Here is a 72,089-nt window from a genome sequence, read left to right on the forward strand (position 1 = left end):
GTGCATACCCTAAGGGAAGTTAGCTTTTAAAGTACCTGTATCAGATCTCAATATGTCAGAGTTATTTGATTAGATTATGAGAGATCCTAATCAAGAGTCCACACCTTAAGGTTGGTAGCTTAGTACTTAAAATATTATTATACAAAAGGCAGGTTAATTACCAAAGAGATATTAGATTATTGATAAAATGTGAATATTCCAGTATAAGTGATTGGTTAGAAATCTTGTAAAACTTCCACTTTCCTTAAATAAACACAGTATAAAGAACTGGCTAGTCCAGGATTGTACCTCCAGGAATGAGGGGCTCTGGTTTCTAGCCCAGTTGAATGGATCCCTCCACTTCATAGACACCCTGTGGCCTGACTAACTCTGAGGCTGTCTGGGACAGTTATCAGGGTATATTTGCATCTGATGCATGGTCTGTCTGCCAGGCAGGTGTTAAATGGAGCACAAAGGTGGAACTACAGAACTAGCCATATGCCTGCCTTGTGCCTATTTGCTGAATGTTTGGGTGACTCATTAGAAGCTGAGCTTGCTTTTATTGTAACAACCTTAGCTTGAGTCCTGATAGAAGCAGACCCTCAGACAAAGACTCAAGCCTAAGTGATTTACTGGATCGGGGGCGGGTAGGAACATGGAACACAGGGAAAGGAAGGTAATCAATGAAGGGTTCATTAACAAGCCAGCCACAACTGGAGTTTAGTCCCACAGGGAAACGCTGGGAAATGATGCAGAACAGGTACCTTGAATTCATTTTACTGATATTCAGGGGTACTGGGGTGTGTATATACTACTTCCCAGGAGCTCCTGGTTAAGGAGTGCTCCTGTGGCCAGTCATGTTCTCCAATATAATGGCCTTGCTGAATTCTGGAGGCGAGCCCTCAGGAGCAACAACACAGTGGCTGACAGTATTGACTAGGCAGAGCACCAAAGTGCACCCTCAGGCTTGAGGGCCACAGGCATGGCATTGAACTTGTGTGTTACACAAAAAAGCCACCTGGCTCAATAGTTGTAAATGAAGGCCCCACCAGCTCCACTTACTTCTATCTACTTTAGGTTACCAACACATACTAAAACAATCTGCTGACTCTTGCTAATGTGGGGCTTAAGCCAGTTTTTACACCTTCCTAAAGGTTTTGGGTTTTGTTTTGTCTTGGTTTTGGGGGGATTCTTACTGTTCCTTATGCCTGAAATGTCTGAAGTCCGTGCCTCAAGAAAAAATATCTTAAAAACGCAATAGCACAAATTTTAAAGCAGCTTATTATTTCTTCCCTTTCCCAGTACCCTTTTTCTGGCAAACTTAGCTCTCTGAAAGTTTTTCCAATACAAAGAGCACACTCAAGGTGAACCTCAAGCTTTATCACACAAAGCACCATGAAGAGAACTTTCAAGAGGCTTTCAAAGGGAGAAAAAGCTTTGTTTCTCCACCCAAAGTTTCCACCCTCTGTGAGGGAGGGTACAGGGTAAAATTGATGCATGTCATACACCCCTCCTGAATAAGGTAGGGTCAAAATAGAAAAATAGATATAGAATCTGTATCATAAAGCACTATATCAGTTGTTTATTGCTGCAGTAACGTGGGTGACAAACAACTACCCAGCCTCTACCTTGGTCACTTTCTTATCACTAAGACAAAATATCCACACACACACAACTTAGAGGCGAGACATTTATGTTAGCCATGGTTGGCTGGCTGCAGGGCAGAAACAGCACCGCAGAGGGAACTAGCAGGGGAAAGCTGCTTATGTCACATGGTGGCCAGGGAGGAGAGAGAGAGAGAAGGATGGGAAATATACCCTTATAGGTCACACCCCCAGTATCCAACCTCCAACCAGGCCCCAGCTCCTAACAGTGCATTTAGCTACTGAACTCATTAGTGAATGAATTCACTGATAAGTATCACCCCTGTGACCAAATCACCCCCTTGAGGGACATTCTCAATCCAAATCATAACAATTTCTATAATTTCTGCATACAACAAGTTTGTTACTTATATGCCTAAGGTCACTTCGAGGTTATTAGCCAAGTGGTCACTGGCTGGGATGCTCCATCAGTGGGTCATCTTTCAGGAGGCACGTCCAGACATTTCTCACAGCAATGGCTAAGGAGCAAGTGAGTAAGCCCAGTCCCACAGGTGCCTTTTAAACCTCTATTTGTTTTATATTTAGTAACATCCCATTGGTCTTATGTAGCAGTTTGCTGGAGCAGCTCCTCCAGCTTGCAAAAGCCAGTTATTAAATATTTAGGAACTTTGTGAGTTGACTATTAAATTGCTAGTTGATTGAAACAAAAAATACGGACTCCCCCCTCCCCAAAAAAGGTGCTACACCACTGGCCCAGAGCAAGGCATGGGGCTGAGGTCAGAATGAAAGGAAAATCAACAACACTTCACCAAGTGGGGAAGGGCTCTGTGAAGTTATGTGTGGAAAGGGAGTGTATCCGGGGAGTGGTGAGGAATTGAGGCCCATTTTTAGAACTTATCATAGGTATTCAATAATGCCAGAAAAATTGAGTGGGGGACCAGTCAAGTCCCTTTTCATTTTTACTATTTTTTATTAGTTAGGTCACTTGAAGTCTCATGATGACTCTTCATTTTGGCAAACTTTCTTATTCTCAAAAATATTCATGTGGTCTTGGACATTAAAAGAGCACTTTAAGTCTTTCCAAGGACTAGGGCTAATAAAAAGCAGGGACCTGTTTCTTACCGCCTACAAGTGCCAAGAGCTCTAAGGTTGGGGTAACAACCATCACAGAGGTGGAAACATATTGGGAAAACTGAGAAGTGGAATCCATCCAAAGTCAAAGCAAAAGCTGGAAAGAGGCTTCACAAGTTCAAACCCTTGGCTACATCCTTCAGACAGCCAGGCTTTGGGGCAGGCACACGGGAGTACAGGGGATAAGGAAAATGCAGGCGAATCTCCTGATCACTGGGCCCAGCACCTGTCTCCCTCATTTGTAAATAAGCATCATCAAGTTACATATTCATACACTTTTCTAACAACCTATTATAGCCTATTATATATTGAACAGGAAATTGCTTTGAAACTGTCCTAGCCCTATGCTACCCTTGGGTTATTTGGGTGTGGGAATGTGGTATGTGGACAACACACACAGGAAATGTCATGTCCCAATGCAATAGGGAACTGGTTTCACCTTGGATCTGGTTCATTGTGCCAAAAAAGGATTTAAAACAATGTACACTATGTATTACCTTTTAGCATGAGTTACCCTCCGAGAAGGCTTACTAGAAAGGAAACTGTTCCATCCTGAACAGCCAGCATTTCCCCACCTATCTAACTACACAGGTCTGGGCTATGCATCACCACAACACAGGAGACTAGTAATTTGAAAAACACAATTTGAGACTATCCTGGCTTCAGTGGATGCTGGAGTAGGGGTTCCAGGGACCAAAGGATCACTGAATAGCAAATGATACAACAAAGATACTGTTACTGGGAACATTTTAGCAGCATTTAAACAGACTCTTTGTGTCAGGTCAAGATAAGCTGACAAAATAATTCCCAAGTCTCAAGAACTTTAAATAATAAAGGCCAATTTTAAATCACACTCATGTCCATTATGAGCCAACTAGCTTAATATTCCCTCAGAGACCCAAGTATGAGTGGTAATTTTACACCATGACTTCATGGGGATAGCGAAACTCAGATAACTGCCCAGAAATCTATAAAGCATTATTTCAAGTCTTGTCGATGAGACTGTTCTCAGAAGAGATCAGCATTTGAAAGAGCGGACTAAGAAGATGGCCTTTGCTAATGTAGATGGGTGTCATCCAACAGGCCTGAATACAACAAAAAAGCAGAGCAAGGGCTATTTTGTTGCTTTGTTTGAACTGGGACATTGATGTTCTCTTGCTCTTAGAAATGGTACTTCTGGCCCTCAGGTCTTCTGATTAAGATTGAGACTGAATCCCAGAATCCTGAAGGAAGCTCCTGCCTCCATCCCAGGCTCCTAGGGCAGAGAAGCTCAGCTGGTCCCAGCACCTGGAAGGAAGCTCCCCACCTCCATCCCAGGCTCCTAGGGCAGAGAAGATGAGCTGAGTGGGTGCCAGAAGCACCCCCTCCCATGGAAATGAGAAGACATGTAAACAAGTCTCAAAAACAGACTTCTGGATCACCTACAGCAATCCCAAAAGGAAATGAGATGGAACAATCTGATACTCAACTATCTGGACTCTCTGAACTGGCAACAAAAGAGGATCTGGGAAAAATGAAATCAGAAATAATTACTCAGATAACACCAAAGATTTTGCTCATGGTGCAAGACATGATTAATAAATCTTGAGAGGACACAGATAAAAAAATAGAGGATCTGAGGAACATGATGGAGTCCCAACATAGGAAACAAACAGAATCCATAAAACAGATGCAAACAGATTTCCAAGAAATTAAAAACTCCATCGAAAGTCTGCACAGCAGAATGAACCAATGTGAGGATAGAATTTCAGATATAGAAGAAAAGATTGCAATTAGTAACCAGGAAAAGAAAAATTGCTTTAATTTTGTAAGGGAACATAAGAAATCAATCCAGCAGCTGCTAGACGATGCAAAGAAGAATAACATAAGACTGACTGGAGTCAATGAAGAAAGAGGAGAGAGTGCAGATGACATTAAAAAACTCGTCACAGAAGTGATGGCAGAAAACTTCCCAAGGAGGGGAAAAGAACTTGACATACAGACAAGTGAGACATATAGGACTCCAGCTAGCCTTAATCAAAAAAAAACTATACATAGGCATATAATAGTTAGGATTCCAGAAATCCAACAGAAGAACAAAATTCTACAAGCAGTGAGAGAAAAGAAACAAATCACATGCAAAGGAAAGTCCATCAGAATCACAGCAGACTTCTCAACCCAAACCCTCAAGGCAAGAAGAGCTTGGAGTGATGCATTTCAAGCCCTAAAGAAAAACAGCCTCCAACCCAGATTGATGTACCCTGAAAAACTATCTTTCAAAATTGATGGAGAAATAAGATACTTTCATGACAAAGAGCACCTCAGGAACTTCATGAATATCAAACCGGCACTCCAAAAAATTTTAGACAATACCCTAGGAAAAGACAATGAGGATCACAACCCCAGGAAACCCAGCAGAATGAATCCATTGAGCATGACAAATTAAAGGCAAAGGGGGAGAATCCAACAAAAAGAAAAAATCATGACAAGGCTTTTAAAACTTTTAACTTCATCTCCCTAATGAGGGTATAATTCAATCTTATTATTGTACTGATTAGTATTTTTCTGATTCTGGAGTTACACACCATTCCTTGTGCTATACTGGCTATTTATCATCTTCTTATGTCTACATTTTAATTGGCTTGTCTATTAATGAGCTCTAAGAATTCTTTACATATTCTGGTCATAGGTTATATGCATTGTAAATACGGTCTGTTTAAGGACGACTTTTCATTTTAATGATGTCATTTAAAGTTCTAAATTTTGTTGGACTCTCATTTATCAATTTGTTTCTTTTATACATCATGTTTTTTGTATCCTAGGTAGTTCTTGCCTACCCTGAATTCATAAACATTTTCCCTTATAATTTCTTCTTAAAGTTTTATACTTTTAGGCTTTCTTATTTAGGTTCATAGATCCCTTCAAGTTATTTTCATGTATGGAAAAAAAGGTTTGAGGTTAATTTTTTATATACGGATTCCAGGTGTTCTGGTGCCATTTGCTGAAAACACTATCTCTTCCTCAGTTCTTGAATGGAGTTTATATTCTATAAAATGCTAATGTTAAATAATCTTTCAAAACTCAGCGGACCATATATGTGTGATTCTATTTCTAGATTCTCTGTTTTATTCAAATGATCTATATGTCTTTCCTTATACCAACACTGCCTTGATTACTGTAGCTTTAGAAGAAGTCTTAAAATTAGGTACTAAACGTCTTCCAACACTGTTTTTGTTTTTAACTTTTCTAGGTCCTTTGTACTGCTACATAACTTTTAAATTTCAATATCCAATTCTTCATTTATAGCAAGTATACACAGACCTGAAATTTTTATATATACCTTGTGTTTTCTAATCCTGCTGAATTCAAATATAAGTTCTAGGGGATCCTAGAGATTTCTTAGTATTTTCTCTGTAGATGATCATTTCATCTACATATAAAGATTTTGCTTCTGCCATGCCAATCCTATCCTAGTTGTGTCATTTTATTGCCAGACTGTTTTAGTGGGGCCTAGGTTTCAAAGTTTAATGGACAGAAGAAAACTAAGCATATCTGCCCTTGTTCCCCACCTTAAGGAGAAAGCATTGTATCTTCTCCATTTATATAAGGCATTCTCACTGGAAGTATGGAGTACATGTCTTTAATCTGTTGAGAAGGTTCTGTTCTACTTCTAGTTTCCTGATAGCTTTTACCATGAACAGCTGTAGAATTTAGTCCAATACTCTTTCTCCAGCTAGTGACAGGATCATATGGCTTTTTCCTTTCCTCTGTCAAAATGATGACTTTTGGGGGTGGATCTTCCAATGCTGAACCAACACTGCCATCCCTATAACAAAACCACTTTCTACATACTGCCAGATCTGACTTCCAATAGTTTGTTTTGTTAAACAAATTTCTATCTATGTTCATACTTTTTTCTTCTATTATCTTTATCCAGTTTTAGGATTAGCACAATGTTGAGTTCCTAAAATGAGGGGAGAAGTGTTCCTTCTTTTTTCTGTTTTAATTGTTTGATATAATTTATCAGTTAAAATGTTTATGAGCCTGCTGTTGTCATATAGGTAGGTTTTCAAGCTAGGAATATACTTTAATAGGTGCTATTCAAATTTTATATTTCCTCCAGAGTTAGTTTCATTAATTTATCTTCCAAGGTACTTCTTAGAAGTTGTCAAATTTATTTCAAAAAAGATTTTTGAAATATGCTTTCTATATCCTTTTAAATTCTGTAAAATCTGTGGTAATGTCTCCTAGATCTTGATATTGTAATTTTAAAAATGTATAACTGATACTGTGTAACAGGAAGAAAAGGTCTAAAAGAGCAGGGGAATTGTGAGGGGTAGGGGAAGGGAAAAAAGGGAAAGGAAAAAATATGAGAAGAGGGAAAAAAAATGGAAACAAGGTTTTGCAAATAGGGAAGAGTGGAGGGGGTGAAGGGAGGGCAAGGGAAGGGGAAAAAAATAAGAACCAAGAGACTCATGTAAAGGTACAAGATCCCAATGATGAATGTAACTGTATTTTATGCCAAAAATGTACCAATAAACTTAATGGGGAAAAAAAAAGATTGAGGCTGAATTATACCGCCTGCTTTCTGGGTTCTCACCTTCCAGATGGCAGATTATGAGACTCCTCAGCATCCATAATCATGTAAGCCAATTCATAAGTAAACCTGCCCATCACTAAAGGAAAAAGAGAACATGGAAAAAGAAGGCACCAGCCCTTAAAGACACACATGACCATCACACACATCACTAGCTACCTCCAACTGAGGCAGGAAAGTATGATCCCACTATCTTAGTTTCCTGAGACTAGTATAACAAATTACCATATATTTGGCATCTTAAAATGATATAGATCTATTCATGTATAGTTTGGGAGTCCAGAAATTCCAAATCAGTATCACTAAGCTAAAACTAAGGTGCAAGGGGGACCATGCTCTCTTTGGAGACTATTCCTTACCTCTTCTAGGTTCTAGTAGCTGCAAAAATTCATTAGCCTGTGCCTACCTCACTCCAACTTTCAAGGCTAAGCATTTTCAAATCTTTCTCTGCTGTCTTCTCATGATCTTCTCTGTTCATGTCAAATCTCTCTACCTCTCCTATGGAGTATACACATAATTATATTTATGTCCCTCCTGGATAATCCAGGATAATATCTCTAACATAATATCCTTAATTCAATAACACGTAGAGAAATATTTTTTCCAAGTAACACATCATTTACAGGATTTATGAATTAGACTTGATACCTTTGAGAGCCATCATTCAGCCTAGTGAAAAGTTTTTGTGATTTTGTACACCTTTCATACCTCTTCTATAATATTCTGCATTTTGTCTTCTTTTTTTTGTCTTCTTTTATAAACAAGTTTCCAACTTAGAATAGGCTTACTTATCATTATATCTCATATGGCAAAAACTGTTTTGTCATAAGTAGGCAAAACTATAGAAAGATTTTATTTACACAAATGGTATGATTTTTACACCAACTTAAGTTTTATATTTTTTTATTCTTTTCTTAATCACTGTTTAAGACATTTGCAATAAAATGAAAGCTGTCCCCTTTAGCTCCTGTATGATCTTAGAGTAAAGTAGTGATTCTAATGAATAGTTTGTCTTGAAATTTCTGTGATGCCAGGTTCTATTTTATGACTTTTGGGCAGAATAAAGCAGAATAATAACTGTGAATTATGTAGCTTTGTCAGTCAAAGGTGTCTGACAGTCAGCAAAAACAAAAATATTGAGCATATTGGAAAATAAAACAGTTTTTAAGTAAAGAAAGCTTGCATTTCCTCAGTTTTAAAAAGGTTCAGAAAAAAAAAACTAAAACTTTATGTGAGGAATAAACACAGTATACACAGAATTCCATGGGCTTAAAAATCTAAAGACCAATAAAATATCAACCAAGATATGTACATAGGAACTGGAAAGCTGATGGACCTCAAGAACTTACAACTGTAAATCTACCATTCTCATCCTGATTCATTTTTCCATGCACTTTCTATTCTGGCCATTCTGAATAGCTTCTAATACCCCTGCTTACCTCTCATACTTTAAATATGCCATTCCATTCCCTGGGATACTCTCTCAAACAAGTCACATTCTACCTCCAACACTCAACTCTCAGCATCTCAAATGTAAAATGTAAAATGTAATAGTCCCTATACAAGTAACATTCTAAAAGACCAGAGATGACCTGATAACTTATATTAGTGTTTTTGGTCAGTTTTCCATTACTATAACAAAATGCCTGAGATAATTAACTTTTTTAAAAAAAGAAAATTATTTTGGCTCACAGTTTTGGAGATTATCATCCATGGTCAGTTGAGACCACTGCTTTTTGGGCCTATGGCAAGGAAGTATACCATTGTGGAAGTACGTGGCAGAAGAAGCTACTCACCTTATGACAGCCAGGAAACAAAGAGACAGATAGAAAGGGGTCAGGGCTCCAATATCCCCTTTAAGGGCACACTTCTAATGCTCTAACTTCCTTGCACTATACCTGTTATGGTTTATGTCTAGATGTTCCCCCAATGCCTCATGTGCTTATAGGTGGGGCTTTAGGGAGGTGACTGAGTGGGTCATGTGTATGTGATACTGGATCATAGCTGTGTGGTATTAGATTAATCCACTAATGGGTTTATAGATGGATGTGATGTGAGCATATAGAGGTGAAGCCTGGTAAGAAGAAGTGTGTCACCATGGGCATGGCCTCCTGCCTTGATGGATCACTGCTTCCTGCCTGCCATACCATGGACTGTTTCTTCTCTGCCATGCCCTTCTGCTATGCCACCCTGCCTTGGAGCCAGCCAACTAGGTACTGAAACCTCTATAAACTGTGAGCTAAAATAAGTCTCTCCTTCTTTAACTTTGGGGTACTAGGTATTTTGTCCTAGCAATGAGAAAGCAACTAAAATAAGGCCCTCCCTCTTAAAGGTTCCACCATCTCCCAGTGGAGTCCCAGATGGTGAGGGGTGGAACAAACCCTTTAAAACATGGACCTTTAGCGAACATTTCAAAGCCCAACTATGGCAAATGCTTAGTCCATGTTTGCCACATAATAAACACTGGACAAATGTTCCTTGTTATTTTTAACACTGACATCATCAACACGACAGTTGCACTTGGATCAATAGTCTAGGATGACAGTGTGGGGCTCTTGACAGGCTAATGGGTAGATGTTGGGGAGTATGTAATTCATTTGGGGAATAAACACTATGTGTAAGGTTGGTCCTATACTTAATGGTTACTTTAAGTAAGTTTTTTCAAAGTGGAACATAATCTAGAATGGAAAATCATGGAGTAAAAGGATTTAACTGGACAATTTCAGACCTACCATGGGTCCAGGGGCTCTTTTATTTCCCTCAGAAAGAAAATTTATTTATTCAACAAATTTATTTATCAAATAGCTATCATATGCCAGGCCATAAATGGAGTCCAGACCTGGGGAAAAAACATTAAACCAAACAAACTAAAATTCTACCCTGATGGAATTTATCTTCTAATGGGAGTAGGCAAACAGTAAAAAAAAAAAAAAATGAATAAACGAGGATTTATCTATGATTCTTTGCCAAGTGCCATGAAGAAAAAAAAAGCAAGGTAAGTGGTTTGAGAAAACCACTATGGTGGTAGGTATCAATTTTAACTAGGGCTTTCAGGGCAGGCCTGGGTATGAAGGTGATAAATGATCAAAGAATTAGGGAAGGAAGAAAATAAGACTGGTGGAAACCTAGAGGAAGAGCTCCAGGGAGACTTGGTAACCAATGCAAGGCCCTAAGATGACAGCAGGCCTCTGTGTTCAAAGGAGAGGGAGAAGGCCAGCTTGAATGCAGCAGTGTGAACTAGAAAATAGTTGTAGGGGCCAGATCAGGAAGAGCCCTGTACATTATGTCAAACCTGGTATTTACCCTGGGTGGGATTGGCTCTTAGGGGCTCTGAGGAAAGATGTAATGATATCTGACTCTTAGATGTTCAAAAGGTAAGAGAGTAGTCTTGTGACCATATTGTCTTGTATAGAAAGAAACTTAGAAGCCACCAAAAGAACTAAAACTAATGAATGCATTAAAATAGCAGGATATAAAACCACCATACAAAACTCAGCAGTTTCTTTATACACTAACCAAAAACTATCTAAAAAGAGATAAAGAAACCAATCCATTTGTAACAGCTACAAAAAAATAAAATACTCAGGAATAAATTTGACCAAAGAAGTGAAATATTATTACATTATAAATTATCAATATTGATGAAAGAAACTGAAGAAGACACAAATTAAAAATATCTTGTGATCATGAATTAGAAGAATTATTATTAAAATGTTCAAACCACCTAAAGTGATCTACAGATTTAATGACTTCTCCATCAGAATTCCAATGACAATTTTAAAAGAAAAATCAACTATAAAATATTTATAGAGTCACAAAAAACCCTGAATAGCCAAAATAATCTTAAACAGAAAGCCAGAAGTATTACATGACTTCAAAATATACTACAAAGCTATAGCAATCAAGATGTCAGGAGAAGGGCATAAAAATGCACATATAGACCAATGAAAGAAAGTACAAAGCCCAGAAATATATCCGCGCTTTACAGTCAACTGATTTTCAGCAAAGGAGCCTAAAGCACACAATGGCAAAGGTCAGTGTTCCAGCTAATCTTGATTGTCAACTTGACTGGATTGAGAGGCTCCTGGACAGGTGATTGGATCATGAGAGCACTACACTCATTAGTGGATTAATCCATTGATATTCATAGCTGAAAGGAGGTGAGTCCCAGTTGGAGGAGATGAGGTCTAGTTGGAGGAGATGGCTTAAAGGGTAAATCTCTCTCCCTGGCACTCTTCCCCTGTGCTCTGCTTCCCAGGCAGCATGAAGTGAGTAGCTTGACCCACGCTGCCTTTCTGCCATGAGTTTCTGCTTTAGAGCCAGCCAGCCATGAATGGAAACCTCTGAAACTAGGGGCCAAATAAAATTCTCCTAACTTAAGCTGTGAGTAACACATACCTGTATTTTTTTCTTAAAAAAAAAAAAAAACTGACCAATACAGACAGTCACTGCAACAAATGATGTTAGAGAGCCTGGATAATCACGTACAAAAGGATGTAATTAGACCTCTATTTCACATCATATACAGAAATAAAATCAAAATGGATTAAAGACTTAAATGTAACACCTGAAGCTGTAAAGCTACTAGGAGAAAAGCTCCATGGTGTTGGTTTGAGAAATGTTTTTGTTTTTGTTTTTATTTTGGATATGACTCTAAAACTACAGGCAACAAAAGCAAAAAGAAATCAATGGAATTATGTCAGATTAAATAGCTTCATGCTAAAAGAAACAACAAAGTAAAGAAGTGATCTGGGGAAAAGTATTTGCAGCTGTATATCTCATAAGTGGCTAATGTTTAAAATATCTAAGGAGCTCAAACTAATCAACAACTAGAAAATCATCCAATCATTAAATGGACAAGGGAACTGTATAGGCACTTTTCAGAAGAAGACACACAAATGACCAAAAGGTATGGGGAACAATGCTCAATATGTTATAGATGATAAGTATGTGCAACTCTTTTATCAATTTAAGAAACATAAGCAATTTGGGAAGAGGAAGGTGTGGAATGAGCCTACTAAATCCCAGGTCTCCCATCAGCCCAGAAGTTTAGGAACTGGCAGACAACTTGCTATGAACTGAATTGTGTCCCCTAAAATTTACAGAGTAAAACCCTAACTCCAATAAGATGGTATTTGGATATGGGTCATTCTGAAGTTAATTAAGGTTAAATGAGGCCCTGAGGCCAGGCCACTCATCATGAGATTATGTCTTTATAAGATGAAAACACCTCATGACCATGTACGACTCAGCTAGAAGATGGCTGTTACCAAGCTGGAAGTGGGCCCTCGCCAAACCCAACCATGCTGTCACCTTGAACTCAGGCTTTCAGCCTCTGAAACTATGATATACACATGCTTATTTTTAACCCTGAGTCTTCGATATTTTGTTACAGCATCCCAAGAAGACTAAGGCACAATCCTTGAGGTACATGCTCTTTTATCTGTCCAGGAAAGAAAAATCCAGGAGAGACAGAATACTCCTAGGAAAGCCAGGAGCTCTCCTCGACTCCAGTTGAAAAAGTGAGCTCAGATGTAACATTCAAGTAAGAGGCTTGTCCTGCCACATCTGTGTCTCAACTACTGGCACTAGGGGTTTGAAGTAAACTAAAACATCCCTCAAATGCTTTTTGTCTTCCCGACACTGTAGGCCACAAAGAAGGGAACAAGTGACCAAAATATTTTTCTGGCAGCTCCCAAGATGTCACTATCAGTCATGGTCGGTACCAAAGGACTTTCTGAAGGGCAAGAGGTTATTTTCCTCTAGAAAACCCTCAATATGTATGTATGTAAACAATTGCCTATGTATGTAAACAAAACCTTCCATATGTATGTATGTAAACAATTCACTTGAAGAAATAGAGTATTAGATACTTTTTTTCTCTTCTGGATAACATTTAAAATACCAAATTAATTGACTTAACAAACCGCAAAGAAGAGAATCTTCTGGTGCACCTTAATCATAAAGAAAATAAATTTAACACACCACATTCTCCTCTCCAAATTGCTTTAGTACAATTACTCATTGAGAAAAAAATTAAGAGGAGACTGTGATGCACATATTCTTACAGCTAAAACTAAATAAAAGTACTTTATTTACCATTACCAATCTCAAAACTATTTTAAGCCGTGACTTGGCCCCAGATAAATTTGCATAGAAGGAAAATCTGTCTTTTACATATTCATCTGCATTTTATATCCTTCTTTAACCCTCCACCTCCTTTCACCTTCCACATTCCAGACATATTAGGATACTTCCATGGAGCATAGTCCAGAGGAGGTCTGAAATTGTGCTAACACTTTTTGGTGAGTTAACTTAATATTGTTCTCCTGTGTATTGGTAGCTTTAAAAAAAGAGATTCCTGGTAAATAGCTCTTGAATGGTTTCAATTAACTTACATGGAAAAATCTATATCGTCTATATCATAAATACGTATTTCCAGCCCCCAAATTTCTTGCAAGCTCCCAGACACATTTCTAAAAAAAACCATAGGTTTTGGTTAGCAAGATGGTGAATAATACTAGTTAAAAGCCTTACATTCACCTTGTAGTTATTATCTTACCAAGTGCCATGACTTGAATGTTACATTTGCATCTCAAAACATAACCTAAATTGAAATTGTCATCTTCCATCCCAGGGATTTCTGTATTCTTCTGGCTCAGTTTTATTAATCCTATCATCATGAGGGATAAAAATTACTTAAATGTTGATTTTGTCAGCTTTGGGTCTATACATGTTTGTTCTGTATGGATTCTCAGAGCAGGAAGTGTTCTTCAAGATCTTAAAATCCGATAATTTTAATCATGAAATGGAGTCCCAAACTTTGATGCATAGAGCATCAGTGTTTTGATACTATCTAGTTATAGTCAAAATCAGCACCCACCTCCGGAAGAAGCTATACTAATACTTAATATTGATATAACACTAGTGTTTGAAGAACCTACACTAGCACTTCTCCCACCATAACCTCTCAAGCAAGGTTTCTCAACCGTGGCTCTTCTGACCTGTGGTTTTGATGACTTTGCTGGAGCTGTCCTGTGTTACCTAGGAATTTAGCATCATCTTGGGCCTCTATCCACTAGATGTCAGTAGGAACCAGAATGTGACAATCAGAAGTGTATCCAGATATTGCCCAATGTCCCAGAGGGGAAAACTGACCCCCAGCTGGGAACCACTGCTCACAAGGAGCGCTTAAGTGGCACAAAATCTAGGTCATAGAAGCTCAGTAACTTGCACACAAGAGCTTGTAACTGGCAGAATTGGGGGACAGGGAAATAGGAGAAAACCAAACCCCCAAAAATGTAGTGATTTTTCCATATTACCCTCTGTGTGTGAAGATGGATTTCATGTCATTCTCATGTCCTCTTGAAAGAGAAAAGCAAACGTAAACAAAAATTTGAAAACCTTGTTGAGGCCAGTTGTTTCCAACATACTGCTCATGTAATATCAGAATTTTTCATCACAAGATGCAGACGATGTGAGTTTACTGTAATTATATTTAGATGAGGCCATTTGAAAGTAAATAACCAACAGGGTATTTTGTATACATACTGGAGTGGTTCGTGCCCTTGGTATATAATGAAGTCACATTCTTTATGGTGTGATTGCCGTGTGGGTCAGCAAGGAGAAGTGACTATTCTTCCTAATACCAGTGACCATTATGGTCCCTGAGAGGTGGTTACAATGTTTGGCTCAACTATTTACATTCAACTAGTTAGCAATTATTGTATCTCCTGGTATTTTAAGGAATTAGTATGTGTGTGGATAAAACCGTTTGGGCTAAGAGGAAATGGAAATAAGAGACTTGCCTTTGTCAAGGTGAATGATGTTATTTCAAGTGAGAAGCTAACGCAGTCTGCCCACTAGACACAGAGGTGTTGGTTATGGGCAAAGTGACTTTGGATGTGACCCATAGAACAGGGGGACATATTTCTTCCGGGTTCCCTCCACAAGCAGACATTTCCATATGGATCATAGCCTTGTACTATTGGGAAACCTTCTTTATCTTATTTCTCTCATTCCATGTCTATGTACTCTTATGGCAATTTCTGAAAAAGCACAAAGACACCTAATGAGACAGTGAACTTGCAGGCACCTGAATGTTCTTCCAGCTGGCAAAAGACAAAAAGATGAAATTCAGAATAGAAGAAAGATGCAACATTTGACAAAAACAGTTTAAAGAGAAATGTGACTGAAATATTTCATCTGCCTTTGTGAGAAAGTAGGGCCCATTTGTGCATGAAGGTTAGAAATGACTCTGTGATTCAACGAAACTGAAAAAATGACACCCAGGCATAGTAGCACATGCCAGTAATCCTGGCACTCTGGGAAGCTGAGACAGGAGGATAACAAGGTTGAATCCAGCCTGGGCAACTTAAGTGCTCAAAACAAAAAAGTTTAAAAGGGCTGGGGAATATATCTCAGCAAAAAGGCCCTGAGTTCAAACCCCAGTACCACTAGAGACCTAGAGACAGAGACAGAGGAGGGGAGGCGGGGTAAATATTCTTCCTAATACCAATGACTGAATAAATGAACTAGGCCTAATCAGAAAGAGAATGAATGAATGAATTGGGCTCAATGCTTCCATGCAGCCACAACTGAGATTTTTATTAGCCACGTGTCCTTCTGTAATATATCACCTTTCTCTAAGCCTCAGTCTTACCATCTACACACTGGGAATAATATAGCTACTATAAAAATTCCTTAGCACACTGCCTGACATAGAGAAGTCATTCTGCATTTTCTTCCTGCTTCCTTTCATTTTCCACCTCCATACTGGAAGAAGAAAAGCCAAGAGAGGTGTAAGTGCAGAGTTTTATGTTTGTTTTAAACACTGTAACCTTTTCCTTCACTCACTTCTAAGGACACCTTGAGTGTAGACTCTCATGAAGTCAAAAGAAGACCTCAATTGCTGTTGCACACATCTCTGTAATGAGCCTGGGTTCTTCCTGCTGCAGTGGGAGTTCCCAGGACACAGTCTGGTGTCCAGATTGGGCTTATGGACTTCCTAGGGAATAATTCATGTCAGAATCAGCAGTGCTGATCAAGGGTGAGGCAGAAACATTAGTGTCCAGATCAACAAGGAGGTGCAGAATAGCACAAGGCTCTTTAACCTTCAGCCCAAAGAGAAAGGGCTCGATCTTCAGCCAGCTCTGAATGTTTTAGGGAGTAGCCCCTTTGCCTGACATTTACATTTTTAGAACTAAAAACAACTGTAAATTCCACACAGTGAATGATGCCATTATTTTCAAGATAATTGATATCAAGAGATTTATGATATGCCCAAATTCATGTTAGAAATTTTTTAAAACCTTCTTGGCCTCCAGAACAAGGCTCTTTACCAAACCACAGCTTTCCCTACTAAGCTATGATCTTAATAGAATCCTAATGAAATAGGAATTGTCCTTGTTTCCAAAACTAAGACAGCCAGTAGACATTATGTTATCCTTCTGAATTCTATAATTTCACTCAACAGAGTAAGACCTATGGTTATAAGGATGAGGATTATGAGACCCCTCCCCCAGTGACCCTTTAGCTCTAGCCAAACAAATATACAGTGACTCAAAAAGACACGTAATTCATACTATATCATTCAAATAGAGATGCTCCTGAAGAGTCTGCACAGAAAGGTATGGGATGGACTGAAAGGAAAAGAGATCAGGGATATGGGCACACAGAGTCAAGCAGCCCTGTCCACCCCAGGAGAAGTGCACTCCAAGAAAGAGACGGTATTCGTGAGCCTCTGAGAGACACAGCCTGTAACAAAGGGCTTCAACAACTGCTTCTTCTCCACCTGCTGCCAGTACCTGCCGTAAGGCAAACCCACTCGGAAACCAGAAGGCACAAGATTACAGGAATTCAGTCCATAGGAGTCTGCCAAACACAGATAGCCTGGCAGAGAACAGGGAAGGAAGGACAGGAGGTAATGTGGTGTCCATTGCCAACTGAAATTAACTGGTATGGGCTCTCCCCAAAGTATATGAAAATACCTTGGGGCTGGTAGAAAAGTGGTCTACAAATAAAGACAGACATCAGGTAGGATATTAGAATTGGGGAATGAGCAACAGTGAAAGGTCAGGAAAGGGACTGTCATAAAGAAAAATCAGTAAGAAGGCAAAGGCATAGAGATGGGCCTTCTGCTAAGTAATCCACCCTGAGAAGTGATGGTGAAACTTTTAGAGACAGAGTCCCCAAACTGCAACCCAAACCCCACTTATTTATCACAAAGTGCCAACACTGCAGTGAAACCTGAATACTGAGGTTTTAGTTTAGAAAATACAACTTATATCCTTGGCTCATTTGCTGACCAAGAGGGCTCTGCATGCCCACTGTAGCATTCATGCCATAGGTTCGTCACCACTGTCCCAGTGTGATGCAGAGGACCACTATCAAAGAGATTAAGGTGCCTTATAGATGTGGCCAGGAAACAGCCTACCAGAAATGATGTCCTACAAAATAAGCCTCACACATACACTGTAATGAGTTATAAACAGTGTAAAAAAAAAAAGAGTGTGGTGCTACAGTTACAAGTGTAAACATAAAGGTGGTAGGCAGCAGGGAGCCCAGGGAAAGGACAGTGGAACACAAACCAGTTTCTGTAGGGTTTGACTCTGCTCAGTCTGCCCAAGTGTACTCTGTCCCTCCACACACAATTACCTCAGGGGACCAGACTCTAAGAAGTGCCATTCTCCGGTGAAAGCAACAGAAGTAGGGTGCTCCCTCCTGCCCTTTCAGTCTGCTCTGTCTCCTGCTCTCTCCACCCAAGGTCATAGGTAGCCGGGCTGCTCTCTGTGATACCATAAAACCTGAGCCCCTTGAACTGAGTGGGACCCCGGCTGTAGGAGTGTTCTCTCTCTCCTTTTACCTAATCTGGACCATGGGTTTCAAGTCTTCCTTTCCATCATGATCCAAACTGCCACACTGAAGTGCCCTGATTTGCACACTGTAACATGAGAATGTGATAAACTCCCACTGTTGCTGTAGCACGTATTCTTGGGTGAATGTCTGTGTTTCCCCCAAATTCATACATGGGAGCCAAATCTTCAACGTGATAGCATTTGGAGGTAGGGCCTTTGTGAGGTGAACAGGTCATGACAGGGAGCTCTGATGAATGGGATGGAGCATTTATAAGCAGAGACAAGAGAGATGACCTCTTCTTCTCTCTACCAGGTGAGGGTACAAAGAGAAAACAGTGGTTTGCAAACCAGGAAAAGGGCCCTCACCGGACACTAATCTGTCAGCACCTTGATCTTGGTCTCCAGAAAAATAAGAAATAAATTTTTGTTGCTTAAATCACACATGCATTCTGTTAGCTGCCAGAATTAAGAAAGCACTCAATTCGGGACAGGAGAGGGCAGTCATTAGCTCTAATGGCTGCATCGTGATGTTTCAGGACCTGTAGTGGGTGTTCCTAGGCCCATCATAGCTCCTGTTGTACTCAGTGCCCACACATGTAAGGCTATTGCTAAAATTGAGCCAGTTTTCCTAATGAGTAATCCCTAACCATTGAAATTCTTGTCTTTCTATATTAATTGTCCAGGACCTGGAAGATCATGGCATCAGAAAACTTGAATTTTTACCCAAGGCCACTGACTAATTGCAAAATAACTTGAGGAAGGCATGAAAATTTTGGCCTCAGCTCTACTGAAGGTGGAACAGGAACGAGGCCTTCTGGCCTACAGGGTGATGGAGGTTAGAGTAAGATGCTATAGCCCAAGCACCTGCCCACACTGCCAGCTCCGTGGCACACCATGCTGGTCACAGCAGCCAGTGAGAGCCAGCTTCCTAAGACTGCCAGTCTCCTTCCTATGGACACTGTATCCACACATACTTGCCAAGATCTATGATCCATGCAATAGCAGTGGTGAATTACCTGAGGACAGGAAGAGTAAAGCACAATAAAGGATGCAAATGGGCAATGGCAAAAAAAATCACTTTGTCCCATATACACCTTCTTGTTCTCCAAATCCTCCATGCTTCAGCACATATTCACATACTTAGACAGCCTTGTTTGGAAAGTATGTCTACCCTCCAGCCTTACCACCTTAACTAGGATGTGCTCTCCTAGAAGGCATGGTTCTTCTACATCTTTCTTCATTGATGCCTGGCTTAGTGTAGGGATTGTGAAAGGGAATGATGAATATGGGAAGTTTCAATTAACTCTATAGCTTTAAGTTTTACATCACCTGTGTAGTGTTCACTCATACTAGCTAAAAAAATAATTATTATCTATTATGTTTCTTTTGCTTGAAAGATTTGGATTTGTCCTAAAATGTTGTCTAGAAGAGTCAAATAAACTATAACTCAAAAACTTTTCCAGATCTCAGAATCAGTGATTTCATGCCATTAATAGAGCTCCTGAACTCCAACAAAGTTAAAGTGATTAAAGAAAAAAAAAAGTATTTGTGGAAGGAAAAGAATTCTATTTAATTTTGTCCAGCCAGGAAAGACACTTGGGAGTCTCTTTGCTGCTCAGCCACAAGGAAGTAATTCATCCTGCCAAGTCTCAAAAAATGGTGATTCTATAATCATAGCAGAGAGGCTGTGGTCAGCAGAAAAAATAGCATAGCAGAGAAGGACACAGCCTGGATAGGAAAATGGTCACAGAGAGACAGCTGCTGGGCCTTGTTCTCAAAGGCCACCAGGGTTAACAAGCCAGGCAAACTGATGGTATTTTGCAGGACATGGTAGAGAGCATCAAAGCCTTCTGTGTAAATCATCTTCTAAAGATTCCCCTTGGAGCTAATTCAAAGGCAGAAAGTCAGGAGTAAGGACTTTAAAACCAACAGAAGAGGGCCATACTCTTGCTTCTCTAGAACAAAACCACAGAGCATCTGAAAGAGCATCAGCAGAATCTGAGACAAGAAAAAGCAGACAAAGTGAGGTCTATACTGAGTGCAATAATAGAATTATTACTAGAGAATTCACACTGAAATATTTATTTGTCACAGTTCTGGCGGCTGGGAAGTCCAAACTCAGGGTGCCAGTAGGATTGGTTTTCTGGTGAGAGCTGCTATGTACCTCCAAGATATCTGTTCCTTCTTGCTGTATCCTCCAGAGGAAGGAACATTTGTGTTCTCACATGGCAGGAACAGGAAGAGGACCCTAGCTAAGTTCCATTAGGCACTTTTATAAGGATGCTTAAGCCCATTCACAAACAGGGAAGCTTCATGGCCCAATTACCTCTTAAAGTCCTACCTCTTTATACTATCACACTACCAACACCTGAATTCTAGAAAAGACACATTCAAACCACACACACTAATCAAGTGACCAATGCTTTAACCCCCTTACTGACCCCCTCTTAGTAAATGGGTTCTATACGTTTGTTCTCATTCTTTGAACATATATTATATACTGCTCTCAAATCAGAGTGGATATTCAGATATATTTTCAAAATACTTTATATTAATGATAATATAGTAGCCCCTCAATTTTATGAATGCTTTGTAAAAAACAGATATTGTACATGGTGCTTCATGGCATTACCTCATTTAAGGCTCAGCACAACTGCAAAAAGTGATCACCAACATTTCTGTTTTGTGAGTAAGGAAAATGGGACTCACACAGCATATGGAGCTTTTCAAGATAGTAAGGTTAAAAGGGGACAGATGGATAATGGAAAGTAGGTAGATAGATTTTTGTTCAGATGGGAAGGGGAACGGGAGATGGAGAAGGTGAGAGGGAGGGGAGGGAAAGGGAATGAAAACAAAAAGATGTGTTACGTACCAACTCCCCACAATGTATTATTTAATGCAAACATGTACTAATAAAAAATAAAAACTGAAAAGGGGGAGGGGACATAACTAGGATTTGAATCTAGATATGCTTGATCCAGAGGCAGTGAAATTAACTATTAACACAGAGGCTTCTGGATTTCAGCGTGGGTTATGTGGAGATTCTGTGAACAGCCATGCCCTTGGCCCACAACCATGGAGTTTTAAATTCAGGAACAATGGTGAACCTCAAGCATCTGATAAATGATGCTAATGCACGTGGCCTGGAAGGACACTGCTCAGCACCGGACTGTATGACAATGCCACTCTTCTTTCTCATCTCCTAAACAAGTCGTAAATATTGTGCCAAGTGTTACATGGACACCTGGACCGGGTGGACCAGCATCTTATAGTCAAGGTCCAGAAGCCTGGAAGGGACAAACACAGGTCAGGAACTGCCTTTCCTTTTCTCTTCTTGTGACTTATTTCTGCCTGGGGTTGCACTGTGAACATTTCCTTCTTTTTTTTTTTAAGTGAAGGTAGCAGAAAAGCATTACGAGGAGACAGCTACTAAAACCACAGGCAGATCAAGAAAATGTCTAGTGCGGCTCCAACTTGCTCAGTACTCTTCACCACAACGAATCCAAGCACTGAAAGTTTCAGCCTGAAGACTTCGAGAAACTCTATACTATCATCTTCTTTTCTTATTTACACTTTGTAAAATTTTTAGTTGAATGTCTAATAATTGGTAGAATTTAAAATCACTTCTAAGTGTTTGAGACTTGATCAATATGGCCATTTCAAGGGATAATTTACATGTGACATGGAAACTATTCATGTTTCCATAAAACATAAACTATTTATTTGTTTTGTTTTGGCTAGAAAAGCTGTCCGAAGACTGTCTGTTTTTCCTAATTATAAATACTTTTCCTACTTATATTTCTTTGAAGATTTGTCATGCCAATGTTACCCCTAGTTTTATGCTTTTAAAAAGTAGATTTTTCTGACTAAAATTCCATCTAGCATTTTCTATTGCCTCCTCTGATGCTTTTAATCAATTAAAAATGGAAGAGAGATATTAGAAAGTAGGAAGAACTTGTTAAAATGGGAAGAGGAACAAGGGATGAGGGCAGGGGAAAGGGAAGGAAGGAAAAAGGGATTTTTAAAAAGAAAATTGAAGGGAGAAAATAGAAACAGAGCTTTTTTAAATGAGGAAAGAAGGGTTGAAGGAAGGGAAAGGAATGGGAAAAAAAAGAATTAAGATATATAATGTACAGCTATAAATTTCCTGTGATGAATATGATCATTATGTATGGCAAACATTAAATAAATAAATAAATAAAAATTTTTGAACTATAGCTGAAAACATCAAAATGAGTTCTTGAAATACTATTTTTCTAACTTGCCCTCTTTCAGAATGTTTGTCTAATATCTTCATCTTGCTTGCTTAGAAGGTCTACCAATTATAATTCACAATGAGTTTTAAATGGGTTAATTAATGTGTATAGAGAGGCCACAACTTTTTCTTTTTCGGTACCAGGGTTCAAACTTGAGACCTTGCCCTTGCGAGGCAGGCGGTGGCCCCACTGAGCTAAATCCCCAACCCTAGGCCACAACTTTTAAATTGTCATTTTAAAAAATTATGTTTCTCCACGTTGCATAATAAAAGTAACATAAGACGCCACCATTATAAGCTTCTCTCTGCTGTCATTCTCTGACTGGTATGGAAGTGTAGTCATTTATGTATGGCTAGAACAATGTTTTAACCAGTGAACAGCTGCTCTTTAAAAAGAGACCCCCCAATAATAGAAGACGGTGTTTTAAAAGTTATTTTCCTTTTTATTTTGTAGTGTTGCCACCATATTTTTACTGTCATAAGTTCCATTTTTTACTTCATTCACTTTAATAACCTTTGCCACCTTTCATCATTCAATACAAAAGTCCAGACATAATCACAGAATCTGTGTCTATGTAGAAAGTCTCTGAAATTGATTCTGTCCTTGATCACTGCACCAATGTTGAATTTAAAACCTTGTCAAACTCAAGTAGGGCTTGAAAAGCAAGTTGGGGCTGATCTGTGGGGACTGTGCGGACTCATCGACACTGACCTGAAGACTTCCTAATATATATTTCTGTACAACGGATGGCTCTAGCCTTAAGAGGAAGAAATTACTGACATCCTGTGGGACAGAAGTGGCACAACCTAGACTCAAAAGCAAGGAAGACCTTTTCTCTTTAGCAGCTTCTTCTACAGCCCCAGAAATCAGGGAGCGGGGCCACTCACCCAGAAGTATTCATAGAACCTGGAAGTGACACTATACTTGGAGGCAAGGACACCTCCACCGGTTACCTTTAAAAGAACACTCTACAAACCATATCTCATAGTTCCCAAGTATTAGAATGTCAAAGTCTGTGCTATCTTTGCAGCAGTCAAAGCAGAGAATGTACACAGCTTCAGCAATGACCACTGTATACTTCTAAACACACAGATCTTTACTGAACCTGGGTCACTAAATCAATGGTTAACCAGTCACCAAGTCACTGGTTAAAACAGAAGTGGGTATTTGTGATAGGGAAAGAAAGGCAATACGTTAAAGAAAATAGTCTCCGCTTCCCACTCTTCACTTAAAATAATGACCGAGCTCCAGATGGAAGCAGTGTGTTTGGTATGAATATGCAGCAGATAAACTGTAAATGCAAGGAGTACCACATTTTTACTTATTGGAAATAGAAAATCAATCCAAATGCCAGGCTTCAATTTCTGCCACTGCCAGGGCTTTCATCCGTGGCTGAACAAAGGTTTCCAATGATGTTCTGCATTAAAAGACTTAGAGGGGGCTCTGTGTCCATTTGTCCAGTCTGGACATATGGTTACTCTGTTGGTGCCCCCTGCTCAAACTCATGAGATGTTAGGAATGGAAGGACCCTGCCAAATGGGTGTCCTTGGAGCCAGGGAATCCCTGCTGTGGTGCCTCCAGTCAACACCTTGGGCACAGCAGCCACCACCCCCTGGAGGTACAGCCCTCCCTGAATCTGGTCTTTATTGAATATGTTCATATTTTGTTCGTTGTAGATTTTTGCACTAGTTTTTCCTTCCAAAAAGAATGTATTGAGATATTACTTGATTACTGATTGAGGGCCCCTCAAGTCTTGTGCTCAAGTCAAGCGCCTCCCTTGCCTTCTCTTCCTGTGAGACATGTGAGACAGTGGATCCCAGTCACCACCCATCATGGAAGCCACACACTGTGAACCTCTATCTTCTCTCCAAGCTGGGGATCTCTCTATATCACCCCATCTTCCACACCAACCTCCTCTACTGTCTCCCCTTCTCTCCCTATATCATAATTCTCTCCAGGAGTTTAGACTCTAACACAGGACTAGGAACTGGAGAAGGTAGAGGAAACTGCTTCAAGCACTTGGCCTTCAGCCCCATCTGCAACATTTCACAAGACAGAGAGAGTCAAAGTCCAGCTTAGAAAGGATTTGGGAAAGAAGAAGCTGGGAGGAAAATGGTAAAGTAACACAAACACAAAATAAATATAATGAGTAGTCACTAAGAATAGCAGCAAGAAAAGAAATCAGCAAAACTTTATCAAAAGAAAGATGTCACTGCTAGAGAAAATTGGGGAAAATGATCTCTTCTAGTAGTGAAAGTAACATTTTTTTTTAAGTAAGGAAAATGCAATAGCAATAGGAAATTAAGAAAGATGGTGAAAGAAAGCCAGGCTATTAAAATTGTATCAGATTATTTCCAGGCTTTGGAGCCCCCAAAATTAATAATTGCAGATTCCCCAAAGAAAAATGTATAGATTTCACAGGAATGTAATAAGAAGAGGTACTATCTGGGAAGAAATTGATGTTGAGTAAATACCCCAAAAAATGTTTGTGATAGGTTGATGAGGAGACACAATGGAGAAGGTTGACAAAAATGTAAGAAAATTAAAATGAGAGAAAAAAGTAAAGTAAAAGTAATGTCTCAGATATTCAAACTGGAAGTTAGTAGGAAGAGCAACAAACTCTGCCCAAGGATGCAAGAGACTGCTATGAAATTCTAAGTCTGATGGACTTTTGTTTCAATGAAAGCAGAACCCAGGAGACATCAGCATGAGTGGAAGCTCTGAAGAGGAAGCAAGATCAAAAAGAGATTCCATTGCTGGAGGTGGGAAACAATAGGTCAGAATCTCCTGTTACAGTGTAAAGGGACGTGCTAAGGAGCTGGTGGGAGAGATGAGGTCATGTGGGATTCCTGAGAGAAACGCAGACATGTTGGAGTCTACAATTAAGCAATTCCTAAGATAATATGGGGTGGGGGCAGAGAGAAAGCGAGACAGAAAGTAAGAATGAATAGAGAGAAGTTACAGAAAAAAATAGAAAAACCAGCTTGTGGTCTTGACCAGCACTACTTTGGAAACTTGGTAGAAGAGCAGAATTTACTGTCCAGAAGCTTATAGGAAGTATCCTATATCCAAATGTGAGCAGATCCAGATTATAAACAAATAGATAAATGTGCCCTGACCATCTCTTCTCTGTCCTTCAACTAGTGCAGCTCCCAAGCACTGGATAGAAGTGGACAGATTGCCCAGTTGTCCAAACCTTGCGGCTGTCCAGCATCCTCTGTCTTAGTAAAAGCATGTTCTAACCTGACATTTGGACTGGCCTATATAGCATTCTTTGTCACACAGGCAGTTTTAACAGTTCTTGCAAGCAAGGTGAAACGGTTTATGTTAGGGATAATGCAATACTAAACATGAAAACCATAAGATGTTCAACAGTTCCTTTCACTTTTAGATTAGTAATAATCACGTGTGGTAACATGGTAAAATAATACCATAATGTGATTTCAGCTCAACTCTTTGTATGGGGCCTATGTCAGTAATGGCAAACATTTTAGAGCTTTTTATGATAACAAACAGCCAGTTGTGGCACATGTGCCATAGGTTCACTACCACTAGTCTATGTTAACAGAAAAATTCAAATATAAAATCAAAAGTTCACAACTGTTCTTTCTAGTCTAAATTTCTTTCAGGTCTATTAGCTAAAAGTAAAGAGAAGGGTTTATGTAAAACACTGAATCTATTTAAAAATACAACCATGTCTAATGATTTACTAATAAAATGTGATTTTGTATGATTTTTACTATTTTGTGGGGGTTTTCTTACTCTTATTCCTATAGGCTGCACAATAATTTAGAAATATTTTGGTTAATCTGCTGGGAAAGGATGGTGGTAGACATAGAATTTTATCACATAATTGCCCAGGCTAACAGACTCAACTTTTCAGTTATTTTGACATGAATGTCTTTAGTAATCTGTCCGACAGTTACAAAAGGAAGAGAAATACCCTAAAAATATTCCCTATATTGTGGTCATTCCAATATTGTCTTAGGAGAACCACTAGAGATTAAAACACTCAATATAAATGCTGCAGGCAATTTATTTAATTGGGAAAAAATGAACATAACCCTCAAAAGGTGACTTTTCTGAGTGAATAATTCCTTTAAGAGAATTAAGCAACAGTAAAATCCTGCTATATTGCCTGCTTTCCAAAGATGACAACAGATAAATTACAATAAACTTCACAGGTTATTATCAAGAGATGAAAAAGAGTGAGTTATAGGCACTGAGCATCTAAATCTGTCAGCAAATATTCAGGCCTCAGCTTGCTCAGCTCCACACCAATAATATAATACATTTTTCCTCCATCTCTGTGGAAACACTGTTGTATCTAGAGTCAGAGATCCCAGCTTCTCATCTCAATACACTTTGCCTCTCTGACTCGGTTCCTTCCTGTATAAAATAAAAGGCTTGAACCAATCAGGATGTGGTAGTCATGCAGAGTAGAAGCTGTGGGAAGACAAGTACCTCCTACACCCAAAGAAAGAGGGAGCCTCTGGTTCTCCAAAATCAATTGTTCCCCTGCCCTGTGCAGGATGCATCCTGCTTTGCCAGGTCTGCAGTTTTTCAAGCAAAGCCAGAAGATTATCGTGCCTCCTGCTTTTTAATCTCTTGGTAATAAATTAAATTTGTTTCAGAAAGAGAAAAAGAATGACTGAGTAGAATTTGTTCTTCTGACCAAGATAGAATCATAAGAATCAGACTAACCCTCCCACCATAAACAAAGAAAAATGAAACATATGAGGCTACAGTTTGCAAATGCTGGACATCAGCTGAGCTGGACAGTGGCCTGTGAGAAGTGGAAAATGAGGTAAGCCCCGCAGCTGCCCCAGCTTGAAGGAGTGCACAAAAATTCAGTGGAGAAAGAACCGTGCTTTCCAACAAATACTGCTGGTGCCAATTCACAATTCACATAAGAAAAATTAACTTCTAGCAGTGCCTCATACCATGAATGAATGAAAATTAACTTCAAATGGATACAGAACTCAATGTAATATCTACGTTATGAAACTTTTAAAGTAAACAATGAAGATAACCTTTGTCATTTTTGTGTCTTTTGGGTGAATCTCACAACAAATATGCTGAGTAAACAAATCCAGACAGAAAAAAAAATAGTACCTCCTATCTGAATCTTGTTCATAGAATATTCTAAAAATGCAAACTAGCATATAATGAAAGCAAGCAAATCAATGATTGCCTGGAGGGGCCGGGAACAGGAAGAGGAAATTACTAAGGGTACACAGGTAATATTTGGTAGTGCTGAGTATATTATTTTGACTCTAATGATGTTCTCACTGGTGTATACCTTTAACCAAATGATAGATTTCACAGGTGCACACCTGAATCCAAACATATCAAACTGTACAGTGTATATACAGTTTATCGCATGTCAACTCCACCTCAATAAAGCTGTTAAACACAGACACACACATACACACTGAGCAACCAAACTGCAGCCAAAACTTGGCATGTTGGCTGCTAGTTTTCCATTTCTGTATGCAATGGCATCTGGAATCACTTTCTTTGAAATTTATTCACACATACAGCTAACATACAATTTCCATAGATAGCAGATGAGACTATAGAAAAGCATTCTAGAAAACATTTGCAATTGAAAACCGGATATATTGAATGTATATATTAACATATATAATTACTACATATTTATAATACTTATGTCATCATTCATAAAATTCTTCATTTTCATAGATTCTTCATTTTCAACACAGCCTTCTTTCCTTGCCATTTGGCAAAGCCTATAATTTTGTCAGGGCTCAAAGGAGAGGAGAAAAGGTACAAATCAATTTTATGCAACATTCCAGGACAATTAAATCATGGTGCCACAGGAGCATTGCAGAAAATAATTCTAAGAGCTTCCATTTAGCACCAATTTTGAGATACAGGAACACTACAGAACTTATACTCATGAACATTACTCATGGAGTCAATGGGTTTGGGGCTTTGTTCACTGTTTCCAGTGTTGTAAGAAATGCTGACATATACTGTATCTACTTATAAACACCCACAAAATACTAACAGCCACATTATGGGTCACCAACAAGCATACTCACAAACCTGTATGTGCACATAATACTGACATATATAATCTCTACATGAACACATAATATATATCCCATAAAAACCACTAATGTGCATAGTTTCCTATTTTTCTTATATAAATTCATGGAAATGTTGGTACATTACTGCTCATAAGCATTTTTCCAAGTTTAAATGAAACTGCTCAAAGAACTCAGAAACAGAAATGAATAGCTGTCTGGTAACCAAGTTGTCACTGCCCTCCCCACCAGTATCAGTTTTCTTTTGCTATCAGATAAGCCTAAAAATGATGGAGTTGATATAACCCAGTTCTGCAGGTAAAAAGAATACAGACGTTCATGGCAGACTGTTACATGAAAAGGGCTCTGAGGAATGTCATTTGTCCTTTGTCAAAACAGTACAATAAAGAGATCTATTGTTGATGGCTACTCCCATTTTGGTCAGCTTAACATAGGTGGAGTCCCATAAAACTCCATTCTGGAATGTTGTCCATTTGTGCAAAGGGGCACCATTTGCAAGCTGTGTCCTTTCTCTTCTGTAAATTGTGGTTTCTAAAAAATTGCTGGTAGCATTAAGAACAATTAGGCATAGGACAATTTTCCTAGCTCAAATTACAGGTAGACTAAGTGTCTTCATGGACTTTCAGACAAGTTCCTACTCAGAAAGGTAAATAACACTTCTCTACCATTGTTCACAGACTCCTCCTCTGCTTCCTTTAACACTGATTAGCAAGTTTTCTGATTTTGTTTCTGGAGAATTCATTTGATATCTCACTATTGAAAATTTCTGAGTACCACCTTTAGAACAGATAATTAGGGAAAAGGCCATTTTCATGGTTAAGGCATATTGAAGAAAATTGATCCGAAGCAAGTTTGAAGACCTTTCTTACTGAGCATTCTTCTATAAATGCACTGTTAGGTAGATTTTTCTTCCTCAGTTCTCAAGAGAGGATATATATATATATATATATATATATATATATATATATATATGTGTGTGTGTGTGTGTGTGTACATATTTAGTTCATGTAAATATAATATATAAGTAATGTATATTACATGAAATGTATATTTATATATGTATAACATATAGGCAGGGCTGACTGTATATTAAATGTAGATTAATAAAATTATTAATCCAGGAAAGGCCCTAAAGTAGAGGCACTCTCTAACAAAATAAAGAACTCTAACTTTAGTAAACATTTTTGTTGATAAGATGGTGGTAGAAATTTAATGAACATTTTGGTAAAGAAAATACATCTTGCCTCCTGAAATAGTAAAATAGCTAATATTGATGTACTAGTTATTATGGACTAGGTGCTGCTCTAAACATTCTTTGTATATTAACTCATTCAGTTCTCAAGACAATGCTATGAGGTAGACACTGTTATTGGCCCTATTTTATAGACGAGGGACCTAAGGTTGACAGTAGTTGGGGAACTTGCCCATTCCAGAGCTAGTAAGTGGCTGAGATAGGATCTGACCTGATTTGTCTGGTCCCAAATGAAAGTCCTTAACCCCACACCCTGGTGCCCCTTGAAGCTATGGGATATGAGTTGACTGACCAGGCCTCCTGCCTCCCATAGCTGACCATCCAAAAGCAACCTGTTCATATGTGCTCAGTCCATCCTCCTCCACCCTGCCTCATGCTCCACTGCCCTGTCCTACCACCCGGTTGTGCCATTTTCCCGTGCCAACTAATCTTTAAAAATGAAAATAGTTCCTTATTATTGTCCAGTTATATTAAAGGGTTAACCCAGTTCTAAGAGCACATTCTGATGGGAAGGGGATAATTGAGAAAAAATAGGAGACAAGAGCCAGCAGCTCCAGAGGTAAGAGAAAAGAATTGGGAAGAGAATGAAAACAGTAATTTGAACCAGATAGGGGATTTTTGTGGACGGATTCCTAGAGGGTTAGTGCATCTCCAGTTACTGATCTAAGGATGGCAGCTCGGTCCTGCTCAGTACTGATTTATCAAGGACCTCACTGAAACCAAGGAAGGAGTTGAGGGGCAGAGCTGATGCAGGATGCTCCTCCATCCAAACTTGAGCAAGCTTAGCACGATGCCAGCCCCTCCTCAACCTTGAGTCAGGCAGAGAGATCTTTAGGACAGCCGTCTGAATCCCACAGCTGGAAGTCTGGGAGAAGAAAAATACTGCTTCTCAGTAAATTTTGTCATCTGGAAGGTAATTTACCAGTGTTCTGTCAGTACTGTTTCCTAACAGTGTTGCCTGAGAGATAGACCTACTCCCTGAAGAGGTCTAGAAAAGCTAAGTTAAATTCTTTCTTTACCAGATCTTTTTCCTGCTCTTCCCACATTCGAATGGGGAATAGACATGATCTTCATTTTCATATCCTATTCTATCCTAGCACCAGCATTAATTTTTGTGTGTGTGTGTGTGGTACCGGGGATCGAACTCGGGTCCTTGTGCTTGCAGGGCAGGCGGCGGAACCACTGAGCTAAATCTCTGGCCCTGATATATTTAGGAGTCTAGGACGGCTTTTTTTTTTTTGCCGCATTAATTTTTAAAAGTCATGGCCCTGACAGGTGCAAGCTTGGTGGTGGCTGCAGTGCACGCAGCGCCAGGGCCTGCTGGAGCTGGGACCAGCATGTGCCGTGGCTCCCCGGCAGGGGCGGTGGCAGCGGCTCCTCTGCAGAAGCATCAGCGGCCACCATGGCCAAGGCCAGCGTGGAGCTTACCCGAGCACTGCAAGACAGTATCCGCAGGTGCCTCAGCCAAGGCGCTGTGCTCCAACAACATTGCGTGAAGCTAGAGACAAAACCCAAGAAGTTTGAGGACAGAGTGCTGGCCCTGACCTCCTGGCGCTTTCACCTCTTCCCCATTAAGGTTCCTGCCAAGGTGGAGAGCTCCTTGCATGACCTGGAGATCCGCACCTTTAATACCCTCAGTCACAACCAGATCCTGGTGGAGACTGAGCAGGGCATGGTGAGCACGCGGCTGCCATCAGCTGAGAGCGTGGACCAAGTGATGCAACATGTGAGCTCTGCCCTTTCCAAGGTCTGCCCTGGCCCTGGATGTTTGATCCGGCGTGGAAATGCAGACACCCCACAAGGACCCCAAGACACGGCCCCCAAATCTGAGACTTCCACATCTACCACTCACAGTGTGTGTGGTGGCTTCTCTGAGACCTATGCTGCCCTGTGCAGCTACAATGGGCTGCACTGCTGTGAGGAAGTGCAATAAGATGTGGACACCATCTACCATGCCGAGGATAACCGCGAGTTCAATCTTTTGGATTTCAGCCACCTGGAGAGCCGGTTTCCTCAGTCTGAACCAGCAGCTCCTCTGCCTCCCTACCGCCCTCATCAAGCTGTGCCTGGCCATGACTGTCATTTCCCTACGAGGACTCCAGGCGCTGGGCCAGCACTTTGGGGCCAACCTGGCCTTTGCCAGCTCCCTTCGATATCTGGACCTGAGCAAGAACCCTGGGCTGCTTGCCACAGACAAGGCCAATGCCCTCTACAGTTTCCTGGCCAGCCCAACGCCCTGGTACACCTGGACCTGTCAGGGACTGACTGCACTGTCGACCTGCTTCTGGGGGCCCTGCTCCATGGCTGCTGCTCCCACCTCACCTACTCCAACCTGGCTGCACTCACAGCAAGGGCCAGGAGGCCCCACAGGCCTTTAAGCAGTTGTTCAGCAGTGCCTACACACTGAGCCACATCAACCTGTCAGCCAGGAGACTGCCCCTGGAGGCCCTCAGGGCACTGCTGCAGGGCCTCTCCCTCAACAGCCACCTCAGCGATCTGTACGTGGACCTCAGCAGCTGTGAGGTCCACTCAGCAGGAGTTCAGGCCTTGCAGGAGCAGCTGGGATCTGTCACCTGTGTGGGCAGCCCTGATCTGTCAGACAATGGGTTCAAATCCGACCTCCTGACATTGGCACCTGCATTTGGCAAGAACAAGTCCCTCAAGCACCTGTGCCTGGGCAAGAACTTCAATGTCAAGGCCAAGACCCTGGAGGAGATCCTACACAAACTGGTGCAGCTGATCCAGGAAGAGGACTGTTCCCTGCACTCACTGTCGGTGGCAGACTCCCGGCTGAAGCTTCCAACCAGCATCTTCATCAATGCCCTCGGCAGCCACACCTGCCTGGCCAAGGTGGATCTGAGCAGCAATGGGATAGAGGACATCAGGGCTAAGATGTTGGCTAAGCCCTTGCAGATAAACTCATTCCTCAGAACTATCCTATAGGATTGGAACAATACATCTGCCTTGGGCTTCCTGGACATTGCAAGGGCCCTGGAGAGCAACCACACACTGCACTTCATGTCCTTCCTGGTGAGCGACATCTCCCAAGCCTACTGCAGTGCTCCTGAGCACACTGAGGATGTCTGGCAGAAGATCCAGTGGTGCCTGGTGAGGAACAATCACTCCCAAACCTGTCCCCAGGAACAGGCATTCAGCCTGCAGCAGGGCCTGGTCACCAGCAGTGCTGAGCAAATGCTGCAGCACCTGTGTGGATGAGTACAGGAAGAGGTCCAGGCCCTGAGGCTATACCCCTTGAAGCCTGTGCAGGATGAACTTCTCTATGCTCGGGACCTCATCAAGGATGCCAAGAACTCCCAGCCACCGTTTCCCAGCCTCTATGAGCTGGGCCATGTGCTGGCCAACGATGGGCCTGTGCGGCAGAGGCTGGAGTCAGTGGCCAGTGAGGTGTCAAAGGCTGTGGACAAGGAGCTGCAGGTGATCCTGGAATCCATGGTCCGCCTAACACAAGACTTATGCCCTGTGGCCATGTGGGTGGCCAAGGGGCACAACAAGATGCTGAGCAATGTGGCAGTGCACATCACTGTGCCTCAGAACTTTATCCAAGGGGCACTGCTGGAGCAAGCGGGACAGGACATTCAGAACAAGCTGGATGAGGTGAAGCTCTCGGTCATCAAGAAGGTGTTCTTGACCAACTCCATAGTGGACAAGATCCTGCAGGAGCTTTACTACTCCCACAAGAGCCTAGCCCGGCACCTGACCTAGCTAAGGACACTGTCAAATCCACAAGGAGGGCCAGGCCAAGGGCAGGATCTGACCTCTCGAGGCTGAGGCCGGAACCACGACCATGAGGAGACCACAGATGATGAACTTGGGACCAACACTGACACCATGACCATCAAAAAGCAGAAACAATGCCACAAGATCTCCCCAGTATCTGCCTTCATCAGTGGGAGCCCTCAGGACATGGAAAGCCAACTGGGGAGCCTGGGAATCCCTCCTGGCTGGTTCTCAGGACTCAGGGGCAGCCAGCCCACAGATAGCGGCTCCTGGGAAGGTCTATCTGAGATGCCCACTCCTGGCTATAAACAGAGGTATCAAAGACAAGGGAGGCCCCGGCTACCCAGGACTACCCCTCCAGGACCTGGCCAGCCCAGTGTACCAGTCCCTGGGACACGCCAAGAGAACGGGATGGCCAGCTGCCTGGATGAGGGGCTGGAGGACTTCTTCAGCTGGAGGGTCATGGATGAAAGCTCCAGCTACCCCAGAACTCTGAGGACAGTGCAGCCAGGCCTCTTGGAGCTGCCACTGCCTCCACTCCAGAAGAAGAGACATCAAGGACTGTTTCACTTTCTCCATCCCCGGAGCTTCAAGGGGGACAAGGGGCCAGGGTCCCCCACCACTGGACTCTTCCTCCCTCCGCCCCCACCCCTGACTCAGGAGAGCCCTCCCAGCCCAGAGCCCCCAAGCCTCGGCAATAACTCTTCTTGCTAGAGCCCAAAGGAGGAGAGCAGCCTCTTACCTGGATGGGGCGGGGTGGGGGGCTTCCTTCCAAAGGAAGATAGGCACTGAGGGGTCAGAGGCAGGGGAAGGGGTCACAGTCCCTGAGACAGCGCAGCAGTCGATGGTACATGGTGTTGCCCTAACGAGAGGGGACAGGTCCCGACCTGGAGGACAGCACCCAGGCTCAGCAGAAACAGCACTCTTCAGACAATGCAGGTCCTGGAGCGTGGAAGCCACCACCACCACCCCAAAACAGCAACCCAAGCTTCAGCACCATGCGCCGAGCATGGCACATAGCTGAGGAGAGTGCCCCCAGCCACAGCTGCCAGAGCCCCAGCCCAGCCTCCCAAGACGGAGAGGAAGAGGAGGGGCCTTCTTCCCAGGGAGGACAGTTCCAGCTAGGAATGCCAAGCTGCAGGACCCCCGTTTAGCTCCATGGCTCCCCAAGCCAGGGGCCGCCAACGCCCGCCCCCCCCAGGTGCCAGGGGGCAGGGAGGGGGCCAAGACTGGGGGTACAGCCCCAGGAACCAACACGCCCCGGCTGAGGCTGGGCTCACAGCAAGACCAAGAGGAGCCTGAAGTCCAAGGGCCCCCTGATCCAACCGCCAGACCACCCCCCGGAAGTCCAATAGGAAACGGAGGGCACAGTCCTGTGACAAACTGGAGCCTGACAGAAGGCGGCCCCCTGACCCCGCAGTTGCTAGCGCAGGAACCAGTGAGCCAGGAACAGACTGACGGCCGCCGCATCACTTTCCCCAGCCTTCCTCTTGACATGTGCCTCTCAAGGACTCAGACCCCCACCCACTCCTGCTCCCCCCAGACCTCCCACCACCCCCTGTCCTACAGAGACAGGATGTAGAGCCAGGCACAGGGGAGCAGGAGGCGGGGGATCAGAAGGGAGGAAGCAACCCGGAGAGAGGGAGGCTCTCGTTGCCTGCCTCCATGCCTTGCTCTGCAGAGAGCTTTGGGTGGACCTGTCTCCTCCCCTGGGGGGTAGAGCTCTGTCCCTCTATCCCCAGGGGCTTCTCCCCACTTGTATAGAATTTTAAAAAGAAAAAAAAAAAGTCATGTCCAATGGCTTGATACGCGTACAACGTACAAAGTCATCTTAATGTCTACATGTATCATATATTAGACCATATGGAATAGTGAAGAAACTGTAGCCAGATCTCTGGGTAGAATATGTACAATGCATTACTGTCTTTCTTAATCGCCCTTGTGAATGCCCACTCATGTAAAACTAGAAAAATCAGTACACAGTGATATCTTGATTGTCCAAAGGCTCCAAGCTCAAATTTTCCACTACTCAAACAGCAAAGTTCAAAAACAATCTACTCAGTGTTCCTTACTTTGCTCAATAGTCAAACCGAAAATCCAACCTGAAAAAAAGAACCTATCCAGGCCAAGAATGAGTCATGCATCACACCTGGCCAGGGACACAGAGGGGCAAATGCTTCAGTCTGAGCACTGCTCTCACCCAGAGAACACACAGCACAGTGATGTGCTAGTGCACTACAACATTCATCATGTGCTTTTATTTTTGTGCTTTATTTGCATAAAATATCATAACCACAGCTCCAAAGAAAGTGATACCAGCAGTAAAGCTAGAGGAAAACTGTGAGAACCACGATAGAGTTAAAGAAAGAAATCATTGTGAAATGTGTTAAAGTCCTGGAAAAATGAATTTATATGTGTAATTTTGGGGCCTCAGAACCAATTATTTAGTTTTCCATTATTTCTTATGAGACAAATATGTTGTTTTCAAACTTTTTGGTGTTTGAACACAAAGTTGGGATTAATTGAGTTTGACAACTGAGGTATCACTGTACTCTTAATATCAAATGTGTGGGTTGTGCTTAATTAAACGTCAACCATTTTTTCTTCAGTAGGCAATGCTGAGTTATATAATAATGCAACGTTTTCTACACTGAATCCAGGGCCTTTGCCCTGAGCTACCGTCTCAGCACTTGCTTATTTATTTATTTATTTATTTATATTTGAGACAAGTTCTAACTCAGTCACTAAGTTGCCCAGGCTGGGCTCAAACTTGTGATCCTCCTGCCTCAACCACCTAGAGTGCTGAGATTGGACATATGCCAAACATCTGGCTAATATGTAAATCTTTTTACAGGTTTCACCCTGACTTTGTACTTACGGAAGTAGTTTCACCATTTGCAATTTGACAATGCTTATGACTTTCATAATTATGTTAAGAAGTGTCTGCAGTTGAATTTTGAAACAAAAAAATATTGAATAGTCATCCTTCCTGGTTTTAGGTTAACTTAATTAAAAAGACTCTTTAGATTGCAAGGTGAACCACTGAAACCTTTCATTTTTGAAACTACTAATCTTTATGAATAAGGACTTTCTTGATGCTTTAAACACCAAAACACACAAAAAGCAAGATTAAAAAAAAAATCTATACTCTTTGTTTCAAATTTGTGTCCTCATTAAAACAGCATCACTGATTTTATTCAAAAGTCCAGAGTTAAAATTTGATTTTATAAGGAAACTTTTTTTTTTTTGGTACCAGGGATCAAACTCGGGTCCTTGAGCTTGCAAGGCAGGCGGCAGAACCATTGAGCCAAATCCCCAGCCCCAGGAAACTTTTCATAATAAATGCTCCCAGAACTTCCTTTTGAGATCTCTGGCCCAGTTTTCCTCAGCTTTGAAGCTGACTTTCTTCTCCACTCCTCATTCCTCCCTTCAGCCTTCCGCTGCTGTCAGGCCATCCACCCTGAGGTACTCTGACCACCCTCCTGGAGTCCACACGGACCTCTTTCATCAGTCTGGGGTTGTTTGGGGTCACTTACCCTCTAGTGTGTGTGATCCTTGACTTCTGCCTTTCATGTCTGGGTGGAAAAGTGGAGAATGGCAGGTCCAGCCAGCCTTCACTGATAACAGAATCTAGTCTGACTTTTACGACTTCTGGATGAACAGATCCAAGGGACAGCAGACATAGATGTGAAACATTCCTAATGAAAAGAGCAGTTGTTAGAGCATTTATTATGTTGATGTTGGCAGGCCCCAGACACACTTGCCATGCAAGAAGGTGACAGCCAAGGACTCTCTGGACAGGGTCATCTTCTCTCTCCCTTCAGCATCTGGACCATCATCTGCCTAAGCTTCCCTAGAAATGCAGGCTGCTCATGACCGCAGAAGGAAGAAAGCAGTGTCCAATGGGGCTTTGGCACCTGCCAGGAGACAGGTCAGCAGAAGGGAGGGTCAGCTGGCCCCCTAGCCACCCCCAAGTGTCCCTTCTCCACATCTCCAAAAGATACATGGGCTATTTTGGTTCCTATATAAACAAAAATTTCAGAAAATACATTTAGGAACAAAAACATCCATATCTGAAATCCTCTAACAGGGCTGCTTGTGTTTCTTTATAACCAGGCAAGTGCTGATTAATTGCACAATATTCAGTTCTTCCTTGATGCTGCTTTTCAGGTCTTAGTCTGCCTGACCTAACAGCTGTGTAACTTGGCTCCAGGCATTTATGACTTTATTTTGAGTAAATCTTGAACATTTTCATTTGATTTCTCCCAACTTGACTATGCGACTCAAAATTTGTTTTAAATTTTATGGTCTTTTTTTTAAATACCCACTTCCCCCTCACCCCCATGTGTGCTTTTTTTTTTCCTTCTGCTTCTTACAGCTGTAGCTTTGGAATCTGAGTTGGTTTTTTTAGGCAGCAGCAGATTTTGTGATGCAAAAGAAAGGAAGTTTGCAAAAGAGAAGGGAAGCGAATAAAGCAGAGAAGAGGAAGGTCATTTTACTACCTCTTCAGATCCCCTCAGAACAAGCTAAAATCTAATACTATATAAATATTGAAGTGCACAGTAGAATTAAAGTGTTCAATAAACATTTGCTGTGAATGGAGGCATTAGGGAAGGCCTAGGCCCCGCCTGAATTCCCATGAAATTTGTAAATATTTCTTTCATTTGTTCTCCATTTACAATTAGTTGCGGTCAAGCTGATCAAAGCCAGAAGAGGCCTGTTGCCTGTGAACTCGCATCCTTCACAATGACATCCACAAAGCAGAATGAAATATGGAATATCGGGTTTCCACGGATGTATGAACTTGTAAAAAATCTGAAAGAATAGGAGGTTTTTCACACTGAGTAATGTGAAACATTTGGTGCAGATTGTAGACCTCTGAAGAAGGAAAGGGAAAGCCAAAATCCATCAGGCTATAAAACAGATGCAAGTCCACGCAAACGTGGGTCTTCCCTGGGCATCCAGCAGTATAACTGTGGCAGACCCTCTGCTTCCCAGAGGTCCTGGCAAAGAACCCCCTTCTGCAGGCCAGAGAGGAGGCATGCGCGGGGCTCCACCCGCTATGATGGCTCACCCACGGTCCCAATGGAGATCCAACTCTCCTCCCTCTGTTTCATGGGGTTTCTGGATTGTTGAATTACTGCTCCCAGGCTCCAGCCAAGGGCACACACCCCTTTCAACTAAAGCATTTACAAACTATCTCCAGCCAGACAGGTGTTAGCGTTAATTGGGCAAGCCCAGTCATGCACCACATAGCAAACTTTCACTCAAGGAAGACCACATACACTAAGGTGGTCCCTTGAGATTGTATCACCCAGTGACACCGTAGCTGTCTCAGGATGTATAAGTACACTCTGTGATATTTGCACAACAACATCGCCTGAAGCTACACTTCTCAGAAGTTATCGCCATTGTCAAGCAACACATAACCCATACTTGGGTAAAATCGTCCCATATTTTAAATACTAAGTAAATAACCCCAGGGGAATTCAGAAGGATACACTAACACAAAGCCTCAAAAGCTACACAGAACTGGTTTCCAGGCTCCCTCTTTTTTCACTGTCAGCCAGGGCTGGGCTCTCCTTTTGTGACTAATACAGGGTGGTTTAACTGCTTCCTATGCCTTTCCCAGCTGTCAGGTCACAGTGGGGTCTGAGGTGGGGACCTGGGGCTTAAGCATTTTACATTCTTTCACCTCCAGAAATGCATAAGGCCACAAGGCAATGTCTCTTCCCTTATTAAAAAACAAAGCAGGGCCGGGGATCTAGCGCAAGGACCAGTGTTCTATCCCTGGTACCAAAAAAAAAACAAAACAAAGCAGCTACCACCACTGCTGACATAACGGACTGCACCACAACTCACAAGATATTCGGAAGGAAACATGAAGGGTCATTCACCAAACATATTCAACCAGCAGCAGCAACCAGATCAAGCCCTTGAGGTGCTCTTTGAGAAACAAAGGTCATCTTTCCTTTCACTTCTCAACCCCACCTCACCCTAGGAGGTTGCAATTCAACCCTCCCTGCTCCCTAGAGTTTTGAGATAGACTCACTTTGTTCAAGTACATCCTAGCATCAAAACACCAGGAAAGAGAAATGCTGAAAACTCCTATATTTTACCAAGAAGGGGAAAAGTTTGTTGGGAGAATGAAAGATTAGAGAGGAGTAGACGGGGGTAAAGAAAGGATAGGATTAACAGATTCTCTGTAAAAAGACCCTTTTCCACCTGCTCACACACCCCAGCTCTTTACCTTCATTGAATGTCTAAATGATTACAGGTAGAACCAGTAGCCTGGCAAACAGCAGATAGCTTTAGTAAGGTATGGAATTGTCACCTCTGAACTTTGAAAGCCATCAAGCTCTTCCTTCAGAGAGAGCTTTCCAAAGCTCTTGGGAGGAGCTGCCTTGGACTCCAGCAGCTGAACTGAAATCTACTCTCCTGGGCTTGGGAAAAGTCATATAAAACACTGTGCAGTGCACATGGAACGCAAATAGAGAGTAAACTGTGACTTGACCACGGGTGGAAGACTTCAGCTTAGAAAAATGGAACTATCTGAGCCCTTTCAGAATGCACTGGGCAGGGCAGACGGAGAACAACTTTAAATAGTCTCATAGTCTCCAAAGACCTCCTGATACAAATAATTGTACCTAGATCAGATTTCAGCAATTTGGTTACAAATGATCTGAAATGGCATGAATTAGATGCATTGTCAAATGAACACAAGGTAACGGTTTTAATGAATAGTGAAAACTGCAACTAGGGATATATCAAATTTAGCCTGACAAATTTTGCTTGCTCAGATGTACATCCTTACCGGGAGGCGGGAGATGAGAGATTCACGGGCAATGCCATCCAAGCACACATGGAGGAAAGAAGTTGCCGTGGTATTTTTCTGAGTGGACACCCACCATTCATTCCAAAAAACAAACATTAGCATTCCCCATCAGCCACTTACTCGTCACTGACTGCAACCCTAACCCTTCTTCTTTAGAGCTAACTGCCATTTGAATGCTGGGAATTTGTACTGTTTACCACTTGTGCAAGTGTCTCTAAAAAAAGAGGTATTTTAATTGTCTATGTTTACACCTTGCAATCATGGAATTACAGCATTATTCTTTCTGGTGACTTGCCTTTTCCATATAACATTGTTGTATTTATTATAGTGACCTTTGTTTATACATATAAATAGTCTTTCATATTCATAGCTACAGTATTCTATTATATCCAATATTGTTCTATTGATGAATAATTTATTGATACATTACATATTGTTTATGTATAAAACTTATATAAATATGTTGTACATTTTTTCTCATAATGAAAAAATCCGATTAAAAATATCTCCTGTCTCCTAGGGCACACATACAAGATTTTCTCTAATGCTCATGGATTTCATAGGTCATGGGCCATGCTTGTGGTTCAGCATTGCCAAATTCATTTCCAAAATGGTTTTACCAGTTTCTATACCCAAAAATGGTGCCTGACAATGACTGTGTCTCCAGATCTTAGTTAACACATGGTATTGGCAAACAGCTGAGCATGAGATGGCGGTAAGTCCCTGACTCAACAAACATTCAAGTTGTGAATTCTCACAGATACAAACAGACCTCACATTACAAACATTCATAGATGCAAATGGTGGAAGTAGCTCACATGTCTGCCGGACATTGTCATAGTTTTGCTGCTGTACAGTGTGACAGTGTACAGTAGTACAGTGTTCGATCAGAATCCAGAAGGTGAAAGGGACTGCTAAGAACTGTAGAGCAATAACTGTGAAAATAATCGAGAGATTAGACTGACAAGATAGTAGACTCATTTTGTTTGACTTATGAACAAATTCGACTTACAAATGTTCTCCCAGAACAGAACTCATTCATAAATCAGGGACTTACTGTAATTTACATTTCTCTGACTAGTAATAAATTTTATTACTGATCCATTTGTCATGTGAAATTGATTCTGTAAAATAGTTCTTTAATTCATTTGCCCATTTTTTTCTATTAGGTTGTTTCTCTTTTGATTGGTTAGCCGGAATTTGGTTATTCTGGATTATATTTTCACTCAATTTATGATATCTCTTAATGAATAGAATTTCTTAATTTGTTGTTTTTAATGACTAGAAATTCTAATTGCACCATAATCTGTATTTCCCTTTATGAGTTATGTTTTTGTGTCTTGTTTAAGGACTCCTTCTTTACCCTAATGTTACAACAATCCTCTCCTATATTAATTTCAAAACATATTATAGTCTTGCCTTTCATGTCAGCATTTTCAATGGATCTGAAATTAAATTTTGAATATAGTGTGAAATAATAATCAAATTTAATTTACTTTTCAAATATAGTCATTTTTCTCTGAAACTGTTTACTAAAAATATGTAATTTCTCTTCCATCCTACCAGATAATCATAATAAATTCCACATATTCACTGTTCCATGTTTGATAGTTCCATTCCACTCAAGTTAACTATTTTCTACCCCTATGGCAATAACCACCCATTGGGTAGGGCAAATCAGAAAGACAGAGACTTAGCTACAGTCATAGGAGAAATAATAAGACTTCCAGATGATCTAAAAGAAACATTGGAAGCAAAGAGAGGGAAAAATAATCTGCCCAGATACAGGTTTCTTCTTGTTTTTCCTGTTCAGGAATTATAGTACTTCTTGAAACTGCAGCATGAGGTCTTTCCTATATTTTGGAATTCTCACCCATTACTTCTAATATTGCCTTCGCCACATTCTCTCAGTGGTTTCCATTGGTCATTTTTACTTTGTCTCAAATGTTTCCTGTACTCTTTCTGTAACTGTCCATCCTTTTCCATTTCATGCTTATGTATAAATATTTTATTCTGACCTATGTTATAGTTTGTGTATTTTTCTCATTTGCTGTGCCTAGTCTGATTTTAAATCTGTATGTTGAGTCCTTAACTTTAATGTTACATTTGTCTATTTAAAATTTTTAGTATTTGACTCTTTTTTTGTTTCCCATTCTTTGCCAACAATCTAAATTTTCTTTAACACACATAATGGTGAAGACAGCAACGATGGACGTTATGTTTGGCATTTCACTATTCTGAATTTCTCAATTATTTGGTCTATTAGTCCTAATCTCAATTGTAAATGACTTTTTAAACCCCTTGTTTTGAATAAATAACAAACAAAGTCCATATTTTTTTGATCCAGAAGGTGCAAGAATTTTTTTTTGTTGCTTTGGTTTGGTTTGGGTACCGGGGATCAAACTTGCGTCCTTGAGCTTGCGCAGCAGGCGGTGAAACCACTGAGCTAAATCCCCGGCCCTGCAAGAACATTTTTAATAATATTTTTCCTCACTTTTTGATTATAGGATAGCTTCTTAGGTGTGGTTCAGCTGTGTCAACATTACCCATAGACGTTTTAGAATCATTGACCACTTTGGGAATTTTGTTTTGTTTTGTTTCTTCTTTTAGGTTCATCATTTCTGTATTATGAATAGTTAACAATAAGGAGGTGTCTTTTTTGTCTTTCTATTTCATAACCAGACTTTTCCTCTCTGATATGCTAACATTTCTTCCTTTTTCGGGTTTTTCTTTCACAGATCTTTTGGCACTTCCTTCTTATTCAGTCTCGGTGTCCCAAACATGTCTGTTTTGTATTTTAAAAGAATATCACAGAGCGCTGGAAAAGGATAAAAATTACATCTAATGTACTTATGATAAGAGTTTTTATAGATTGTAGCACAAAATTATAGGTTATTTTTTACAAATAAAATAAACACAAATTAGGAAAAGAAAATAACCAGAACTTATTATCAGATTTCATTCAAAACAAATATCAAAGGCAAATACAATGTTCTAAATAAAAAGAATGCAAGAAATTGTCAATATAAAACAAAGAGACATTTGAGTGTATCTTATGCAAACAAGAATTGACTGGTTGAAATGACACCTACCTGAGTAATGCTCAGGATAGTCCATATATTAACAAACATACTCCACAAGTGACATTTGCAGTAAACTGTTAAGTGGTTAATTTAAATAATGTGGGTTGGGGGTATAGCTCAGTGGTCGAGTACTTGTTTTAGCATGTGCAAGGCCCTGGGTTCAATCCTTAGCATCACAAATAATAATGGTAACAATAATAATAATAACGCTTCTAAATCTATTGACTCTGATGTTTGCTGAAAGTAATTTGTAGATGCCCTTCATCAGCATAAAGATGTTTTTACAGTGTTGGAGTTGGCTAAGACTGGATATGCAGAAATCAAAGTTGGCTCAAGTGTCTATCAAACTCAAGATGTACCAACTTTGTCAATGTGTTACTTTTTTCACAATTCTAGGGCACTGTCTCACTCCTTCTAGGAACAGAGCAACTTACAGGAAGCTCTTATTTACCAGGGAGGCTTGCATTCCAAATATCTATTAAGATCAACTTTTGCTTCTTGGGTCCCAAAGCAACGTTAGCATATATAGGTTTTTTTTCCCTATGCTCTTTCCGGAATCTGTCCAAATTTTATGTCAGGAAGTTCATTGTACTGTCTATTCTCTTTTTTAATCCCATGGCAAAAGAGATCAGCTAATCACCTTTCACATGAAGAAATTTTTCTATATTCAAAAAAATGTTAAGGTCTGTCTGTAGCCTTGTTTTCAGCACACTTAAGTAAAAGCACCTGGGCTGGGGATTTAGCTCAGTGGTTTCAACATCTGCTGTGCAAGCTCAAGGACCTGAGTTCAATCCCCGGTACCAAATAAATAAATAAATAAATAAATAAAAGCAACTGTTATGGTTTAGCTCTAGAATGTCCCCCAAAGCCTTATGTGTTCAGATGTGGGGCATTTGGAAGGTACCTGGATGATGAGGATGCTATGTTCATAGCTAAATGTGCTGTTGGTGAGGCCTGGTCAAAATAGGTGAGTCACTAGGGGCTTGACCTCGGAGGTGCATTCTTGTCCCCAACCCCGCCCTTCACACTCAGCTTCCTTGCCACCATGGCATGAACAGTTTTCCCCCAGCAGACCCTTTCACCATGCCCTTCCTGCCTTGGAGATAACTATGTACTAAATTCTCTAAAACCTGTGAGCCAAAATAAACCACTCTTCATTTAAGTTGTATGTCATGTACTATGTCTCAGTGATGAAGAAAGTGACTAAAACAGATTAGGGTACCATGTTATCAGGACTATATATGACTATGTGATTCAGAAGCCTTTGGAGCTGGTTTGTGGGAAGAGTTTGGAAAGGTTTGGAGATGCTGGATACAGAAACTCTACCATGCTGTAAGCCAGACTTTATAGAAAATCCTAGTCAGAGCTCAGAACACCAAAATGATGATAGGCCAACAATAAAGGCCAACCAGGCTCAGGAGGTTTCAGTTGGGACAAAGGGTTCTATTGGCAGTTAGAATGAGGCCATGTATGATATTCTCTGGCAGAAAATTTATCTAATTTTTCCTATTTCGGAGTCTTTGAAGGAAATTGAAATTAAGGGTAGCAGACTAATTAATCTGGCAGAGGAAATTTCAAGGCAGCTCAAAATTCAGGCTGTGGCATGAGGACTCCCAGCAGCTTTTAACCAGCTCTACAATGAAAAACAGAACCAAAAAATCTCATTTGAAAAGTTTTCTCCAGAAAGGAAGCACATGCAAAGTTGGGGTCCAGGACAGCTTGGGTGCTGAAAGGATTAGCATTAAAAAGTAACCAAGTACCTTGCATCAGGACAATAGGAAGGTGGCTTAGGGGCATCTCAGGAGTGAGCAGGACCAATGCTTCACTGGCTTAAGGGTATAAAAGAGTAAATATAAACTCCTTGTTTTGATTGTTTTTGAACCCCTCTTCCCCTAATTTAGAAAAGATTTGTTTACTTTTTTTTTTTTTTTAAGGAATGGGAAAAGGAAGAAACAAGATACATCATATACAGGTACAAATTCCCAATGATGAATGTTATCATTATGTATAAAATAAAAGAAAGATTTGAGAAAAAAAAGACTGTTTGCAGAAGAGAGCCCTAAGTCACCCTGATCAAGAAGGGCCACCTAAGGAATTGGTTTCCTGGGATTTAATTGACAGTGGTCAGCCAACCAGGTACTAAGAGAGCTCCTCAGCCATGATCCAAGGAGGCCTGGCTACTGCTTCAGCTGGTGGCAAACTTTAGTGTTATCTATGTGGTGACTGTGTTATGAGCATGCAGAATTCAAGAATTACACGGTCATGGAGATTTCCACCCAAATTTCAAAAGAAAGTCTAGGAGGCCAGGTAGTGAGTGTGTCCTTGAGAGAGCAAGGCTTGAAGCTGTGAGAGTGAAGCCAAAAGTGCAGTGAAACCCCAAAAAGTTGAAAAAGCCAGGAATGTGGAACAGCCTGCTGAGGAGAGCCATGGGCAGTGAGCAAAGGCACCCCAATAGCAAGCCCATGAGGCCTGCAACTTGCAATGCTTGTAGGTGTAGAACCACCCAAGCCATTTGGAGTTCACATCTGACCACAGCTGGCCCTGGGTGGTAGACACAGAGCTATAGCATTTAGGGTTTGCCCTGCTGGGTTTCAGTATTGCTTTGGTCCTATTTCTTTCTATCCCCTTATTCTTCCCTTTTGGATTGAGAGTATTTACTCTGTGTCATCAAATGTCAGCAATGTTTAACTTTGTTTGTTTGTTTGTTTGTTTGTTTTTACAGGTGCTCAAAGCTAAGAGTTTCTCTACAGCCTTATAATAGATTTTGAACTTGGACTTTTCAGCAATGCTGGAACTGTTAAAATTTTGGCTACTTTTAAACATGAACCAAGTGTATTTTCCATAAAGAAATACATATGAATCTTTTTTTTAGTTAGGGGCAGAATGTTATGGTTTAAGTAAAATGTTCCCCCAAAGACTCAGGAGTTTAGAGGTGGGGCCTTTGGAAGTATCATGGCGGCACTATCATCACTGGTGGATTAATCCACTGAGTTCATAGCTAAATTTGCTGTTAGGAGCTGGGACGTGGTTAGAAGAATTGGGATCCTGGGGGCTTGACCTGGAAGGATGTACTCTTTCCCCTTGCTCCTCTCTTCACTGCTTCCTGGGCACCATGGCATGAGCAGCTTTCCTCTGCCAGGCCCTTCCATCAGACCCTTTCTGCTTTGGAGCCAGCTGACTATGTACTAAATCCTCTAAAAAATATGAGCCAAAATAAACCTCTTCTCCTTTAAATTTCGGTGTCAGGTATTGTGTCTCAGCAAGGGGCAAAGTGACTAAGACAGCAACCTGAAAGGGCCACTGAAAGGAAGGGGCACACATATGTTCAAACAATCTTTATTGGGGCAGCAGTCTGCGGCGTGCCAGGACTGACTCACAAAATGGAGTCCAGCCACAGCATGAGCTGAGCTGGAGGCTTATATGGGGTCTTTGCATGTGGGAGAGCACATAGTCCTTTGATGGGGGTGCGTGATTGCGGTTAGGGCATATAGCAACGAATTTTGGTAGGGGGATGGAGTGACAGGCTCCGGGAAGTCCCTGTCTTATGGGAACATTTGGTCATGAAACTGGTGGGGCAAAAAAGCCCCTAACTCAGTAGGAGATTAACTAGGAGGGGTCAAGCCTTAGTTATGTAGAAAGTCCCTGTTCACCATTAGGGAGGAGGACAGGGGGAAGGGGGAGGGAGCTTGTTCTGTGAGGGCTTTGGAATACCTAACACAGCCCTTTTTGGGGTTTTTTTCCTTGATTCCTGATATTAGTCTTCCTTGACAGTATTCAAAATTCATAAGAACTGCACTTCAGTGTCACAACATGAACTTGAGCAATACTGTATGTTATAGTTTACATCTAAAATGTTCTGCAAAGTTCTTATGTGTGTGGAATTTCTCATGTGTATGGGATACTATAATCATCAGTGTATTCAGTACTAAATGTGCTGTTAGGAGGTGCACCCACTTGGAGGTAGGTCACTGGGCATGGGATCTGAAAGGTGTACTCTTGTGCCAGGCTCCTCCCTTCTCTCTCTGCATCATGGCTGCATGAATTGAGCACATTTTCCTCTGCAATGTCCCTCTACCATCCTGTTTGTGTCTTGGAGCCAACTGACCATGGACTGAAAACTTGAGCCAAAATAAAATTCTCCTCCTATAAGTTGTGGGTGTTGGTACTTTTTCCCAGCAACAAGAAATTGTTGACATAAAGATATGATGTAAGATACAACTATAAAGTCATAACTGGTATCAAGTACCAGGGAAGGACTACATAAAGATTTCCTGCTTTTTTACATTTCACATGCTCGGATTATTCTCTGCGTTTTCAATCACAGCCATCCACTGCTGAACTGTTTTTCACCTGTCACTCACTTTGACCTCTGAATACTTTTCTGAAATGGTAGGATGAGTATTCCCTGAGAACCATTAGGATTTTGTCTGTACATATTTTCTATTGCTATAACAAAATACTTGACATTGGGCAATTTATAAATAAATGTACTGGCTCATTGTTGTGGAGACTAGGAAGTCAAAGAGCATGGTGCTGATGGCTGTTCGGCATCTGATGAGGGCCTTCTTGTTACATTAACAGGAGAGAGGGCATCACTACTGAGAAAAAGAAAGTGCACTAATTTAGTTCTCTCTTCCACTTCTTATAAAGTCACTAATGCCTTTATGGGGAGGGGGCACAACTCTTGTGACATCATTTAATTCATGTTACCTTCCAAAGGCCTCATCTGCAGCTACCATTACCATGATGTCTTAATTACTTTCTTACCACCAGGACACAATACCCAACACCCAAAACATATAGGAGAGGTTTATTTTGGCTTGCATTTTAGAAGTTTCAGTTCTTGTATATTGAGTAGTATGGTGGAGGCCTTAGGCGAAGGAAAGTTGTTCAGGTCAGCCAGGAAGCAGAGACACAGGAGGAGCTGCAGAAGGAAATAAACTCCTCCAGATCATGCCTCCAGTGATCTGTCCCTCTGACCAAACCCCACTTCCCAACACCAAACCAACTATGCCACCCCCATAATCCAATAACCTTCCAAACACACAAGCCTTTGGGGGCCATTTTAGATCTAAAGCATAACACATGACTTTGTGGATTAGGCCTCAGCATGAATTTTGGAGAAGCTGTTCACTGCGATCATTGCAGAACATATACTGAACCACACTTTCTCAAGTCTTATTGTAGTCACTTAACATTCTATTCTTAGCAAGTTTCAGGATGTTAGCTAGAAAGGTTGTGTAGGCCCTATCATGGCAGACAGAATCTTTATGTCACTCTTACTCTTCAAAATCACTAACAAGCATGTTAACTAACCTGTCAGGGGTCAATTCTTTCAGAACTCTAATCAGTGAAGCAATACACCCTCCTATGGAGCAGCCACCATCTAAGTGGGGATTCTCAACCATAGCTGCACATTTATGGAGTTTTTCATAAAAGTCAAAGTTTGTATCCTCTACTTCAAAATAATCTGATTTAATTGGTCTGAGGTGGACTACTCAAGAGACTCGAATATGAATCCAGAGTTAAGATTGCTGATCAATATCCTTCATAGCCTGTGTTACTGTCTGATGTGCTCTAACACGGTAGTTTACAAACCTACCATTGGTGCAAACCATCTGGGAATCTTTTTAAAATGCATACTTTGATGCATGAAGTCTGGCATGAAACCTGAAATTCTGCATTTCTAACAAGATTCCAGTTAATGCTGGTGCCATGGTCCGCATTTTTAGTGGAAAGAGAGCAGAAAGGCTTACTCAGTTTGAGCACTTAGCCCACTACTGAGTCACATAATCTATAGGAAGCTTGAACTTACTAGATCAACTCTTTTAAGCCTAAATTTGAGGTCATTTCTGAAGTACCTCCAGCTTTTACCCATGTTTTGTGGTTTTTATCCAGAGTTCACTCTCTCTCTGTTTTCTGACCCATGTTATTCATCACATGTTTTTCTGGATTTGTGAAGTAAGTGAGCACATGAAGCTGGGTCTCCTAACAAAATGTCTTAGCATCATCTGCTAGTAACTACTGATTTGTCTTTGGCCTGAGATAGATTTTGGCCAAGGAGACTCCTTCTCTGAGGTTGGCTAGATATTCTAGACAGAGAAAAATTCTAACCAGTACCATCAGTGCCCCCACACACCCAGACATACACCTTATGCACACTTGAGTGTAGGCATTTCATACACAGACACTTGTCTGGTCAGTCCCCCACTCTCCCTAGGATCTTAAGGTTTTAGGAAAATACAAACTTCCCCAAGTATGAAGGAATACTATGTAGGACCCTCTGCCTGAACCCTGACTATTCTGAATTTGACCATAAATGCTCCTCATATAGCTGCCTTCTTTCTTCTATCCCAGCATTAGAGTTATTCTTTTCACCAACACCATCAACTGGCTTCAAGGATGCTTATATATTTGGAGGCACACAGCCATAATACTTAAAGATATCTTGACATATCAAGCAACACATGAGTTCCTATTAGGGAGAGCCCAAGAATCTTTAAGGAAAACAAGAATCCTAGTGTAGTCACTTACCATTTCTGTGTTGTATGATGTTATATGATGCTCAGAACTTGATTGTCCTCATCTGCAAAATGGTGCTAATAATTTCTACCCCATAGGTACTATTAGATTGTAAAAGTTAAATAAGAAGCATGTGAAGTCCTCATACAGTATCAGATACTGAACACAGGCTCAGTTTGGATCAGTAGCCTAGAAAGAGAGTGGTAAATGGAATATTTCAAGCCTTGTTTAGGTTTTCCAAAAATTCTATTAGAGAACTAAGTCTGGGTGGGGGAGGTATACAACCTTTAGTCTGGACTAAGTCTCATATTTGTAAATCTCTGAATTACACTGTATACACTCCCACTGAATTTCTTCCACTATCATCCCACTAAAAACAAAGCTTCTTTATCTTTCTTGTCATGGTAATGCAAGTCCTTCATTAAACATTAAACATGCAAGTAAAACCGCTCTGCAGGGCACGTGTCACTCGCCTTTACAGATTCATTTTGCTTTCTAAGCCTGAGTGTTGGCTGCTGCAGGAGTCCAGGAGAGAATAAAAGGAAGGCATTTCCTGAGGGGCAGATGCAGAGACCGGACTTTGTTTTGCAGGGAAAATGATAACAGAAGCCAGAGAGTATGCCCAGGAAAGCTCGCCGGATCCAGGAAAGACAGCACTGCAGTGCCTGCACTCCACTTAGGGACCTCTGGGGGAGTCAGGAGCAGTGAACTCAGTGGCCGTGCTGTGCCCACTTTGTCTGATGCCATTGGCTAAATAAGCATATCCAACACCAAGTCAAGAATTTCTACCCCTTCTCTCAAGCCCTAGGTTCATTCCAGACACATAATAATATTTGCGCTAGGCTGGATCGAGGTGCTCCAGTCCATCAGTGGCCCTCATTTTTGTTGCCTTGCATACCACCTCATTTGATTTTTGCTCAGGTTTGTACACAATGGGAGCAGTAAGAAGAAATTAATTTTCCACTTTTTTTTACAGCAAAACAATGTATCCAGTTCTGTTTTGTTTTATTTGTTTTTTTAGAACTGGAGATTGAATCCGTGGTCTTTACATTGAGCTCTATCTCCAACTCTTTTTTAAAAATATTTTTATTTTGAGACAGGATCTTATGAAATCATTAAATTGCTGAGGCTGGGATCAAACTTGCAATCCTCCTGCCTCAGCTTCCCAGAGTCCTGGATTACAGGGATTCATACTCCTAATTCTTTTTATAAACATGGCCTTCAATGAGATCCATAAAAATACTCACTTGAACAAAAGCAAATGTACTGTTGAGACTTCATACAAACTTTCAAAACTGGAACCTGCTGTCAGAATTTAATTGCTAGGAAAGGTAAATATCACATTGTGCTAACAGGGTACTGAAAATAATCCATGTATATTACATTATGACTCTGAACTTTTCTCTAAACCAAAATCCAGGATTATTCCTAGTTATGACAAGTACAATTCTTTGTGAGAAGATTTAAAAGATTTAAAAATGAAATCACATTCAGTCATTTTCTCAATGGTCCGATCTTTGTCTCTCCAAAAGACAGTTACGTGAAGGGCTGGGGATTTAGTTCAGTGGTGCTGCCACCTGCCTCCCAAGCGCAGGGTCCTGAGTTCAATCCCAGGTACCAAAAAAAAGACAGTTACATGAAATTGTCATTGAACTCTTATAGAAGATAAGTGGTACTCTAAATAAGCTATCAGAGGACACTAGTTCTCCCATGCAGCTTCAAAGAATAGTTACTCTGCAAATATACTGTGAAACTTGGGATAAATAAGGATCTCGTCATTTTTTGGGGGGGTTTTGTACTTTCTTTTTATTGGTATATGTTTGTGACACATAATAATTATATTCACCTTGGGGAATTGTTATATATACATATTACATCTTAATCAGTGTTACTTCCCTTCCCCTCTTCACCCTCCTATCTGGCTCCTTAAAATTACCTTTAGGCTGTACAACTATAGAGAAGATGAGTAGAAAGTCCCAACCTGTGTGAATTCAACTCCTATGGGAGGCAATCTTGTCTCTCAAATCTGTTTAACTGGGATCTAAGACACACACAAGCCTAAAAAACAGAGAGAATGCAGTATGGATTTCCATTTGGTCTGGACAATGATTTTTAACTCTATATTCTCAATTTCTAGAACATTCTTTGGCACATAGATGTTATTCAATAATCTCATAATTATTAAAGGAATAAATGAATGAAATACATATTACTGATGCCTGAGAAACATTAAAACGGTGTTGTCACAACCATAGCAATTTCTATATTCTCAAGAATCATGGGAGTTTTTCAGCTTATTGCGCTAAAAGACATAGGATGTGAATATTCAACCCTTTAGAGTAGAGAGGAATAGAAGAAAGAAAAGGGATGCTAGAGACAGGAATAACTAATAATATGGGAAACTAAAGGGACCTGAATGCTGCAAAGAAGTGGGTTAGAGCCCAGGGAGCTCCCAAACCTAGTGACATTAATTTAGGACACAAGACAGGAGTCACAGTGGTACTATGTTGACACTGTACAAACAGAAGAGCTGATCACGTACCAGTTGACTCCATGATTTACTTGAGGGCCCAGCCATGACCTCAACACCAAGAATATCTTTGAACCCTCTGGTCCTACTTAATTTAAAATGTCAAAGATTCATGTAGGGAGAAGGGACCACCAAGACCATCTTACAAACTAGTCTTGTATTATATCTTTTTATTTGAAAATAAAGTGCAAAAAAACTATAATTTTTGAGTTCTCGGGTTATGTAGATCTCAAATCAGTTGTGTCTACAGTTTACTTTCTGTGTACATAGTAAGTCTGTATGTCTTGAACATGCACCAGATGTCTAGAAAGAAATAGTCAATGGCCTCCTGTACAAGAAGAGGAAGCCAAAGGAGTCTGGCTGGTGATGTGCTAGTGATGTTTGCTGAAGACAACAGTCCACCACCAGACAATGAAAGGCTGACAGGCTGCTGTGGGTGCTCAGCCTATGTGGCCTGCCATGGCTATCCCTGGAAGTCCCTTTAATGCCTATGGAAACAGAGCTGCAGTTCAAATATCAGACATAAGAGGAGGGGCGAGTCTCAGGCTTCGCCTCAGCTTGTCCCAAGGATTCTGCAGGAGCAGCCTGGGCACAGAGCCAGACTTGCTCAACTACTGACAGATTAGGAGACAGAGTTAATAGAGTGCTGGAGGTGGTTAAAGGATATGTTTAGGACAGATAAGAGGGAAAGGGAAAGTCCTGAAGTCCTAGAGTAACAAGTTCAGGAGAAAGAGGAAAGATATAGAGAATCCCCTGCAGGATAAATAGGAAAGAAGAAAAAGACAGGCTTCAAACAAAAATACGTTCCATAGCTTCCAGAAATGTTGTGATATTCATAGTTTAATGTTTCCACTTTTTAAAGAGTTATATTTTCCTATTATCTAATTTTATAGGTCCGTTAAAGTTTTAAGTAGTTTATATAATCAATATAAAAATACATAAAATATTATTAAATCACCTTCACAAAAACTATCATCCACTGATAAAGAAGTGGATCTTGAGTTGTTAAATGACAGGAACCCAAGTACTTTCTTCGTACACAGGAGGTAATGCAAAATGATTATGGGAATAACATGAAAATAATTGTGAAGTCCCTATGAAAATCTGTTGATTGTAGCAGGACTATAAAGCAAAACATTCCCTCATAATCTACTGTCTTCTGCACCCTCCCAACACACAAAATTACCAATCAATAATAGAAACATTTGATGTTACATAGTGCATTATAACTCCTCTTCAAAATCTATGTTTTAGGGCCGGAAATTTAGCTCAGTGGTTCTACTGCCTGCCTTGCAATCACAAGGTCCCAAGTTCGATCCCCAGTACAAAAAAAAAAAAAAAAAATCTGTGCTTTGGAGACTATGGAAAGAAATGATGACCAAGTGGGGCAGGCATGCACATGCACCAGGGACAGACAAATTCTGTAGAACCAGGAAGTAGAGTACAACATATTTCTGACTGTGACGCAGACCTTCATTTGGATGGCCCCTTGCCTGCCCTTGAGTTCCCCCTTTCAAATGCCTGACAGCTCTGAAATCTACATGGTGAGAGCCATGCAGAATTAGGACCATCTACCCATGGAGTTCAGCCACTCCATGCTTCCTGAGAGAGGGCAAAATGTGTGGCTTTGACATTAGAAAGGTACTTGACCAGAATGGGGACCAGGGCTGTGATCCTACACAACTGAGGGGTACTTCCAGCTGAGAAGAGGTTTGTTTACATAGACAGAGGCTGCATGACCCTGAGATTAGACTCAACTGAACTGCATGTCAGGTACTAGGAGATTCCCTCAAAATTTTAAGGTTTCTGAGCCCCAGAATTTCAAATCATGTTTTTTTAAATTAAAAATTCAAGTGTATGATTTCAGAGTGGCTGTTAAGTCTCCAAGTAACTGAATCCAGCAGATCCTCACTCTTCAATGGCACAGAAGGCCACCTAACAGAGATTAGGGATAGACAAAAGTAGACTCCTGCCTTAGTAACTTAGTCAGTATGTTCATATTTTTAAAAATAGATTATAATATGTTTTCTGCAGACAAAAGTGTATCCTTGAAATCAAAAACACCTGAATCCATTATTTTTAGCTAGGTGAGCTACTGATTCTCTATTTTTTCACCCAAAAAGAAAAGCAAATAAAAGCAATACCTACAACATGGGCCCTTAACCAATAAACATCACACAGTAAAAACACAACAGATGCTATATAGCATTCATAGACGTGAATTTCAAAACACTAATAAAAAAGAAAACTTAGGTCAGATGTATTAAAATGAATTAATTGATGAGTGAAGTTTTAGGGTCTCCCTTTTCTGGAATTATTTAAATAAAGGATAATGTGTTCTATATTAGCCATTTTTCCAATAAATATTTAACACCAGGAGCCAGAAACTAGGACATCCTAGAGCTTCAAAGATGAAAGAAATATGTTCACTGCCCTTAAAAACTTTACAACTGCCTGGTCATTGAACTGCAGGACAAAAGAAAAAAGAGCAAATATCAGTCAAGATCTCCTCTAGGCTCCCAAGTGCATTCTATACCTAGACATGGCTCTTTCCCATATTTATCAGTTGCCCATAGAATAACTCACGAAATGGTTGTAAGACACAGAAGAAGCCAATGACAAGATTTATACTTTGTCACAAGGATACTCCAGGCATTTCCCTCATGACCCTCATTGGTATTTATTAGCAGATAAGGTGCTCCCCACAGTCCCAGAACGGGGCTTCTTTTACTTCAGGGGTCTTGGGTCTCCTTGGTTTCCCTTATTACTCATTCTTTGGCCACTGTCCTCATTCCTCTGGGTCTGCCCCCCACATATACACTTAAATCTGTCTATCCTCTAGCCCTTATTCTGAACTTCAGGACCCCAAAGATCATATTTGATGACTTCATCCTATAACTTTTCTAGGTTCCTGGACATGAAATTCCTTTAAGCCATGATTACTTTTGATAGTAGATGAAACTAAATAGGAAATAAGTTTTAACCCTCATAAGGTATGCAAGGGACACCTTCATCCAATTTGTATTACCTCAAAATTGATGTCTAATTAATGTATATTTTTCAAATTCCAGGGAGCATAAATAATAAATTATTGATTAAAGGCTACTCAAAGAGATGCCCCATATGTTTGACTATTTTCTTTTTTCATGTAAAAAGCATCTCTTACTTTCATGACTCTTTCCTCTAGCTAGTAAGATAAGGGTTTATGGTGTGATAATCAACCCAGCAGTCACAAAGAGAGATTTATCACAAGGGCTCTCCTAAGGAATGCATTTCATGGCACAGAAGCCTACTATGGCTTTGTTTTTAGTGATGTGGTCGTTTCTTACCATAAGGTCTGCAGACTAAGAGACCAGAATAGACACAGGGAGGAAGTCATTTAGTCTGTTAAAAGCCCACAAATCACTAATCCTTATTTTCATTCGGATTCTTGGAATAAGTCACCTTAAGTAATATTATGTTCAGTCTCTACCATTTTGCATGCCACTAGTAAGGGAGAGAGAACTGCATCCCAGAATTTGTAGCCATAAAGCACATCCTATAATACACATGAAGTGGACAGCACTTTGGTGAACATCAGCCCAATCTCCAGCTGAATCACTGCCATCAGCACCAGAATCCTGTAAGGAAGAGGAATGGAATCCTATGAGGAAACCTGACCCTGAAAAGCTAAAGGAAGAATAGTCAGGAAAGTAAACATGAGTTTAGCTGCATGAGGCTTCTTGCATGTAAATTAGGACACAAAATTGAACTTCTTTTAGGGGTAATGAAAGTTGCTGTGCCTCACAAAAATTATACAGTAGGGCCAGGGATTTAGCTCAGTGGTCCCACCACCTGCATTGCAAGCACAAGGTGCTGAGTTTGATCCCTGGTACCAAAAATAAAAAATTATACAGTAGAAGATATACTGTCTCCATATCTAATCTTATTACAGGGTACCAATTATGCTTCCACTCAGGATGTCTCCATGAAGAAGTTCAGGACAATGTTTTTAATGCTAAACTATTAGGCAGCTTTCAGTCACTAGGCATCTCTCTTCCCCTGACAACAGGGTCCCAAGGAGGCTAAACCTACCAGTTATTTCATTGGGAAGGATTTTTCTCTAAAACAGCACAGATATTTTAATACACCTATGCTTTAAGATACTAATAATCATTCAAGCAAAACCAACTCCTCTGTATTCATACAGTCTTAAAATACCAACATCTGGAATATTCAACAAGTCAGTGGTCAAATACCTCAGTGCTCTTTCAGGTCATTCAGTACTAACAGAGGAAAAATCAGAATGAAAAATACATATATCCTGCCCTCATAACCAAAATAAAATATTAAATTTGGCAAGTATTTAGAGACTTCTGCATTCTTGCCTGCCTCAACTTTGTGTCAGCCCTTTTACTCAGTTACACTGCTCAAAGCTTCACGTTTCCATGGCTCCCTGCTGTAGGCATCCCTTCAAGTCAACTCAGCACGTGCCAAATTCAATTCATCAGCTTACTCTTAACCCTGCTTCTTCTCATGTATTCATGTTTCAGTCAAAAGCCTAGCCCATCTCCCCAGTCATCAGCCACTCCTTCCATATTTATATTTCTAGTATTTTTTCTTCTCTTTTTCCACTATCTTTCCCAATTTGAGGTACCCTGTGTTTCTGACCTGGACTATTTCAAAACTTCCTGAATTGTCTACCCTTTTCTAGTTTTGGCATTGCCCACCTATTATATGTACTGTGGCCTGGTTAATCTTTCTGTGGCATGTTTTGTCATATGATAACCCTCTTCAAATTTTTTGTTGACTTTCTAACCACTCCTAGAGACTGAAGTCCACAGTCTAAGAGTCAGGATCCCCATGTTCCAATCTTGATTCAATATCTTCCCAGTCTTCTTTTCTACTGCTGGCTTTTACATGCCCTTCTTTCTAGCTTCACAACTTTTTACCTCTCTACTCACCACCATTTAGTTAATGCATGCCTCTGTTCATGCTGTTCCTTCCTCCAAGAATGGCTTTCTGGTCTACCTATTCCAGACCTACTGCCCTTCAAGGATCAATCCAAAAGTCACCTCATCCACAATACCCCTCAGTTGATAGAGAAAGCATTATTTCTCTCCTCTGAATCTATAACACCTATACGTTGTCACAGAACACTCACCAACTGCTTTCTTAAATTGTAATTATTTATATTCATAACATCCATTATCCTGGAATACAAGCTCTAAAGGATAAAGAAATGTATTTATATTATATTTTATTTTCCAAGTTACATAATTGCTTTCACATAGTAGATACTCTATGAATACTTTTGATTGAATAAGTAAACTAAATTATAAGTTATATAAAAGGCCATGTCATAGAATGTGTCCCAACAATGCTTAGATAAACAAGGATAAAATGTCATTTGTTTGAGCAGCTACATGATCTAACTGAAAAAGGGAAAAATTAGAACCACTACTGGGTGTAACCACCATCAAGCATAGTGACTTTCCTTGGGGAAATGATTTAACCTCAGTTTGCATCAGGTTTTTGTTTTTGTTTTTGTTTTTTGGTATCAGGGATCGAACTCAGGGCCTTGTGCTTGCAAGGCAGGCAGCAGAACCACTGAGCTAAATCCCCAGCCAGTTGGCCTCAATTTTGACAGAGTTGTTGTTTATTCTTAATTTCAGAATATGTAAAAATAGCCTATCATATGTTGTTCAAATATTTGGAACATACTGGTCACTAATAATATTTCACTTCACCTGCTACATAATAGACTGTTAGATCCTTTTCAAATCCTTTGTCACTTCTCAACTTTTTGGTGGAAAATCTTTCAATGGCTTCTTTTCCTATTAGTTGCAGGCTTCAGGTTTCAGGTGTCTCTTAATCCTTCAAAAGTGAATAGTTTCCCTTGTGGATTATCAAGTAGAGTAGTTTTTAATAAATTCTCTTTTTCCTTTTTGTGAAAGGAGCCTCAATGCATAAAACAGACATAAATTCAGGGCTGCCCTCAGGGAAGCTGTGGAGGGTACTGAGAAAGGGCTGTAAACATCACGGAAGGGACTCAGCTTTGCCTTCTACAAGTTCAAAAAGGGTCTCAAGGTAGCCTCCAAAGGCTCTTATCAAACATTCCCGACCTAGGACAAACATTAGAACTTCTACAGCCCAGAGGAAAATGAGATCCTCCTCCCTTCTACAAAAAGAGAATACATAATAGACTTACTCAAAAACTCACAGGAGGAAATAACAGTGCAAGAGATGAGAACCTATACCTCTGAACAGCAGTGTGCCTTCCATTACTTAAAGCTGGAACTCAATAAAAACAAAATATCACTAGAATTGAGTTGTGTTGGAGCCATCGTTCACCACACACCAGAGACAGGGTCAACATCTTCGTGATGCCCATAAACAGGTCCATGTGAGCTCCTGGACCTGCACGGCGGCACAGATGAGCACACGCACAAACACTGCTCGAGTGTCTCCAGTAGAGTCTGTGTTGTTATGTCTGTCCTTTAAATCTTACACTCTCCTTTCCAGCCCTCTTCCTTACACTTGTGTCATAGCCACTGCTGTGGCAGGATAGAAGAGGCATGAATGACTGAGGGAAGAACTGAGATTCCAATGTCAGCCGCTTGGCAGTCCCCACATCACCTGCTCCTTAGAGGCACATTTTCCTTTTGTGTGTCAGTTGAATTTCCTTCAACCCCCCATTTTCTAGGACACAGTAGGAAACCCAGCATCCCTACCAGTGACACTAGGTCACCACAGGCTTCCAGCTTCTGCTTCTGTTCAGTTCTTCCATTCTGTTGTGGGTTTTTCTGGACACTGCCCTGACCACTTCATACTCCACCTTACCACAAGCTCAAGGTCACACATCTAGTAAACTGTATTGCAGACTTCTAGGAAAGAAGAGAGGATGAAAGTAAAAAAGAGATGTAATGCAGAACTGCACAGGAAAAAATGTAGATACAAAAATTGGTCATTGCTGTTATTAAAAGCTTTTCAATTATTTCTTCTTCTCAGGAAATACTATCCTTTTTTGTTCCACAGAGGACCAATTTCTCATGATACTGGGAGCCTTCTTTTCTTTTTGACTTCCTTCTCATTTCTCCTTCTCTCAGTCTCCAAAAGACTCCAAAACTCTTTATTCCTTATACAGTATAACTCATCTGTCAATCTTACTACTTGTTCATATGACATGTATCCTAAGGTTGTGGTTTCTGGCAAAATTTTTGACAGAAACTTACCCTGAAAAAACATTTGGCATTATGAAAATACATGTATACATATATCAAATACATATTGTACATTTATATATTATATTTGGTATATATGTGATATACACACAAAATTGTAAGTTATATATTCATATTATATATGTGCTGTATATAAAATTATATATATATGCCAAAACAAAAGTTTCATGAAATAATAGTGATCTCTTATGCTGTGTGTTCTGATATTTTCTTTTATTCTTCTCTTCTTCCTTTTTTAAAAAATTATTGGCCACAGTCTATTAATAATTCATTTCATGACCAATTAACTAGTTAAAATCTACAGCTTAAAATCATTGCTTTAAAGTCTATCTTTCCAGGGTCTAAATGGTCCATCAAGGAGTTTTCATGAGAGGCTCACTGCTACCCTCATAAATATGTGGAAAACACTTCAGAAAAACTTGGCATACCACCCCCAAGTAAGCAGTATAGGAAAAGAGTAAAATATGGATCAATTATGGAAAGAAAACTGGATGGATCCATTTCTGACTTCAAGCCAGTTAAACCCAACTTCTCTAAGCCTTCATTATCTCATCTTTCAAGTATACTAATGAAATGATAGTTAATTCATAGTAATATTTGAGAGTCAAAATAGCCGTTATATAAAATATATAGCATAGTATTACCCTTTAGAGTATATATTTAACAAGTCATAGTGATCAGTATTATTGTTATTGTCAACAAATGCAAATGATATTTGGACTCTGTGCTTGTTGAAACCATCTGTGTCATTGGTCCCCTTTATTAGCTTTTGCAAGGGAAGGTCCAGACCTCTGGTCTAGACCTCTTTGGCATGACAGTTATTCTGTATAGTACCAAAGAAAACAGAAGAGTAAAATGCACAAAGTGACTCATCACATTTTGTATTTACTTCCTAAGCTATCACAATCTTTCATTGCTTTATCAGAATCAGAATTTGAAATCCAAGCAAATTTGGAATTGAAAACTCCGTCCATTGGACTATAAGTAGACCACATTTTAAAGAACCTCCATGATCTTTCACTTTGCTTTCTTTATTTCCCCCATCTCCCAGACACTTTAACCCACTGTAAAAAGACAATGGAATGAGATAAAATTTCCCTGGCTTATCAATAAGTAATATTGATGTAGCTGGCAGAGGCTATAACTACTTTGTAGCCAAGAATTCAAGGGCTTATAACCAAAGACTCTGAGTCTCCAAGATGATGGTGACAAGACACAGGGCAGGACCACCCTGAGCAGACCCCAATTCGAGACAGCGTGCCATGCCAGCCAGATAATCAGAGCATCTGCCTTCCCCATCACTGCCCTAGAGGCCCACCATGGGCAAGCAGTAGAGAGGATTAGAGGAGAATCCATCGTAGTCCTGATATCCAATAATGTCACCTTCTTCCACAGCAAATTTAAGGACTCACCTGACAAGTCTGTAAGGCTCTTCTATGTTTTTTGTTTTCTTTAACCTCATACCCTGCCACATATACTTATGAAAAGCAAAAGTTGTTTGTTCTGCTTTCAGTTATAGAAGCCATGATTTAATAGTCCTTAAAAACAAATGCCAATAAAATCCTGGATTTTTATCTCATTTATCCTGATCATAAAGTTCCTTGGGAATGCTGTCACCAACCTTCCTCTATCAAACATGTTTGGCTGTCATAAAACATCTTTGAAAAGTGGAGTGGGCAGGCAACCCACTTTCCAGTCCCCCTTCTGTCTCTCTTAGGCAGAAGCTTTCTTTCTCTCAATAAATTTTTCCTACTCTTAACCTCCATTGTTCCTAGAATTCATTCTTTGAATTTAGAGAACACGAACTCATGTTTCGGATATCTAGTAGGTTTGGGAGTTACATCTCTTCCCTCTATATCATTTTGGAGGTCTTCCACTGAAATTACTGGTCAGAGTTTGAGCCACCATTCCATGCTCCTAGGGCAGAAAAGCTGAGCCGGTCCCAACACCTGGAAGGAAGCTCCCCCGTTGTCATTCCATGCTCCTAGGGCAGAAAAGCTGAGCCAGTCCCAGCACCAGGAAGGAAGCTCCCCTGCCAACATTCCACACTCCCAGGGCAGAGAAGATGAGCCGCACGGGTGCCAGAATCACCCTCCCTTCTAAATGAGAAGACACATAAAAAAGCCTCAAAAGCAGACTTCTAGATCACCTACAGCAACCTCAAAGGGAATCGAGATGGAACAATCTGATACTCAACAACCTGGACTCTCTGAACTGGCAACAAAAGAGGATCTGGGAAAAATGAAATCAGAAATAATTACTCAGATAACACCAAAGATTGTGCTCATAGTGCAAGACATGATTAATAAATCTACAGAGGACACAGATAAAAAAAAAAAATAGAGGAGCTGAGGAACATAATGGAATCCCAACATAGGAAACAAATGGAATCCATAAAACAGATGCAAAAAGATCTCCAGGAGATTAAAAACTCCACTGAATGTCTGCACAGCAGAATGAACCAATGTGAGGATAGAATTTCAGATATAGAAGAAAAGATTGCAATTAGTAACCAGGAAAAGAAAAATTGCTTTAAAATTGTAAAGGAACACAAGAAATCAATCCAGCAGCTGCTAGACGATGCAAAGAAGAATAACGTAAGACTGATTGGAGTCAATGAAGAAACAGGAAAGAGTGCAGATGACATAAAAAAACTGTTCACAGAAGTGTTGGCAGAAAACTTCCCAAGGAAGGGAAAAGAACTTGACATACAGATAAGTGAGGCATATAGGACTCCAGCTAGCCTTGATCAAAAAAAATCTACACATAGGCATATAATAGTTAGGATTCCAGAAATCCAACAGAAGAATAAACTTCTACAAGCAGCCAGAGAAAAGAAACAAATCACATACAAAGGAAAGTCCATCAGAATCACAGCAGACTTGTCAATGCAAACCCTCAAAGCAAGAAGACCTTGGAGTGATGTATTTCAAGCCCTAAAGGTAAACAGCCTCCAACCCAGATTGATGTACCCTGCAAAACTATCTTTCAAAATTGATGGAGAAATGAGATACTTTCATGATAAAGAGCACCTCAGGAACTTCATGAATACCAAACCAGCACTCCAAAAAATTTTAGACAATACCCTAGGAAAAGACAATGAGGATCACAACCCCAGGAAACCCAGCAGAATGAATCCATTGGCAAAGGGGGAGAATGCAACAAAAAGAAAAAGTCATGACAAGGCTTTTAAAATTTTTAACTTCATCTCCCTAATGAGTGTATAATTCAGTCTTGTTATTGTACTGATTAGTATTTTTCTGATTCTAGAGTTGCACACCTTTCCTTGTGCTATACTGGCTATTTATCATCTTCTTATGTCTACTTTTAATGGGGTTGTCTATTAACGAGCTGTAAGAGTTCTTTATATATTCTGGTCTTAGGTTATATGCATTGTAAATATGGTCTACTTTTCATTTTAATGATGTCATTTAAAGTTCTAAATTTTGATGGAATCTCATTTATCAATTTGTTTCTTTTATACATCATGTTTTTTGTATCCTAGGTAGTTCTTGCCTACCCTGAATTCATAAACATTTTCCCTTACAATTTCTTCTTAAAGTTATATAGTTTTAGTCTTTCATATTTAGGTTCATAGATCCCTTCAAGTTATTTTCATGTATGGAAATAAAGGGTTGAAGTTAATTTTTTATATACGGACACCAGATGTTCTAGTGCCGTTTGCTGAAAACACTATCTCTTCCTCGGCTCTTGAATTGAGTTTATATTCTATAAAATGTTAATGTGAAATAATCTTTCAAAACTCAATGGACCATATATGTGTGGTTCTATTTCTAGATTTTCTGTTTTATTCCAATGATCTATATGTCTTTCCTTACACCAACACTGCCTTGATTATTGTAGCTTTAGAAGAAGTCTTAAAATTAGGTACTAAATGTCTTCCAACACTATTTTCTTTTTAACTTCTCTAGGTCCTTTGTACTCCTACATAACTTTTAAATTTCAATATCCAATTCTTCATTTATAGCAAGTATACACAGACCTGAATTTTTATATATACCTTGTGTTTTCTAATCCTGCTAAATTCAAACACAAGTTTCAGGGGCTCCTAGAACTTAGTATTTTCTCTGTAGATGATCATTTCATCTACATATAAAGATTTTACTTCTACCTTGCCAATCCTATCCTAATTGTGTCATTTTATTGCCAGACTATTTTGTTGGGGCCTAGGTTTCAAAGTTTAATGGACAGACAAAGAGTAAGCATATCTGCCCTTGTTCCCCACCTTAAGCAGAAAGCATTGTATCTTCTCCATTCATATAAGGCATTCTCACTGGAAGTATGGAGTACATGTCTTTAATCTGTTGAGAAGTTTCTGTTCTACTTCTTGTCTCCTGATAGCTTTTACCATGAACAGCTGTGGAATTTAGTCCAATACTTCTTCTCCAACTAGTGGCAGGATCATATGGCTTTTTCCTTTCCTCTGTTAAAAGTGATGACTTTTGGGGGTGGATCTTCCAATGCTGAACCAAACACTGACATCCCTATAACAAAACCAGTTTCTACGTACAGCCAGATCTGACAGAATTATAATAGTTTGTTTTGTTAAACAAATTTCTATCTATGTTCATACTTTTTTCTTCTATTATCTTTATCCAGTTTTAGGATTAGCACAATGTTGAGTTCCTAAAATGAGGAGAGAAGTGTCCCTTTTTTTTCTGCTTTAAATGTTTGATATAATTTATCAGTTAAAATGTATACAAGCCTGTTGTTGTCATATAGGTAGGTTTTCAAGCTAGGAATATACTTTCTTTAATAGGTGCTATTCAAATTGTATATTTCCTCCAGAGTTAGTTTCATTAATTTGTCTTCCAAGGTACTTCTTAGAAGTTGCCAAATTTATTTCAAAACAGATTTTTGAAATATGCTTTCTATATCTTTTTAAATTCTGTAAAATCTGTGGTAATGCCTCCTAGGCCTTGATATTTTAATTTTAAAAATGCACAATTGATATTGTGTAATAGGAAGTAAAGGTCTAAAGAAGCAGGGGAAGCGGGAGAGGTAGGGAAAAGGAAAGAAGGGAAAAAATATGAGAAAAGGAAAAAAATGGAAACAAAAATCTTTGCAAATAAGGAAGGGTGGAAGGGGTGAAGGGAGGGCAGAGGAAAGGGGAAAAAAACCCCAAGATATTCATGTAATGGTACAAGATCCCAATCATGTATGTAAATGTATTTTATACCTAAAATGTACCAATAAACTTAATGGGGGAAAAAAAACATGTTTGGGTGTCATTAGGTAAATATGCCTTTTGAGACTATTTGTGTCAGACTCTGCAATTTAATCCAGGCACTACTTGACACCACCTAGAGCAACACTCAAATGACTATAATAGTTGATACTGACAGTTCAGGCCAAGCCATGAATCTCTGCTCCTGTTGGATCCCATGATCACTGAGCTAAATTCAGAATCCCGAGTAAATCTAGAAAGGCGTTCTCTGAGATCACACTGAAATTTCAGCTTGGTCTCATCAGTTGGTATGTCAGCAAGAGATCTGCCAAACTACGACCTCTTGACTTTCTAGCCCCACACCTAACACAGTGCCTGTCACATGGTTCACTGTCAACAAATGTTGGATGTATTTAATGGAATAACTTGTGGAAACCAATATAACGCAAACAAGAAGTTGGAGCGTTTCAACTCAGTTTCTCAACTTCCCATACTGAATTTTTTAATTAAATTTTTAAATCAAAAGCAGGCATGTACATCATCCAAAATTCTCTGATAATACTGCATCCTCCAAATCACCTAGCTCTTCCTGACTTTAATGCACATAATCAAAATCTGTGGTATTTGAATAGTGTTTATGAAAGGTCTTAATCTTATGACCATATTAAATCTGCATTTATTAAAAGGACATTGCCCTACAGGCTATTCCAGTCTCAGTCCAGCTTGTAAGAGGATGTAAAAATGAGTTTATGACTAAATCTCTTTTGGAAAGCACGAACAAATGATAACCAGTTGTAATACTTTTCCACATTTTCACAATATTTAAAAATATGTTCAGATATCCAAAACTTATTCCACAATTTGATTTATTCACAAGTCCCCTGAAGTACTTAATAAGTACAATATGGTACAGTGAAAATCATGCTTATTACTGCTATTGGGTTGGTAATTCTCCAAGATGAAATCATACTTTTCAGGTTATAAATATACATTTTATTGTTGATTTTATGCTGCATTTTGAAATACTGCTTCTCTACTTTCATAATTTCAGGGCCTTACAAGGGCATAATAAATCAGCTCCAAACTGGAGGAATGCTAATTGATATCAGGTGATTTCAAAATGAAGGCTAGGTTAAACGTGCTATGTGTTTCATAAATTCTAATCATTATAGAACACTTTTAAAACCAAGACATGCAAATAATTCATCTTATAAAATCAATTAAGTAATTACATTAGATATTTTAAGTATGTGAAAGGGGATCTTAAAGAAGGTATGTGTGCAACCCAGTTCTGATCCAAAATGTTGAAAAGACAGAAGGATGTATATAACACATTGTCATGGGATCCAATGCTTTCTTAGTAAAACAAGGAAATTCTATTGCCAATAATTTTAAAACTTTCTTTCCACTCTCTTTTCTGCTCTTCTGACCTTACAATCTATAGCTTATCTCCATTACAAAGAATTCCAGGCATAGCTCAACAAGTATAATTGAAAAGAGAAAGTTTACTATTTCTCAAAGCTTCTTAGACCAAAAACAATGATGAACTTCAGATTGCTTTTGGCTAATGGGGAATATAATATGAGCAAGTATAAACTCTAGTGCATCAATTCATGATCCCCACAATATAAGCTGCTCAAGACAGAAAAATTACACTTTGTACAGCAGTGGTTACTAGAGATTTAGAAGGGTATGGAGGAGAGGGTAGAAAAAGGGAGGTTGAATTTGATAAGTGTATGCTATATGCATATAAGGAAATGTACATGAAGACCCTTCAATATGTATAATTAGCATGTATTAATAGAATAGTTAAAGAAAAATTAAACTTCTGATTAGTTCTAAACTAATCTCTCTCTCCAAAAAAGTAATACTATGGTAATGTTTCCCCAAAATATGTTATTGCATGGAAGAATTTTAAAATGTAATAGCTGGGATTTTCACTTTGTATGTGTATATATACAACATTTATTGGTGTGGATATATATATCACTGCTTAGGAATAAAATTTTTAAACTAATTGAAATTTAAATATTGAACAAATGAAGCTGTCTCAATTATGTACAGATGAAAAAAACTGTGGAATGGGGGAATATGAAAATCAGTGAATTTTGAGACATATGTATTAGAACATACCTGAGAAAAATCTAGTGACCAAACCATACAATATTAGTACTAAAGATCTTAGAGATCAATGGAGTCCAGTCCCTTATTTTTAAAATATGGAAACCAAAGCCTAGAAAATTAAGACTAGATAAAAGTTTATAAGCTAGTTAGTAGCAAAGCCAGGACAAGAAATGTGGTTTGCTGTTCCTAGGAAAAAATCCCAGTTCTTCACTTACCTGATGAGAGTTCAAACAATAAGTGGGCCACCTGAAATAGCTCCCTTTCTCAGAAGTAACAAGGAACTGACAAAGGAAACTGCTTCTCACCCTGATCAGCTAACTTGTCATTTGGAACACATCCATCATGCTATCAAAAGTTCTGCTTAAGGGGATCCTGATTGTTTCCTCTCTTCTTTCATACTTTGTGAGTTACGGATAGAAATCAATATCCTAAAAAGAGATCATAAATTGTGAGCTGTAAACACATTTCTTGTTGGGTTTTATGTGATGGCTTATAGATGTAAGCTGAAACCATCAGAGTATCATGCAGTAAACACAAGAACCTCACCCTCCTTCAACCCGGTTCTCCTCCCCTTATCTCCTGTGGTTTCATATAAGAGGAAGCAAGAGGATCAGAAAGGCTCAGGTAATGGCTAACTCAGTCTCACAGACACTGAGTCCAGTTGTTTGGGCATGGGTGTGTAGGTGTGTGTATATGTTCACTTCCCTGCTTTTGCACAGTGCTAGGTGCTCACTTGATTTGGGTACTCACAGTGTGTGATTTGATAGCTGATGCCTTCAACACACCTACTCTAAGCATACTGGTTTTGGTTACAAAGAGAATAGAACAGAAGTCCTGTTCAGCCACTGCTTCCAATAAACTAAGGAAGAATGGATTCCCCTATCTGCTACTTTTAGGGGGAAGAAGGAATCAGCTGTCAACATTCAAAGGACAAGGCAAAGAAAACCAAATAATTAAATGCCCACTGTCGACCTGCCCTTCAGACATTTCTTATGAACACCCACCTCCATCTAGAGAGAAAGAAGGGATCATATTCATAATATGAATTGGGAAAATGAGATTCTGAGAATCTAAAGAGCTTTCCCCAGTCACTTAGGTCCTTCTGACTTCAAAGCTCATTCTCTTAGTGAAATTTCACCTTACAGGTAATAAAATTTAGGTTCAAGGAGATGAGGGCACATCTAAGGATATAGGCTATGTAATGGCAAGGCTGAAACCAGAATCACTACCTCTAGTCCAGGGCTTTTTCTACAACTTTTGGAGAATTTTACAACTTGCAAACTCACAATTAATAACAAAACAAGATAATAAACAGACTAGTACACCATTGTTAGAAACTCCAAAGCAGTAAGATAATATAAACCATAGACCATTACTGACATGTGAGACTTGTTAACATCGTTATTGTGAAAGTGTTAAATATTTGCATATATCAACTATATTATGTATCTATTATATATATATATATATATATAGCAAAGGAAAATTTAAATATCAGTGAGTTGTGCTTCTATTTGCATTTTCATTACCAAAAGCTAATTCTTTGACAGAAAAAAAAGGATTCATTTCATTGTTTAAAACGTCTCCTTGCACTAGTAAAAAAGATGGCAAACTGTAGTCCCATTCTGAAATGAACTTAAAACTGATGAAATCCAAGCATTCTTGTGCAAAGCAAACAATTTCTGTAGTCAAAATCAAAGCACTAAGTGAATTATATGTCATCCCTAAAGACTAAACATGTAGAAATATTACTGGCTGTATTTTTTTGCGAAACATTTATTGGTACATTTTAGATATACATAATAACATCCATCATGGAAAATTTGTACCTGTATATGATATATCTTGCCGCTTCTTTTTTTCCCATCCTCTCCTTCAAACCCTCTTCTCCTCCTTATTTTCAAAAGCTTTATCTCCATTTTTTCCTTCTATTGTCTTTTTTTCTTGTCCTTTCTTTCCTTCCCCCCTCCCCCCTCCCTTGTTCCCCTTCTCATTTGAACGTTTTCTTCCTACTTCCTAATATCTATTATACATTTTGGTCCTTATTTTCACTTTCAGTTTCTCACACCAGAGAAACAATGTGGTATTTAAACATATGTGTCCTATTTATTTCACTTAAGAGTATGGTCTCAAGATGCATCCAGTTAGCTAGAAATGTCTCGAGCTTATCCTTCTTTATGGTGGAGTAGAACTCCATTGTATTTTAACTCGATTACAACCTTATTGTTCTATACTATATATTTATTAATTTTCCATTAAAGATGCCACCATCTCTGCCACATGCCATATGAAAATGCAGAGACTCCAGGAAAGAACCAAAACTTTTAGTGTATTGATCAGAAGTAACAGCTATAACAATTAATGTCGTTAATGACTCCATGGCTGTACTCATTTCTCATCATGTCACAGTCTAATGGAAATCCACAGAAGGTCTCAAGAACCTAGAAGTTTTCCATCCAGCAGCTAAGTCAACCTACAAGGATTTGGGGTCCTCTACTGAATCTTCAGGATCAAGGTGGAAGATCAGAAAATAAGAGCATGGAGATTCCCCAGGCAGGTTTCAGGTACCAGGAATGGGCATATTCAGAGACATTATTGGCCACACCTTAGTTTCCTGGGCCCATCTGACTGCAGAGGAAGCTGGGAAATACAGATTTTTCTGTGTGCTGAGGAAGTAAAAATATGATCTTTGATATGCACATAGCAGCCCTAAATAATTAAATATTGATTATGGAAGACATATGTAAAAGTTAAGTAACAGTCTGTGCAAGTCAGACAGGAGGGCAGAACAAAATAGCTTCAACTCAATACTATTTCACCCAGTTCTGAATTTTTCACAATTTTTTCTATAAGCTGCATCACAGCATTTGTGGAAAGATCTGAAATGGACTATATACGTATTCATGAGAATACATTACAAAAATATTAAACAAAATATAAAGCTTTATCTTCATGACCACTGTCTTCATCCTATCATACCTACTTGCTTCCTTCTTCATATTGGTTTTCAATCCAGACCACATATCTTCCCTTGGTGTAAATCTTCCTATCCCAAGCATATTCTACCCATAGCCCCTTTTCTAAAGATTGATCCTTCAAGAGCCAAGCAGAGTCTATGTTCCAGAAACTTAGAGTTGAGACTAAAGCCTAAAGTGACTGGGCCAGAGTTGGGCCCTGAGGATCAAATTGCTTGCCACTATGTTATCCTTATGTTAAGTATAATCCAACAGTATCACAGAGGGGTAACTAAGAGCCTTGCATTGGAAGATGCTGAAGAAAAGAAAATGGAGCAGACTTGCCAAAAACCATATCTGAGAGAGCAGGCACTCCAGAAAGTGGACAGTGGAGAGAGAAGCTCTCTGAGACAATGAAGTCCAGCTGTGTCTCCTGCCATTGGATTCCAAGAGCATCCCCTACATGCTCACAATCAATCCCACTTCTCTCACACTAATTCAAATGTGTTCATCTTTCTCTAAGTCAGTGACATCTCTAATAGATACATTTAGCTAGCTTCTTCAACTCTATTGGCCTTCTCCTGTTTACTTAATAAAATCAAAGTATCCCAAGGTATATGTCCTCTTAGCTTCAGAATAAATGCAGTACTCAGAGGAACAAAGTTTACAATGTAACAGATCTATGAAATGGGGATAGACACATAAGGAAAAGAATTGACCTAAAGAATTCATTCAATTTGAGAGAAGCAAAGAAATAAGGAGCAGACTTTGAAAGAATATCACTATTCCAAGGGCTTCCATAAGAAACCTTGATTCTATTAAATATGCTAAATTCTTCTCCTCAAAAAATTTAGTTTCTGATTTCTCTGTGTTCAATACATTTCCCAAATAAAATCTCATTGTCTCACTCCTCTTCATTCAAATATTCTCTGCTAAAATATTCTCAAAGAGGACTTCTTTATCCACAACATTCACCCACCTTGTCATTATCACATCATCCTTACCTCTGAATTTAACATGTTTCATTTTATGCTTTCCTGTACTACTAACAGAAAAGAAATGGAAAGACTTCCTTGACTTGTCACTGCTATGTTCCCAGCTATTATCAGAGGGCCAAATACAGGGACTCTAAAAAATACTTTTCTTGAATGAATAAATGAATTACTTCAAGTCCAGGTGTAGACCCAGAGCAGTGTCCAGTCCCTGGGATTTTGACATAGAAACAGTCATGTATTGAGGTTTTCTTGGATGAGACAAGGACAGGCAGCTCACATTTCTTGTAACAAGAGTGTCCATGATACAAAATAAAGCAAAGATCGATTAATACTAAAGAAGACGTGGTGACACAACTTGCAACACAACTAAGAGTTGTCAGTAATAACTCAAGGAAAGGATATGCTTTCCCCACACCTTAAACAGCTGCATGCTGTTAGTAAACCCAGAGGAATGCCAACAAAATGAAGCCAGACTGAGCTAGGACATTTGGGAAGATGAAACTTTAATAAAATGTCACACTTGGCCTATACAAGGGGAATCCATAGCCAACAACTTCCTTAACTGTTGACAAAACAATATGGCTGTAGAAATTCTTTCCAAAGCCATCCCTTCTGGCTCTCATCTTTATGTTTCGCCAAACTTTTGTTCATCCAACGATGAGAAAAATATGTCATTAAGGAGTAAAGATGGCCACTGTGGGACTCACAAGGAAGGAAAATTTTGGAATGATAACACTCCTGGAGGACCAAGACTAAAATTACTCATGCTCATGCAAACAACTGATGGCAGGAAGCATACAACCAATGTTGATTGAATCAATACATTAATAATAATCACATAATCCCAGATCTTAAGAGCTAGGAGAGGGCTTAAAATCATCTGCATTTATACACCACAGGACTGAGGTTCAAAGGATATAAACAATTGTTCCAAGGTGGCACTGACTCCCAGGCCCGGATTCAGTGTGTTCTACTTTTTCACACTGTGTGTATTTGCATATAGGTCTCTGATTTACAAATATTTTCTCTGCTTTTCATCTGACTCTCCCAGCTGTTCTCTGTGACAACAGAGGCAAGATAGTTATTGTCCTCTTTTTTTTCACAATGAAGAAAGAGACCCAAGGAGGTTAAGAGGCTTTCCCATTTATACAATTCATGACTGATAGGTC

The 72,089-nt window shown here is 39.9% G+C and overlaps 1 pseudogene; it reads left to right on the forward strand.

Annotated features, from left to right (window-relative positions):
• Positions 1–31,130: 31,130 nt before the first annotated feature.
• Positions 31,131–35,002, forward strand: LOC101706072 (capping protein, Arp2/3 and myosin-I linker protein 3 pseudogene; annotated as a pseudogene).
• Positions 35,003–72,089: the final 37,087 nt, after the last annotated feature.

This window comes from Heterocephalus glaber, unplaced genomic scaffold, assembly GCF_053883595.1.
Source record: "Heterocephalus glaber isolate CG9 unplaced genomic scaffold, H.glaber_assembly_v1.0 deba00001481, whole genome shotgun sequence".
NCBI lineage: Eukaryota > Metazoa > Chordata > Mammalia > Rodentia > Bathyergidae > Heterocephalus > Heterocephalus glaber.